This window comes from Myotis nattereri, assembly GCF_964212035.1.
Source record: "Myotis nattereri genome assembly, chromosome: X".
NCBI classification, from domain to species: domain Eukaryota; kingdom Metazoa; phylum Chordata; class Mammalia; order Chiroptera; family Vespertilionidae; genus Myotis; species Myotis nattereri.
The window spans coordinates 123,905,012-123,976,481 of NC_138078.1; the positions used below are offsets into that span (position 1 = coordinate 123,905,012).

Consider the following 71,470-nt stretch of genomic DNA (forward strand, 5'->3'; position numbering starts at 1 on the left):
TCTAGAAAATTCTTGAAAAACCTTAAAAGTGTGGTTTTGAACTCTATATCCAGTAGTTTGCTTTCCTCCATTTCTGCCATTTGTGTCCTTTTTCTTTGTCTCCTCATTTTTCATGCTTCCCTGTGTTGATAAAGTGGTTTTCTGTGCTAAGTGTCCTCTAGGTCCCAGTGGTTCAGCCTCCCCAATTACCTGAGGAGGACACTCTTGGTGCACCCCCTTGTGGTCTTTGTGCACAGTCTTGTTGTAGTTAAGCCTTGATTGTTTAGGTATCACTGGAAGGAATTGACCTCCAGGCCAATTGGCTATGAGAATCAGCTGTGTTTGCAGTGGGAGAACTTCTGTGCTGGAGACACCCCTCTGGGGCAAGACTTGCTTCAATGGGGCTTTGGTGCTCACTGAGTCTGCCCCCTCAGTGTGTCCTTTATGGTTCCACGGAGCTGCAAACTGGATGGTCCCACTCTGACCTCTGGGTGCACTGGCTCCTGGATCTCTAGGGAGGTGCTAATCTAGCCTCTGCCTTAGGCTATCCAGCAAAAGCCTCCCTGCAGGGCTTGGGCGGGGCAGTTCTCACAGGATCAACAGGGTGGAGCGAGCAGTTATGGCTGCTCTCAGTCCTACCCTCAGAGGCTCTGCTCCTCAGTGTCCTGGTAATCGCTGCAAGCCCCTCTGAGAGAAAGCTGCCCTCACCCAATGCCAGACAGTCCTGCTTCTCCTGTATGAGTCTGGGTCCCCAGAGACTCACCCGGAACTGGAGCTCAGAGCCTGAGACTCCCTCCCGATTGAAAACGACAGCCGCACCCTCAGCCGCCAGCCCGCTCTGCGTGGGCCTCTGTACCTTAGTATTTTACTTCCACACTGCGCCTCCTCTGAGTCTCGGTATGCTTTTCTCTTTCTTTCTAGTTGTAGAATTTCCACTCAGCCAGCCTTCCTGTGGTTCTGGATGATGTCTGTTCCATCTTTTAGTTGTATTTTTAAAGTGGTTGTTCGAGGCAGCAAACTCTGGTGTTTACCTATGCCGCCATCTTGGTTTCTCTTTTCAGATTCTCTATATTTTTAGTTGGATGAGTCGTTATTTTTTGTTGTTGAGTTGTATGTGTGTTTTTTTTTTTTATTAATTTTGAATATTAACCCTTTATTAAATATATCACTGGGAAATATCTTTCCATGTTCAGTAGACAGTCCTTTCATTTTGTTGAAGGTTTTCTTTGCCATGTAAACACTTCTTAGTTTGATGTAGTCCCATTTGTTTATTTTTTCTTTGGGTTTCCTTGTCCTAGGAACTATATTAGAAAATATATTCCTAAGAGAAATGTCCAAGATTTTACTGCCTATGTTTTCTTGTGGTAGTTTTAAGGTTTCAAGTCTTATATTTAAATCTTTAATCCATTTGGAATTTATTCTTGTACATGGTGTAATAAGGTGGACTAGTTTCATTTTTATTGTATGTATCGCTCCAGTTTTTCCAACATCAAGCCCACAGTCTGGGGATGTGCCCTGACTGGGAATTGAACCGTGACCTCCGAGTTCATAAGTCGATGCTCAACCACTGAGCCACTTCAACCACTGAACCATGCCAAGGGGTCCTTTTAACATTTTTGTCAGATTCTTAAAACTACCCAAAAGAATATAATCTGCTTCTTAAGGGCTTTGCTAAAAAGCAAGCATTTAAGGGAGATAAGGATCCCCTTTGATAAGCAATGCTGTTTCTCTCATTTGCACTTTCCTCAGCAGTAGGTGTCTACCCCCCAGGAAATACACAAAGAAACACATTGGAACCTGGGAATTTAGACAGCAGGTAAATTGTACATTGCTGGAAGGCAGCAATGATGACTGTCTTGGGTTCTGCAACACAGGCCTCCTTGAATCTGGGCTCAGTGCTTCAGGGGGATGATAATGACCCTGAAGTCTTCCATCAGCGCTTCAGGCAGTTCCATTACAAAGAAGGAGTCAGGCCTACTGATGTTTTCAACAAACTCCTGGAGCTTTGCTCTGAATGGCTGAAGCCAAAGATGCATTCTAAGGAACAAATGGTGAAGCTTTTAACTTTGGAACAATACCTAACAATTATGCCCCAGGAGCTAGAGACCTGGGTGACAGAACAATGCCCGGAGAGTACAGAAAGAATTCTGTCACTCTTAGAAGAAATACAGATGAAACCTAAGACAACAGAGACAAAGGTGAGAAAAGAGTTTGGAATCTGGGGAACTAGACCAAAAGGGTATCAGAGGCAGGTGGGATTGGATCTGACATTTGTCTGTGTCATTCTTCAGCCCGAAATTTCTGCACAGTCCTTTTCACATTTCTCTTCTACTGGAGAAAACATATGGGTCAGTGGTTTCCAACCTCATCTTAGCCAATTCTCCTCTGTAACAAATATATTCTAATGTCCCAGTAAATATACTTAAATGAAATTCACAGGTAACATAACCTACCTATAGTCATTCATCAAAAAACACTGGTGTTATGCTTTAGGGTCTGCAGACCCGATCCACCCACAGCATGTTTTATATACCCCTAAGCTAATAATGGATTTGAGCTGTTAAAGCATTGTTCAAAAAAAGAGGAAGAAGGAATGTGGCACACAAAGCCTAAAATATTTACTATACGATCATATTTACTGTATGATCTTTGCAAACCAAGTTGGCCAAATCTGAGTCAAGTGGAATCCAGAAGAAATATAAAGGAATAGGTAGGTAGTTTATTATAAACTAAAAACTTTCCAGTGTGCACATGACTGGGCTTGAGCACATCAGAATATCTGATGAAGTTGTCAGATGCTTGCCTCTCTGCACAGACTCACTGTAAAGGTGACAGGCAATTATTAAGATGAATACAGCTTAAACACTATAAACAGTGCTGCTGATGATTGTATGATTTTCCAAAGGAGAAAAAAATGAATGAATCTGACTAAATAGTGGTATAGTCTTATTTTAAAAAACTTATTTATTTTTCTTTTTTTTTAAATTGTATTTATTGTATGATTGGTCAATAGAGTCATATAGGTTTCAAGTATACATTTCTATGATACATGCATGATAAGTATATTGCATTGTGTAGCCATCACCCAAAGTCAAATCTTGTATTCAATATTATTTTGTATTAGTTTCAGATGTACAGCATAATGGTTAGACAATCATATACTTTACAAAGTGTTTCTCCTGATATTTCCAGTACCCACATAGCACCGTACATAGTTACTACAGTATTATTGACTATATATCCTTTGCTGTACTTTACATCACCATGACTTTGATTTCCAAAGGAGTGCTTTCCCAGAAAATTCAAGTCATGCTAACATTTGCAAAAATATTTTGTGATTATATGACCAGCAGTGTGAGGTTCTTGACAGATTCTTTTTACCTACATGAATATTTGAAGGTAGGTGGGGCACAGGAGCAATTCTGCACTGTGCATTATCTATACTTGCGTCTCTGCCCACTAATTCTGATAGCCACCACCTGCCATCATTTCCAAAACACCTCCTGGGAACGGTGACCCTGTCCTCTGAACAGAACTACCCAGTAAAACGTTTTGGGGACATATGATAGCTGAGCACAGGGCAGCATTTTGGAGATGGGAGGGAGTACTTCTTGTTGGGCATTAGGGGCATTGGAGTCTTGGGTATAGTTGGGGCTCTGCAGTAAGCCTGTATGAAGGATTCTTCCAAAGTTTCCTTCCTCCAGGCTGGAATGCGTTTATGGTTTCCCTTCCTTTCTGTGTCTCCTTGTTTGGCTTTCTACAAGAGACTATTTTCTTCCTGTGGTCTAATCCTGCATTATCAGTATGGTAGGCAACAGCCAAAGGTGAGTCTTGAGTACTAGAAGTGTGGCGAGTCCAAATTGGGATATGGTATAAGTATAAAATGCACACCCCATTCAGAAGACTTGGGGTGAACAATAAAGTAGGTAAAATACCTCATTAATAATTCTTTATACTGATTACATTATGAAATTACTAGAGGCCCATTGTAGGAAGATTCCTGCAAGAATAGGGCTTCGCTCCCGCCTCTGCCACCTCGACTCCCTCCCGCCACCTCCTGCCACTGCCTCCCGCTGCTGCTGCCCGCTGCCCACCGCCACTGCCCCCCGCCCCGCCATGCTCCCGCCGCCCTCCCTGCCCCAGCCACTATGCCTGGTTCCGCTCCCGCCTCCCGCCTCCGCCGCCTTGGCTCCATTCCTGTCTCTGCCACCTCTACTTTGCTCCCTTCTACAGCGCTTGGCTTCCTTCTATGTTGTCTTCAGTCTTCGCTCCCAGCCAGGATATGCAAATTAACCGCCATCTTGGTTGGGTTAATTTGCATATAGTTGCTCTGATTGGCTGGTGGGTGTAGCAAAGGTACAGTCAATTACCATCTTTGTCTTTTATTAGTGTAGATGATATTTTAGATATTCTGGTTTAAATAATGCTTATTATTAAGATTGACTTTATCTATTTACTTTATTTTTCATATGACCACAGGAAAATTTTTAATGATTTGGGTGGCTTGCATTATATTGCTACTGGGCACTGCTGGTCTAGATAGATTTTAGAGTGATGGGTTCTGGCATTTCCTCCAGATTGATAGCCAGGAAAAGCTCTTGGAAGATCCAGCAGTAGTCGGAATAGCAGACATGTTACCAAATATCCACCTGGAGGTACCCCCATTCCAAGAAATGGAAACTGTCCCCGAGGCCCCACTGGAAGATGTGTGGATCCCACAGGAGCCATGCTATGATGCTGCTTGGGAAGACCTTCCCTTTCTGGAAACTCCTGGTAAGGCAATGATTTTACTTCTTTTCCTTGATTTCTCTTTTGAGAGCTCAGGAGCTCTCCAGGGGTGGGGTTGGTTAGAAACACTGAATAATGGATGAAAATGGATAGCTTTTATAAATAGGAGGAGGAAACATCCCTTGGAGAATAGCTGCCCACAAAGCCCATTATTAGATCGAACAGGATTCAAAAGCTCTTAAGATAATGAGTCTGCTCAGCAAGGAGTCTTTCACCAAGAATATTATAAAGGAAATTGAGGGGAGTATTGTGATATGAATAAAGATTAATTTTCCCAGCCAATTTTTATTACTGGAATCTGTGGTCAGAAGGGTGTGAGCTGTGTGAAAGGGGGATGGTTAGTGCCCTTAGCTGGCATGGGCTGTGAGCATAGGTTGGGGAATGTAAACTAGTGATAGTGTCGGGAGCAGGGCTTTGAGAGTCCAGACAGTGGAGGTTGAGGGCACCTGGTCCTCAAAGATCTGAGTGTTAGAGAGGAGGGATGTGGGTGGGGTGAGGTTGGCAGACAGTGAAAAAGTGCATGAGGTTAACAACTACCAAGGAGCTCAATTTGGGCCAGCCTCTTTGAAAACTGTCTCCTGGGAGTACTATACTGGGGAGAGGAAGTAAGGTGGCAGCTCTCAGTCCTCTTTGGTTGGGTGCTGCACAGAAAGGGGCAGCAGGACTAATGGTAAGTCCATGGGACACAGCTGCCTGGTGATATGATACTCCTGGCCTTGTTCTCATGGGTGCTAGAGTCTGCCTCCAGGGCTGCTTTAGCCCTTGACTAGTCTCGTCTTTGACTGCCTTTCACCTGAGGGACAGGTGTCTGAGTTGGTTTCATGGTCACCTGTGATGAAATCTATAGCCTCAAGAGTATCAACTCTATGCTCTATGTATAGGATGGGAACCACCATATGAACACATCCTGCCATCCTGAACTGGCTTTCAAGTCTCTCTTACTGGGTATATTCTGGGCCAACAAGTTTTTGGCACTCTAAGGCTATGCTTCTGTCAACCCCCCCCCCTCCCCCCACTTTTGAGATCCCTCACACTTTCACTTGACAGCAGTTCTCCTCTGATGCACAACCTCCAGTTTTATTTGACCTGGGCTCCTACCCCCTCATCCCACCATTACCTTTGAGACACAGCATAAACAAAATAAAGAGTTGTATTTTAAATTATCTTTGTTTGAAATATATGGCCTTTTCATTGTGGAAGTAGAAATAAGGTATTTTAGTCGATGTCCTATGCTTTGATACAATGTCCTGAAAGTTAAATTTTCCTTCACATTAACATTAGCCAAACTAACTTGCTCATGTCATGTCATAAACCCTAATATTGAAACATTGCCTTGTATTTCAATCTGAAATGAGCCATTTCCAACCCACACTTTACTGCAGATCAGTAAACTTGAACAGAGCTGAGGAAGGTGTGTGGAAAGAGGCAGGAGCCACAGCGACTCTCACTGAGGGGGCAGTGGTAAGACCTAGGAGGAGAGTGAGTGTAGAAACAACTTCTGGTTGTCCTTAGATTGACAGTGAGAACCAGTTTTTGATGATTATTTTTGTTAGTTTCCAGAGAATCAACTTCTAGACTTCTGCTGAAGTAGACATATACAGATTATTATTGCTGTTGCTGACCTACCTCAGTTGCTATCTTAATTTGAATATCCCTTACTAAAATTATTCCAGTAACCATTCCTAACCCCCATACTTTGGCATCTTTCTCTCTCTCTCTCTCTCTCTCTCTCTCTCTCTCTCTCTCTCTCTTTCTGCTTGGCAGTCAATAAGACAGTGTTTGTCAGTTTTAATAGGGTAACACTTTAGGAAGATTGAATTCATGTTCTGGCCCTCACCTACATAATTCCATTCTCAAAACAGATGTGGAACTCATTCAGTGCATTGACTTCACACTAGAATTGATTCACTTCCCTTCCATAGACTGGAGGAAAATATCTTTGAACTGAGCAGAGTAGAAGATCTCCCCTGACCCCCAACACACCTACCCCACCCCGCCATTTGGGTCTTGTTCTTATCCTAAAAAACAAACAAGCACAACACAAAGGACTTGTCAGGGGCTCCTGGTGAAGCAATGCTGAGAATGTGGTAGGGTGATCTTGAGAGGCCATGTGTCCAAGAAGAGACCTGGACTCTGGAAAAACCTGTGTTGACTCAAACTATCCTTCCTCCCATCTCTCCTATGGCCAGAATACCCATCACCAAAGCTTGCAGCTGAAGAGCCTTGCGGGCAGGAATTACAGGATTGCAAGGAACTAGGAGAACTGGACTTTTTGGAATTCAACCTAGGTAAGTGAGGGTTCATGGGAAGATACGAGAGAAAATTAATCTTTACTCCCAGGGTAACAAGGTTTGGGATGGCACTTGGGAGAAGTTTGTATCTTCCCAGTAGCATTGAGTATAACTCTTCTCAGTCACTAGGCTGTCCATTCCTCTTGGAACATGGTGACATCTGCAATTTCTGTTCACAGTCTTCATTTTGATATTGGGAGAGAAAATGTGTCAAAGTGGAAAAAACTGGAGAGTGTGTATCTATTTTCTGTTTCTTTAGATGGAAATGCACTTCTTGATACCAATTTTCCAGATGACTTCGAAGAGCTAAGCTACCTATTGGGAAATCCCGAAGAGCAGCTACTCGGAGATCACACACTGCCTCTCGATGATCAGAATCCTTCTGCAGGAGAGAGCGCTGAGAGCTCCAACCAGGAAGAACCTCTCAACCCCAGGGGCTATGCACAAAACAGTGCCCCAAAGAAGCTACACCAATGTATTCAGTGTGGGAAAGATTTTCTTTCCATAAAGGTCTTTAAGGGGCACCTGAAAATTCATTCAGGAAAGCTCCCTCATGGGTGCCCTGAGTGTGGGAAAAGATTCCTTCGTAGGTCAAACCTGCAAAGGCATCTTCGAGTTCACACAAAGGAGGCACCCTATAAATGCAGCGTGTGTGAGAAGCGATTCACTCAGTTGTCACACCTCACAGAACACCAGAAAACCTCTTCTAGTCAAGGAGTGTCCACTTGCCCCGAGTGTAAGTTGCGATTTTGTAATAGAAAACAATTTATGCAACACCTAAAAATCCACACAGGTGGAAGACCCCACAAATGCCAGAGTTGTGAAAAAACATTTAGACGCCAAACAGACCTTAATTTGCACTATGCGTCACACACTGCAGAGAGACCATTTACATGTGAGTATTGTGGGAAAAGCTATAGGCAGAGATCCAGCCTTATTTTTCATTCAAAAAAACATTCAGGGGAGAAGCCATAGAACTGTAGCAACTGTTCTACAAGCGTCCTTAAGAAAGCCCACTTTAAAATGCACTTTAGAGAAGAACTCTTTGAAAATTTGTTGAGGGAAAAAGTTCCTAAACAAAGTGACAATAAGCTACCAAAGATTTAACTTGCACTAGGCTGTCTTGGAAGAACAGTTTTGTTTGAGCTTATGCATTAGAACAGCTTTGTATTTTGCTGTGTTTAAAACTTATCTTCCAAGGCACATAAATTCTAGAGTATTCACTGATTCTTGCCACTGTTCTAGACATGATTTTTTTCTGTCTAGGCAAGTCTTTCTTAATCTTTATGATGAAATGTCTTTGTGCCAAGCCAACCACAATATCGGTGTGAGTAGGGAACATATAAATGCTGGCATTCCTTTTCGATCTAGGGTCAGTATTCCAATAGATGGGGATGTGCCCAATTGACCTGTATCTGTGCAATATTTTAGTCACGTGGAAATGGCTATGCTGTTTCTTTATGATTGCCACTGACAAGTACTTGGAGCACCATGCGGATGCTTCCCTGACAGTGCCAACAAGCACTTCCCTTGACTCCCACTTACACCACATGTCAGAATCTCCTGTGCACCCACTGCTATGTTTATGCATCATTTGAGCCTTGAACACAGTCCATTTCTGAAATATGGAGCACTTTCAAAGGATAGGGGAAGGAAAGATGTCCAACTCATACAGTACTGGGAAGGGCAGAGAACAGTACCCACCACACAAGTACTAGGAACATTGAGCGGCTTATAGAAGGGTGGAGACCCTCCCTGGAACGAACTACCTGTAAATTCTGTGTTTTCTTTCTTTGCTCTTTGGAATGATGAGAGCATTGAATGCTACAAACTTTAAGCCTAGCTTGGATCACATGCCACAAAACTTGTTTAATGTTCTGTTTGTGATTTTACAATTATTTGTTATTACAGTTTTCATTTTATTTCCTTTCTGCCCCAAGAGTTGAACGTTGTTAATTTCCTGTGAATTTTTGGTTACAATGCAAGTTATTAATAAACTTGGTTCATTCTACTTCTGTTTTAAAGTTTATTTAGGTTTCCTTGAAGACACATGTCCTATGACTGCAGAGATTAAGGGCTCCATTTGTAGGGTACTTCCTAGGAGAGGAATGGTTGTGCCATTGGTTTATAGCTATTCACCTTCTCTAAATACTGCCAAAATGTACGACACCTATCCCTTCCCACTCCTTGGCTTCTGGTTTCACTCACCTACTGGTGTCCCTTGATGAAGATACTAGCCCAAGTGTTACATAGTTCAACTTAATATTTTGCCCCTTTATTATTAGTGCTGTTTGAATTCTGGTGAAGAAACCTTTTGTCTACCCCAAGATCATGAACCTATTTCTACATTTTCATTTTGAAGTTGTATTTGTTTACCTTACACATTGAGATTGCATTTTACCTGGAGTTGGTTTCTTGTACAAATGTTGTGAGGTAAGGTTCACGATAACTTCAGAATGGAAGGTCCTTACCACTTGAGATTTTGTCCTCGGCCTTTGGGCCTTAGCAAAAATTGAGATGCTAAGAGAATGCTTTTACCAGCCTGTACATGGATTTGAGCAAGTGTGTTATGAACAGCATTCCAGGTGAAGGGATGTCTCATACAAAGACCTGACGAGAAGAGCACAGAGTGGCTGGAGGGAAAGCTAGAGTGTTAGGCAGAGGCCAGGTAATGGAGGGTCTAGTAATCTATCTGATGCATTTGGAACCTCATCCGGCAGTCCAGAAAAAATCATGGACTCCAGTTGAGAAGTACTGCTGACACGCGCATTTTAGAAAGCTCACTCTGGCTCCTGGATGGGGAGTAGGAGAGACAAGATGGGAGACAGAAAGACTGGTGAGGAGGCTACTGCAGATGAGAAAGTGGGCTGAGCTGAGGGCAGCGGTGTGCAGATGAAACAGGAGGTAAGAATTCCGGAGGAATTAAGAGGCTGAATCCACAGTCTCTGATGATTGACGGTATATGGGGTGGGGAGGTACGTGACAGCCAGCTCTGTGTCCTGAGCATCTGGAGTCGGGAGACTGGAGGAACAGCTCAGGAAGAGGGAATGAGGGCCCTCTTAGCCTATAAGCCCAAGGGCACCCATTTAAACTCATAGACGTTTCAATCCTGTCACGCTGTTTGCTCTCTTGGAGACTGTCTCCTGCCCACAGTGTTTCATTCCTTTAACAGTCTTTGGGTGCCCATTATGTTCTAGATAACATCATAGGTACTGAGAATGGCAGGGTATCAGGCTTCAGGAAAGTCACAGGTTAGGAAGACAAGGCTAAAAGTTAAGCAGAAAATTCTTCATCAAGGTAGTAAGCCCAGTAATAAACTGATATATATAAGTTAATATTGGAGGAAGGTACAAATGTCCAGTTGTAAGATTACTAAGTACTAGGGAGGTAATGTACAACATGATGGCCATAGTTAACACTGCTGTGTGATGTATAGGAAAGTTGTTGAAAGAGTATATCCTCAGAGTTGTCATCGCAAGAAAAACCTTTTCCTTTTCCTTATCTTCTTTCTTTTCATTGTATCTATATGAGAGAATGGAAGTTAGCTGAACCTATTGTGGTAATCATTTCACAATATATGTAAATCAAACCATCATCCTGTACACCTTAAACTTAGACAGTGACATATGTCAATTATTTCTCAATAAAACTGGAAAATAGAAAGCAAGAAAAACTTAAAATGTTTTAAATTACTCATTGCCCTGTGATACAGGAGTGCCCCCTCTAGCTAGTTATCCAGAAGAATTGAAAACAGCATCTTCAGGAGATATTAGCACCACAGTGTTGATGGTAGCACGATTCACAAGAAGCGAGATGTGGAAACCACCAGTTGAGAAGTACTGGTGAGATGTGCATTTTAGAAAGCTCAACAGATGAATGGATAAAGAAAACGCAGGGTGTTCTTTCAATGGGATATTATTCAGCCTTAAAAGACAAGGAAATTCAGCAAAGGTAGCAGCATGAATGAACCTTGAAGGCATAATGCTAAGTGAAATATGTCAGTCACAGAAGGACAACTACTGCATCTTTCCACTCACATGAGGAATCAAAAATAGTCACATTTTAGAATCAGGGTAGAATGGTGGTTACTAAGGGAGGGGAAAATGGGAAGTTGCTAGTCTGTAGGATTAAAGTTTCAATTATGCAAGCGCAATAAGTTCAGGAGATCTGCTCTACACACTGGGCCTATCTGAATAATACTGCACGCTGCACTTAAAATTTTTAGGAGGGTAGATCATGGTCAGTGTTCCAACCATCATATCATAACTTTGTGTTAATCCTCACCTGAGGTTATTTTTTCCATTAATTTTAGGGAGAGTGAAACAGAGGTGTGTGTGTGTGTGTGTGTGTGTGTGTGTGTGTGTGAGAGAGAGAGAGAGAGAGAGAGAGAGAGAGAGAGAGATTGATTGGTTGCCTCTGCACGTGCCTATACTGGTGTGGGGGATCAAACCTGCAACACAAGCCTATCCCCTTGACCTGAAGTCGAACCTTCTCTGAGCAACACCAGCCAGGGCAATCCTATTTTTTAAAAATAGAAAATTACCCAAGATTCACATTTACTGAAATAAAATGACATCAAACACAGAATTATTCTATAAAATAGCATGCCAAACTGTGTTTAAGGAGGGTGGTTGATCGGCTTTTTAAATTTTTTCATTCTTAATGTGTAATTTTTTAGAATGTCATTCTTCATGGGTAATCAGATCTTCAATTAACCTTAAGGCACCCAAGAAAGGTTGCTGTTATTCTGAACACAAGCTACAGTAAAAAGTGTCATGTCAGATCACTGAGGAGAAAGCAGTCTGCTATATGCCAGACGCTATGTCAGGTGGATGAAAGAGATGTTACATAGATGCGTGAGAGGTAGAGTGGGGCCTTGATTACGAGTTTAATTCGTTCCGTGACGGAGCTCATAAGTCAAATTACTCATATGTCAAATCATAAAGTGAACGAGTGAGACACGTGATGCTGGGCTGATGTTGTGGCGCTCACTGTGATGTTCGCTACACCAACCACCGGTAGGGTATGTGAAGCTGGCTCGTAACCCGAATTTTAGCTCACAACTCAAAGCAAAAAGTCGGCCGAGAGACGTCTCGGCTCTTATATTGAAAAACTCGTTAGTCAGGACACTCGTAAGTCAAGGCCCCACTGTTTTCTCTTCCCTCTGGCTGGCTGCAGGGGACATGAAGGGCTGAGGCAAGACTTGAGGGGTGGGAACAGGTTTTATCCTTCTGGAGCCTCGAGACATGGAGTCTAAGGCCCATCCTGACATCAAGATTGCCACACTGCTGTAATAACTGGCACGGAAGTCTGTCTTGCTCTCTACACTTGAAGATCAAACCCTGGTGCAGGGCCTGACATATATGGACACATGTTAAATTGTGTGGCCAACGAAAATACATTGAATGTGGGCAGTTAATACTGCCCAATAATCACACTCTGTTTCTGTAACACACAACTTTCCCACAATTTGAGACTATATCTCAAAATCATGACTATAACAGTTAATGTTTTAATTACACAGATTTGTGTATCCATTAATTCAAAAATTAATAGGAAACACTGACAAGCAGGCCAGGCCTCTTATTTCTCTGGGAAAATAAACACCACTGGACAGGAGCTCCTGTGTGAACCCCCTGGCACCTGTCCTGGCTTTCCCTGCCTTTCCTCCTAAAACAATAGAGGGACATCCAAGCCCTCAGCCAAGGCAGACACCTCTGCTGGGCACATGGTACCATTCTCATGAGGACTTTGCTCCTACAGCATTGTTCCTCTTCGTCCTACATCAACAATTTCTCTCTCTCTCTCTCTCTCTCTCTCTCTCTCAAAACAAGCACACACCCTGACCTCCCATCTTCTGAAAAAACAACTAGATTAATAAATCACCCTTGACCTATCTCCCCTTTTTTCTCATTTCTTCGATACCACAACAGGAAAAAATATTGAAAGAATATTGAAAGAATAACCTACATTCACTTTCTTATCTGTCATTCTATCCTCAACCTTCTCTGCTCAGGCTTTTAACCACAACATCCTCCCGAAATGGCTTTCAGGATTACTCTTAACCACCAGGTCACCAGATACACTGGGCAATTGTCTATGCTCTCGCCACCCAACCTCTTAGCACTCGACCCACTTTAATTGCTCCATGCTTCTTGAAATACGTCCTTGCTTGTCCTCTGTGTCGCCATGTTCTCCTGGAAAGGCTCCTCAGCCTGCTGTGCCAGAGATTCCCCATTGGCTACACACCAGAGTGCTCCCTGGCTCAGTCCCTAAACTTCTTCTCTACTGACACATCAGTCCTGAGTCTGTACAATTCAGATAAATGCTAATGACTCCCATTTTGATAAATAGAATGAGCTACACACATGGATGTCCCATAGGCATCCCAAGCCTAACATTTCTAAAATTTAACATGTCCTGAATTTTCTGCAAACATCTGCTCACTCCCCCAATCTTCTCCATCTCAGGAAATTGCAACTTTGTTCATCCAGTGGCTCAACACAAAACCCCTGTCAGAATGCTTAACTCCCTAATTTTCCACCACATCTTTCATCCAGTCCTTCAGAAAATCTTATCAGTACCTTCAAAACACCCCTGCAATCCCATCATGTCTCACTATCTCCAGTCCCACCACTGCAGCCCAAACCACTTTCATTTAATACCTTCAATATTACAAAAGTGGTGTAGCTCGCCTGGTTCCTTCCCTCTTTGCTCACCAGCATCCATTCTCCAAATAGCAGTCATTTTTTAAAGTACATGCCATTTGTCTCTCTCTTGCTTAAAACCTAACGTTTTTTTTCTCGGCACCTCAGAGAGATCCAAACTCCTTGCCCTAGTCTACAAGGCTATTAAACAAAATGTCTTCCTCTGTGCCTTCATCATCTGCTACTCTTCTTGTGTCTCTCCAAGCTCCCACATCTCAGATTTCTTTGTCCCTCAAACACACATTCTCCTTGAGACACCCTAAAATCTAACTCTGATGTCAAAACTACACCCTGCCTGGATCCAAGAGCACTTCCTACCGTGAGACACTCAGACACAGGGAAGACACCATCCATAAGCACTGAGAAGTAACAGACCTCTGGGTAGGCAGCTGCAGTGGGATAAACACAGGGAAAGCCTGGGGTAAACTTTCACATTTCTTTTTGTTGCTGTTGATCAATCCTCTTGGGAGAATATTGTTTGCCTTGGTATTTAAAGAGAGTGGAAGGGCTGGAGGGAGGGAGAGAGAGAGAAACATTTATGTGAGAGGGACACATCCATAGGTTTCCTCCCACTCGGTCCACAACTGGGACCGGGGTTTGAACCTGGAACTCAGGTACATGCCCTTGACCAGGATTGGAACCCTTGAATCTTTGTTATGCAGTCCAATGCCCTAACCACTGAAAAAAACCAAACAGGACAACATTCAGTTAAAAAAAATCTTTATTGCCGAAACCGGTTTGGCTCAGTGGATAGAGCGTCGGCCTGCGGACTGAAGGGTCCCGGGTTCGATTCCAGTCAAGGGCATGTACCTGGGTTGCGGGCATATCCCCAGTGGGGGATGTGCAGGAGGCAGCTGATCGATGTTTGTCTCTCATCGATGTTTCTAACTCTCTATCTCTCTCCCTTCCTCTCTGTAAAAAATCAATAAAATATATTTTAAAAAAATCTTTATTGTTGAAATTATTATATATTTCCCTTTCCCTGTATATTGCCCTCTCCAACCCCCTTTACCCCCCAAACCTTCACCACCCTATTGTCTGTGTCTATGGGTTATGCATATATGCATATGAGTTCATTGGTTGATCTCTCCTCCTCCCCTCAACCCTCCTCTGCATTCCCTCTGAGGTCTGATGGTCTGTTCGATGTTTCTCTGTCTCTGGATCTATTTTAGTTCATCAGTTTATGTTTTTCATTATATTCCACAAATGAGTGAGATCATGTGAAATTTATCTTTCTCTGACTGGCTTATTTCGCTTAGCATAATGCTCTCCAGGTCCATCTATGCTGTTGCAAGCGGTAAAAGTTCCTTCTTTTTTATAGTGTAGTATTCCATTGTGTTGATGTACCACAGTTTTTTAATCCACTCATCTGCTGATGGGCACTTAGGCTGTTTCCAAATCTTTGCTATTGTAAATTTTGCTGCTATAATCTTTATTTGTCTTTTTAAGCAATATTATCCTCTATGCTTTTGGCTTGTGAAATTCCCACAGCAAATTTGTGCTAAATAAATTGCTGGGGTTTTAGAAGAATTTTTAGGTTATTGAGAGTTGCTGCCCAAACTGAAATTCTCGAATAGTCCTCACACACTCTCAGTATTTACAATTTAAATGTCCCATTGCTATAGTCACTTCTCCACATGTTCTTACTGATGAGCCCCCAGCAGGGCCTCTCAGCTGCTGGGCTGCTGACTGCTTCTCAGTGATATCCACCATTACGTACTTCATGCTTTAGGAAAGCAGCTTTCTTTCTTTGTCTTAAACAAGTAGATTTAAACTAGTTCAAGTCATAAACAAGTGAGTTAGAAATCATACTAAACCTATACACAACAATATGAACAATTTTTGACCAAATGGCTCAACACTAGGTAAACACTGATAATTTGGAGACACTGACAACTGGAGGTACTCAAGTTCTTAGAAAGATAACTTATCCAGAGGATTATGCTAAACATTACAGGATATATAAGATGAAAGAAGGGCCTTGTCCTCCAGGGAAGCATAATGTAATAGAAACACAGCACAGGATATGACATCAGGAGACCTAAATTCCTATCCAAAACCTGCTACTAGTACCCTAGCCAGTTTGACTCAGTAGATAAAGCATTGGCCCGAGGACTGAAGGGTCTTGACTTGATTCTGGTCAAGGCAACATACCTTGGTTACAGGCTCCTGGGGCATGTACAGGAGGCGACACATCAATGTTTCTCTCTCTGCCTCTCTCCTTTCCTTCCACTCTCTAAAATTCAATGGAAACATATCCTTGGGTGAGAATTAACAACAACAACAACATTTGCCACTGGTAATCTATGTGACCCTCAGGAAGTCACGTCTTACATCCCATACACATTCTTTACATGCCAAAGAGAAATATAAATGGAACTTATATCATGAGGTTAAAACCTACCTAACAATAATAAAAGTAATAATAGTTGAGAAGAACGTGCCAGTGAACCAGAAAAGGTTTTTAAAAACATAATGGACAAAAAACAAACAAAAATCCCCATAAAGGACTGTGGTTCCTAATCTAGGGAGGAGCCTGACCAGAACCAAACTGCCTCTTACTAAAGGAGGCTCTGGACAAGCCTAGTGACAACTTTTGGGGTGGTGGCCCTCACTGGGGGAGGTTCCCTGTAGAAAGGGCAGCCAGCAGCTGGAAAGCAATGTAGGAATAATCTGGGCTAGCAACACTTCAGTCATGGAGAGATTGAACCCTGGCCAGTATAATTAAAGTGTTAGCCTGTGCACTGGGTCTCGGGTTCATTCCCGGGAAAGGGCATGTACCTGGGTTGCAGGTTGATCCAGGCCCCAGACCAGGGCTGCATTTGGGAGGCAACCAATTGATGTCCCCCCCCTCTCTCTCCCTCCCTCCCGCTCCCCCATCCTCCCTTCAACTCTTTTTATAATCAATGGACTAGTGCAGCCATTATGGAAAACAGTATGGAGTTTCTTCACAAAATTAAATATGGCCCAGTGATCCCACTCCTTAGGAATATATCCTAAGAAACCCAAAACACCAATCAGAAAGAATGTATGCACCCCTATGTTCATAGCAATACAAGTTACAACAGCTAAGATCTGGAAACAGCCCAAGTGCCCATCAGTAGATGAGTGGATTAAAAAACTGTGGTACATTTATACCATGCAGCAGTAAAAAAGGAACTCTCACCCTTTGAGACAGCATGGAGGGACCTGGAGAGCATTATGTTAAGTGAAATAAGGCAGGAAGAGAAAGACAAATACCATATGATCTCACTCATATGTGGAATCTAATGAACAAAATAAACTGATGAACAAAACAGATCCAGAGACATGGAAGCATGGAACAGACTGTTGAATCTCAGAGGGAAGGCAGGGGGGTGGGGTGAGAAGAGATCAACCAAAGAACTTGTATGCATATATACATAACTTATGGACACAGACAATAGGGTGGTGGTGGGGGGTGTTGCGGGCTAAAAGGGGTCAATGGGGGGAAAAGGGACATATGTAATACTTTCAACAATAAAAATTTAAAATAAAATAAAATGCATTAAAAATGAAAAAAATAGGGGGGTAAGAGATCAACTAAAGGACTTGTATGCATGCATATAAGCATAACCAATGGACATAAGACACTGGGGGATAGGGGAGGCTAGGGGACTGTCTAGGGCGGGGGGATAAAATGGACACATATGTAATACCCTTTGTAATACTTTAAGCAATAAATAAAAAAAATAAAAATAAAAATGAAAAAAATATTCTTGGGGGGGAGAGAGAGAGAGAGAGAGAGAGAGAGAGGGAGAGAGAGAGAGATTGTGGCACACTTTGTCAGCTGGTCTAGAGACTCGATGGCATTAACTTGTTTTTGCATCAGGGGCTGAGCACAGAAAGGCCATCCCTCAAGGTTGGAGGTTGGAAAGGATCCCAGGGATTGTTGCTAGCAGGCTCGGTTGAGATTGCACAGGTGAAGGAAGGAAGATAGATGGCTGGGCGTGGTTGTCACAAAGCCACCGGAAACGAGTCTTCCTTTTCCGGTTGGGGCCCGGTCCACATACCGCGACCTTAAAATGGCGAGTCGGGGTACAGTCTCCGGGAGATAGAGGCATCGGATGGGAGACTCCCTGCGCTTCTGAGTCTTGGCGCTCCTCTCGCCAGGCGTCACACGCTCCCGACCCGGACGCTGCAGTGGCGCAGGCGCGGAGAGCTTTCTTCCCAGAGTAGCCCGGAGGCGTGGCGACTTCTGAGTCTAGTGAGGAAGAGGGAAGTGGCGTCCGCGGAGGCCAGAGCCGCGTGAAGGTAATCGAGAAGCCCGATTTTCCCTTTGTATTTGGTCTAGACAGCTCGAGAGATAAGGGCCGCTCGTGCCAGTTGCAGCCTGCATGGTGGTGAGGGGATGGGGGGTGCGGAGTGGTGAGGTGGGGGATGGGGGATGTAGCCGTCCCCAGTTCGTGGTGGCATCTTTGCCAAGCGGCGATCAGCCTGAGTTCAGGCGGGACCTTTTCTCTGTGAAGCCGATATTCAGGCTCCTATTTCCACATCTAACCTCCGGAAGCGATCTCTTTGTACTCTATGTGCAAATATCACCCCGGGGTGCTGCTGGAGCGCACTCGGAGGCTGCCCACGTGCACAGGGCTTATTGTCACCCTAGTGGTCGACGCGGAAGGTGTAGCGAGTTAGTGGTGGGGGATAAGGCAGTGATGTCTACCACTGCACCCAGCGAAACTTTCAGATTTCTGCTGGCTTATGGTCATATCCCTGGAGGAAGGGTCATTACAGCTTCTGCTGCTAAAAAATATAGGGGGTTGCTAGAAGGGGGAAGGGGGAGGGGAGAGAGGGGTCCTATTATAAGGTGACAGGAGATTTGACTTTGGGTGGTGGGCACATGGTCCTATATACAGATTTTGTAACTTAGTACTTGACACATGAAACCTATATGTTCATGTTGACTAATGTCACCCCAATAAAATTTAATACATACATACATAAATGTAAAAACAAACCCCAAAAATCCACAAACAAATGAAATATATAGGAGGTGTCCCTGTACCTCCTCAGCCTGTATAGGCAGCAAAGACCCAACCATTTCTTTGAATACCAGTTGTATCCTTGAAATAAATTTGTTGCTTTTTTTGCTGGATCACGTCAGGGAAAATCAGACTTTCCAGGCTATCCTCAGCCTTTTTGAAAGATCTGTAATGACCCTAAGGAAATGGAAAGTCAGGAGAAGGGGTACCTTTACTAGACCCTTCCTGTCTCAAGAAATTTAACCATCACCATTTCTTTCCTTCTTTAACATCTGCCATTTAGATATCTTATAAACAAATGGAAGTTTTTCCAGTAAGTAAACAAGATATTGAATGCACAGGTACACAATTTGCACAGAGTCCTTTATAAGTTTTCCCCAAAAGTACCCACAAAAAATGTTGTGGGCATCTAGTTGCTTAGTCGGGGGATATTTGCTGAGAGGAATAAGTTTACTTTTTTCCTGAATACTTTCTTTTTTTTTTCTGAATACTTTCTTATCTTCCTGTCTCAGTTCTCCTGCCAGTGTTAATGTAATGGAAAGAAGACTATCAAATGTTTCATGAAGTAAAGGTTTCAGTGTTCATAAGAGAATGAAGGGGCATAGAAGTTATTTTCCCCCTGACTAAAGACAAAAGATTGGAATGATCTGTTAAAATTTAGAAAAACTCAAATATGCCCTATTTGTGAAGATGGGATAGGAAGCACACATATTAAATATTCAATAGTCTTAAAGCTCCTTTTAGCAAGTGGGTGCCAATTTTATTCACCTACCAATTTGTTCCTTTGAGCAAAAGGTTTTCAGTTGACATCTGTATTCTCTGAGCTGTTCTTTGTTTCAAAGTTGAGTAACAGAAAAGGACAGAAACATGTTACTCTGAAGTAATCTGCCATCATGAGTGTCCTAATTCTTGGCAGTTGATTTTAAGGAGGAAGCAGGACAGAACTTTTCTGTTCATTCTTCTCAGATAATTATAAATAGCAAGTAAATATATATCATGTGGCTTTTATCTTGACTTCCACTTTTTCCTCTCCTCCCTCAGTGTCCTTGGGGAGAAGATCCATTTTTGTACCAAACCTGACAAGGCCTCAGTTGTCAAAGGTGGCACCAGGAGGATGTCACAAATAGGAGAAAAACTGTTCCAAGAGCAAATGATGAAGAGACATCTGAAGATGAACACATGTTCATACCCACACGTGGAGTCTTTGTGGGAGATTAAGGAGTCTGTGAAAGAGAGCTCCAGTCAGAGTAAGAAATTCAGCCCACACATGGACAGTCTTGGTCTTGAGAGTGCTCGCCAGCAATTCCGGAGTTTCTGTTACCATAAAGCACCTGGACCCCTCGAGGCTGTCAACCAACTTCAGGAATTATGCCATCAGTGGCTAAAGCCAGAGATCCACTCAAAAGAACAGATCTTGGAACTGCTGGTGCTAGAGCAGTTCCTAATCATTCTGCCCAGGGATATTCAGAACTGGGTACAGAAGTATCATCCACAGAGCATCAAAGAGGCTGTGGCCCTAGTGGAACGCTTTCAGAGAGAACCTGGTGGAATAAGTAATGAGGTGAGAAAAAAGATTCCTCACACATACAATGAAATAGGAGAAGAGTGGGTATGTTTATGGGCTGGGAGATTAATGGGGGAATGATTTTGGTTAGGTCACTCTTCCGTTGTTCCTTTAGGACAATTAGGTGAGATCTGAAATCACATATATGCAGCAATAGTCTACAGGTTTCAGAGCTCCTGGCAGTCTTTGCTAGCCTTAGCAAAAAGAAATGCATTTTGCCCTAATTAGGGCCAGTGCAAATTGAGTGTGGTGAGCCTAGTCTGGCATGGCGAAGGAGATAGGACTTGATTTCCTAGAAACAGAAATAAAAGGCAAGAACAAATTGGGAAAGGGGAGAAAATCGGGGGGCGGGGGAGGAGCAGACAGAACTTACAGATCAAAGGAGAGCGAGGGTAGCAAACAGAAGTATAAATCAAACAACTCTAGGGAGACTTGCAGAGGAGGAGAGAAAAGTAGAATAAATGGGAAGCAAGGACATGGAAAGAAGAAAAATGCCAAAAGAGGAATGGAGAGAATCAAGATGCTGAGGGGTAGGCCCTCTGTAGTGGGAATACACATCTCTGGGCTAGGAAAAGAGCCTCCGGTACCCTGCCTTAGTGATCTAGCCTTGGCTTTGCTGGTGAGTGGAGGACCAAGGTATGCCCTGGGAAGATGGCAGCACACTTCCTTTCCTCAGGAGCCCACCTTGAGGAACACAGGGCAGGATATATTATTGTGTCTTACTACAACTGAATCCTGAAGAGGGAGGTTAGAGTTGAACTTTCCCCAGTTTCCCCCCCATTCCATCCCCTTTCTCCACGAAATCCTTTCCTAGCCATGAAGGGATTAGAAAATCTGACAAAGAGGAAAACCCTTTTTTATTTAATGCCTTAGATAAGACTAAAATATAGAAGTCCACTCAGGCAAGGGTTTAAGTCTAGGAAACAAGCCAGTGAAGGCAGCATGAGAACAGGCAGCCTGCACCCAGTCTGCAAGTAGCCTGAGCTGTGGCTGTATGTGGAGGGGTAGAGGTTAGCAGCAGTCACAGCTTTTTTTATTTCCCAGGTGACGTATACAGTTCTTTGTGAGAAAAGGGTAGCACAATCCCTTTACAGTTTTTTAGTACGTCCTTTAATGTCACACACTCCCTAAATCTGGGCTCTATTCTTGTTCATCCCTCCACCACACCCTAAAACTGCAAGTAAGTTCTGTGCTAATGAGGATGGGGATTATTTCTAGGTCACAGTCCATGACCTGGGAAAGGAGGCAGTGCTCTTGGGAGGAACAGCAGAGGTCCCAGGCTTTAAGTGGAAGCCAGCAGAGCCCCAAGCAATGGGTGTGTTCCAGAAAGAATGTTGGAATGCATACCAGGTACTACAAGAACAGCTGGGCTCGAAAACTCACACAGAAACACAGCCTGTATATGAAAGAGGTGAGGAGCTTCATAAAAATTCTCTTCTGGCAGCTGTGATAGTAATCGATTCAGCTAGAATATCATGGGAATTTTCCAGATGCCCAGCCATGCTAGCAGTTAGGATGTCTCTCATATGGGACTATAATAGGTCAATGGTGGGTGAAGGTGAGGAGCAGTCTGAGGTACAGTAATATCCAAACCATGGAACCCTGGTATTCATATCATAGACCTTGTTCCTGAGAAATTTGAGAGAATATGGAATAGGGATTGGTGGGGTCATCTGACCCTTGTAAGTTAGAGGAGAAATTAGATCAGAAATGAGCAAAAGAGGAAGAGAATTGTGCACGAGGAAAAAATACTAATAGACAAAAACATTTCACATTTCCTGCCATACACTGGAGGACTTGAGTCCTTCATTTTCAAACACCTCTAATTCTTGCCCGGCCCAATGAACAAACTATTTTATGACAGGAAAAAATAGTGAATTTCCTTTAATAATTTATCTCGTGAAATCTGGGGAACCGGTTCTATGGAGTGGTAGATATTTGTTTTTTATTTACCATGAAAAGGCCACTTTGGCATGACACACTCATACACATGAAGGTGAACTATCTCTACTGAAGGTGTCCTGATATTCTATATTTTACAAATCAGCTCAGGGTATTCATAAACAGAAAAGAGAAATTTTCTGGCTCCTTTCCACCCACAGCCGTGCCTGCTCAACAGATTCTAGCCTTTTCTGAGCAGAAAAGCACCCCAAACTGGAAGATGGCAACTGAGCTCGTCTTGTCTGAATCCCAGGTGAGCTGTACATTCCAGATTTTTCAGGCAGCCTGAATGTGACCTTATCTATGCTTTTCTCTGCTGCCCAAGACCCACAGTGCCCAGCAGGTACCCTGAGCCTAGTTAGCCTCAGATGTCCTTTACACAGCTAGGCTTGGGACGGTGGGAATTGGGCACCTCCCAAGCTTGTTTACTGATCTCTTTTCTTTCTTTTCTGCCACTCACTTTTCCTCCCTAAATTTTATACACTTAATTTCAGTGACTGACCTACCATGTAATTCAGAAATAAGTGAGAGTACAACTTCTGTAGTGGCAAATACTGAACTAAAACCCATTCTCTTCTTTAGAGTTTGTTGACATTTGAAGATGTGGCTGTGCATTTTTCTGAAGAAGAATGGAAATTACTGGCCCCTACTCAGAAGACCCTCTACAATGAAGTAATGCAGGAAAATTATGAGACTGTCATTTCTCTAGGTAAAAATTCTTCCGTTCCTTTGTATAGAAGTTGAATAATCTGTTATGTCCTCAGTTTATGGAAAATGCATTCCTATGAGAGAGTACCTGTGTTCCAATAGATGGTTGATTCTCAATTTGGTGATGTGGGGAAAAAGAAAGGCATATCCAAATCACCTAGAGCAGCGGTTTTCAATCTTTTTCATCTCATGGCACACATAAACTAATTAATTACTAAAATTCTTCGGTACACCAAAAATATCTATTATAATTTTTGCCAATCTGACAAAAAAAATAGGTTTAAGTTTGATTCACTCACACTGGACAGCTATTGTTGTGTTGGCTGTTGTATTTTTTTTTTTAAATTTGAAAAATCTATGGGAAAAGAGGTCAGTGCTCCTGACTACACAGTCAGGTACTGAGTGTTTTAAAAAAATTTTGTGGCACACTAGTATGCCTCCTGTGGCACACCTGTTGAATATCGCTGACCTAGAGAACTTTTTAGAAATACAGATCCCACTTCTTTATTCTAAATAGAAATCTTAACCCATCATATCATACTTCCACCCCACTCTGCAAATCTGTTACTCTCATATCTTTTCCATGTCAGGAAAGGGCATCATATATTTGGCCCCCTTTACCTTTTACTACCCACCCCACCCTCTTCCCTCTGGTAACCTGTTGTCTGTGAGTTTCAGCTTTATATCAACATATGAGTGAAATCATATGGTTCTTAGCTTTCTCTGACTTACATATTTCACTTAGTATGATATTCTCAACCCTCTTCCACTCTTATCATCCTAGTGTAAGCCACCATCATCTCTAACCAAGTCTACTTCAATAGCACTGAGTTCTCATTCCCCATATTGTTTTGATCGAACCTCCTTTAGGTTTAGTTCTTAGCTTCCTCATTGCATATTCATCCTTAACCACAGTAGAGTACGAAGAAGATATTGAATTTAAGATTCTGCCCATTTAAACATTTGGAGTACGTGAAAGTATAAAAGAATCCTTCACTCTTCCTGACAGTAATCTAGAATTAAGATGGTAGTTCGTGATCTCAAGGTTTTATTTTCAGAACATTATTGCATTCTAAATTTAAAGTGACCTGTTAGAACAAGTGGAAGAACCATAGATCTAAGGTCCCCATAGTTCAAGGACAGTTTTCTACAGATAAATATATACATGGGAAGAGGAGAAATGTTCCTTGATAGGAGCCTTTACAGGGATTTTTAAGATTATGCTCCTGTATTTTTTATTGAACTTTTTACTGAGATTATTATAGATTCACATGCAGATTTGGAATGTAATACAGAGGATATCCATGTACACTTTTCCCAGTTTCCCTCAGTGATACCTTTTGCAAAAGTATCATATCACAACTAGAATATTGATGCTGATATAATTCACTGACCTTATTCATATTTCCTGTTTTACTTGTATTTGTTTATGTGTGTGTATATTTAGTTCTTCAGAGGTTTATTATATGTATAGGTTTGTGTATTTACTACCACAATCAAGATACTAAACAGTTGTATTAACACAAGGATTCCTCCTGTTACCCCTTTATAACCACACACATGTCCCTCCCACACCCCACCCCATCACCAACCCACGCCAACCACTAACCTGTTCTACATTTCTAAAATTTTGCAATTTCAATAATATATGAATGGAATGCAAACTATGTAAACTTTTGGGATTCACTTTTTCATTCAGAATTATTCTATTCAGAATTATTTTCTGGAAATTCATCAAGTTGTTGCATGTTTCAACAGTTCACTACTTTTTACTGCTGAGTTATATTCCATAACATTGATATACTAGTCAGTGGTCGGCAAACTCATTAGTCAACAGAGCCAAATATCAACAGTACAATGATTGAAATTTCTTTTGAGAGCCAAATTTTTTAAACTTAAACTATATAGGTAGGTACATTGTTATTAACTTAATTAGGGTACTCCTAAGGCTTAGGAAGAGCCACACTAAAGGGGCCAAAGAGCCGCATGTGGCTTGCGAGCCACAGTTTGCCGACCATAGTACTAGGTGAATGCTTTGTTTAACCATTCACCTACTGAAAGATATCTTTGCTGTCTTCAGTTTTTGGCTATTGGAAATAAAGCTGCCATGAACATTTATGTATGTGATTTTATGTAGAGACTAGGGGCCCGGTGCACGAAATTCGTGCACTGGGTGTGTGTGTGTGTGTGTGTGTGTGTGTGTGTGTGTGTGTGTGTGGAGAGTGCCCCTCAGCCCAGCCTGCCCCCTCTCACATACAGGGAGCCCTCAGGCGTTGACCCCCATCACCCTCCAATCGCCTGATCGGTCCCTTGCCCAGGCCTGACGCCTCCGCCAGAGGTGTCAGGCTTGGACAGGGGACCCCCATCTCCCCCCGATCACTGGCTCTGGCCCCCGCCCAGGCCTGAGGCCTCTGGCCCAGGAATCATGCCTGGACAGGGGACCCCCATCTCCCTCTGATCGCTTGCTCCACCCCCCGCCCAAGCCTGATGCCTCTGACCCAGGCTTCAGGCCTGGGCAAGGGGACCATCATATCCCCCCAATCCCCGGCTCCGCCCCCCACCCAGGCCTGATGCCTCGGCCAGAGGAGTTGACCCTCATCACCCTCCGATCACCAATCACCGGATCGGCCCATTGACCAGGCCTGAGGCCTCCGGCAGAGGTGTCAGGCCTGGGCAGGGGACCCCCAGCTCCCCGCGGTTGCAGGCTCTGCCCCTGCCCAGGCCTAACGCCTCTGGCCTAGGCATCCGGCCCGGGCAGCGGGGACCTGCAGTGGCAGCGGGGGGGGGGGGGGGGGCACAATCCTGGGCTTCGCTTTAGGCCCAGGCAAGGGACCCCTAGCTCCTGGGACTGCCAGCTTCGACCGTGCCCAGCTCCCATCGCTGGCTCCACCCCTACTTCCTGCTATCACTGGCCAGGGCGGCAAAGGCGCCTGATTCTCCAATCATGGCTGGGGGGCAGGGCAAAGGTGGCCCCAGGGCCGCCTTTGCCCTGCCCCCCAGCTCTTAGCTCCCCCCTGGGTTTCCGATCACTGTCAGTGGCAGGGGGCTTCTTCCTGCCTTCCCTTTCGCCTCCCTGCATTGTGCCTACATATGCAAATTAGCCGCCATCTTGTTGGCAGTTAACTGCCAATCTTAGTTGGCAGTTAATTTGCATATAGCCCTGATTAGCCAATGAAAAGGGTATCGCCGTACGCCAATTACCATTTTTCTCTTTTATTAGTGTAGATAAATTTTCTTTTCTCTGGGATAAATGCCTTAAGAGTGCATTTGCTGGTTCATTTCGTAATTGCATGTTTAATTTTATAAGAACTTACCAAATTGTTCTTTCATAATGGCTGTAAAATTTTACCTTCTCACCAGCAATGGGTGAGTGATTCAGCTTCCCCACATCCTTGCCAGTGTTTAGTATTGACATCTTTTTAATTTATTTTTTGCCATTCTGTTAGGCATGTAGTGTTATCTCCTTGTGGTTTGGATTTGCATTTCCCTAATGGCTAATGATGTTTTATCTTTTTTATGTGCTGATTTGCCATCTGTATATTTTCTTTAGTGAAATGTCTTTTGCCCATATTTTAACTTAATTGTTTTCAACTGTTGAGTTTTGAGAGTTCTTTATATGTTGTAGATTCTAGTGCTTTGTCAGATAATATGGTTGGTAAATGGTTTCTTCACGTCTCTATATTGTCTTCATCCTCTTCCCATGGGCTTCCACAGAGTGAAACTTTTTAATTTTGATGAGAACCAATTGTTTTTCATTTGTTTAAGGTAGCCATGGTCTTTAATAGAAGCCAGGTAAAGGGACAGAGATGCTGGGGTCGTGCCGGGGGCAATGTGCGGTCCAGACTTGCATCACTTGCAGCTAGCATAGGAAGTTCTTGTGGGATACAGCTGGAAGAGCTTGGCCTCCTGCGTGGGCTCGAAGCTGTGCTTCTCCAGGCACTTGGTATTGTCCCTAAAGTCCTTCTCGTGGCGGCCACCACCTCATGAAAGAACAGCTCTGCCAGCCATCAGGGGCCTGTGAGTGCCCGGTGCCCACTGGGGTGACGTAGTTCACATAGGGCTTGAGCTTGAAGCTGGCCAGCTCGGGCACTTTCTCCTTGACCAGCTGGTGCTCTTTAAACGTGGCTCTTGTAGAAGGTGCGCAGGGCCCCACTTGCTAGTTCACTTTTTAAAAATATATATATTTTATTGATTTTTTTACAGAGAGGAAGAGATAGGGATAGAAAGCCAGAAACATCGATGAGAGAGAAACCTTGATCAGCTGCCTCCTGCACACCCCCTTCTGGATATGTGCCTGCAACTAAGGTACATGCCCTTGACTGGAATCGAACTTGGGACCCTTTTTTCCACAGGCCGACTCTCTATCCACTGAGCCAAACCAGTTAGGGCGCTAGTTCACTTGTGCATCGGGTTGGCACCTTGGACCACGCAGCACACTCCATAACTAGGAGCCCCATGTTGCCGCTGCCAGACCTCATGCGGGGCCCGGGCCCTGGGCCCTCTGCAGCCTGCTCCCATTTTTCCTTTAATACAGTGGTTCTCAACCTTCCTAATGCCGCAACCCTTTAATACAGTTCATCATGTTGTGGTGACCCCCAATTTCATTGCTACAAATTGAACATAATTAAAGCATAGTGATTAATCACAAAAACAATATGTAATTATATATGTGTTTTCCAATGGTCCTAAGCGACCCCTGTGAAAGGGTCGTTCGACCCCCAAAGGGGTTGCGACCCACAGGTTGAGAACCGCTGCTTTAATAGATTGTGTTTTTGGTATCAAGGCTAGAACTCTGAATAACCCTAGATCCCTAAAATTTTCTCTTACGTTTTTTCTTAAAAGTTTTATGATTTTTAGACTCAAGACCATGATCCATTTTTAGTTACTATATAAAGTGTGACTTTTAGGTCAAGGCTCATTTTTTTTCCTTTGGTGTTCTAATTGATGCAGCCCCATTTGTTGAAAAGGCTATCCTTTACCATTAATTTGATTTTGTACTTTTGGCAAAGATTAGTTGGGCATATTTTTATGCATCTGTTCTATTCCATTGAGCTATGTGAATTTTCATGCACTGGGCCTCTAGGAGCTATCCTATCTAATAATAGAGAAACATGGTAATTAACCATAACTTAGCTACACTTCCCATTGGCTAATCAGCGAGATATGCAAATTAACTGCCGGCCAAGATGGCGGCCGGCAGCCAGGCAGCTAAAGCGAACATGAACATGAGGCTTGCTTACTCCAGTGATGGAGGAAGCCAACGTTCCCCGCCTGCCGCAGCTCAGCTCTGAGCTCCGGATGAAACAATGTTGCAATTATAGAACCTAAACAAACCCCAGAAACCTGCTTTCAGCCAGCAAGGCCTCAGAGCTTAGAGCGGCCAGTGATGGCAACAGAGTTTCAATTATAGAATCTAAACAAACCCAGGTACCTGCTTTCAGCCGGCAACGGCCTCAGAGCTGGAGCGGGCTCTCAGCTCCAGTGACAGCTATAGAAGGTAAATAAATCCCAGAATAAAAAAGAAAAAAGGAGAGGCTGGGAGCTTCAGTCGCCCACTAGCCTGAAAACAGCCCTTAGCCCCTCACCCAGACTGGCCAGGCACCCCAGTGGGGACCCCCACCCTGAAGGGGGTGTGACCAGCTGCAAACAGCCATCATCCCATCATCCAGGCTGGCCAGGCACCCCAGTGGGGACCCCCACCCTGAAGGGGGTGTGACCAGCTGCAAACAGCCATCATCCCCTCATCCAGGCTGGCCAGGCACCCAAGAGGGACCCCCACCCTGATCCAGGACACCCTTCAGGGCAAACCAGCCGGCCCCCTCACATGCACCAGGCCTCTATCCTATATAGTAAACGGGTAATATGGAAAATGACCCTAACAGCAGAAGGACTGGGAATGACTGATCACTATGACACACACTGACCACCAGGGGGCAGACGCTCAATGCAGAAGCTGCCCCCTGGTGATCAGTGCGTTCCCACAGGGGGAGCTCTGCTCAGCCACAAGCCAGGCTGATGGCTGCCAGTACAGTGGTGGTGGTGGGAGCCTCTCCTGCCTCCTCAGCAGCGCTAAGGATGTCCGACTGCAGTTTAGGCCTGCTCCCCGCTGGCAAGTGGACATCCCCCGAGGGCTGCCGGGCTGCCAGAGGGATGTCTGATTGCCATCTTAGGCCCAATCCCTGGGGAGCATGCCTAAGCCAGCAGGTGGTCATCCCCTGAGGGATCCCAGACTGCGAGAGGGCACAGGCCGGGCTGAGGGACCCCCCATTCCCCCTGAGTGCACAAATTTTTGTGCACCGGGCCTCTAGTATCTACACTAATAAAAGAGAAAAATGGTAATTGGCATACAGCGATACCGTTTTCATTGGCTAATCAGGGCTATATGCAAATTAACTGCCAACTAAGATTGGCAGTTAACTGCCAACAAGATGGCGGCTAATTTGCATATGTAGGCACAATGCAGGGAGGCGAAAGGGAAAGCAGGAAGAAGCCCCCTGCCACTGACAGTGATCGGAAACCCAGGGGGGAGCTAAGAGCTGGGGGGCAGGGCAAAGGCGGCCCTGGGGCCACCTTTGCCCTGCCCCCCAGCCATGATTGGAGAATCAGGCGCCTTTGCCGCCCTGGCCAGTGATAGCAGGAAGTAGGGGTGGAGCCAGCGATGGGAGCTGGGCACGGTCGAAGCTGGCAGTCCCAGGAGCTAGGGGTCCCTTGCCTGGGCCTAAAGCGAAGCCCAGGATTGTGCCCCCCCCCTCCCCCCCGCTGCCACTGCGGGTCCCCGCTGCCCGGGCTGGACACCTAGGCCAGAGGCGTTAGGCCTGGGCAGGGGCAGAGCCTGCAACCGCAGGGAGCTGGGGGTCCCCTGCCCAGGCCTGACACCTCTGCCGGATGCCTCAGGCCTGGTCAAGGGGCCAATCCCGTGATTGGTGATTGGAGGGTGATGAGGGTCAACTCCTCTGGCCGAGGCATCAGGCCTGGGTGGGGGGCGGAGCCGGGGATTGGGGGGATATGATGGTCCCCTTGCCCAGGCCTGAAGCCTGGGTCAGAGGCATCAGGCTTGGGCGGGGGGTGGAGCAAGCGATCAGAGGGAGATGGGGGTCCCCTGCCCAGGCATGATTCCTGGGCCAGAGGCCTCAGGCCTGGGCGGGGGCCAGAGCCAGTGATCGGGGGGAGATGGGGGTCCCCTGTCCAAGCCTGACACCTCTGGCGGAGGCGTCAGGCCTGGGCAAGGGGCCGATCAGGCGACCGGAGGGTGATGGGGGTCAACGCCTGAGGGCTCCCTGTATGTGAGAGGGGGCAGGCTGGGCTGAGGGACACTCTCCCCCCCCCACCCCCCACACCCAGTGCACGAATTTCATGCACCGGGCCCCTAGTACTATATAAGCCTTAATATCTATCAAGTATAAGTGATTCTTCCCACTTTATACTTTTTTGTCAAGATAAAATTTTATTTTAGATATTCTAGGACCTGTGCCTTTCTACATAAATTTTGGAGTAAGCTTATCTACACTGATAAAAGACAAACATGCAAATTTACCATACCTTTGCTACGCCGTAAGCCACGCACCCAGCCAATCAGATCGACTATATGCAAATTAACCCAACCAAGATGGCAGCTGGCAGCCACGGTGCTGGAGCAAGCAGGAGGCTTGGTTGCCCCAATGATGGAGGAAGCCAAGCTTCCAGCTTGCCGCGGCTCGGCTCTGAGCTTCACTCAAAGCAACAAAGTTTCAATTATAGAAGATAAATAAATCTCAGATACCTGCTTTCAGCTGGCCATGGCCACGGAGCTGGAGCAAGCAGGAGGTTTCCCTCCCGCCCGCACTGGCCTGCTCTGAGCTCCTCTCAAATCTACAAAGTTTCAATTATAGAAGGTAAATAAATCCCAGAATTAAAAAAAAAGAAGGAGAAGGAGAGGCTGGGAGCTTTTGTCACAGGGCTTGGCCAGCCTGAAAACGGCCCTCAGCCCCTCACCCAGACTGGCCAGGCACCCCAGTGGGGACACCCCACCCTAAAGGGCGTGTGACCAGCCTGAAAACAGCCATCAGCCAGTCACCCAGGCTGGCCAAACCTCCATGGAGTGAGGGTCCCCACAGGGGGGGGCTTGACCAGCCTGCAAATAGCCATCAGCCCCTCACCCAGGCTGGCCAGGCACCCTAGTGGAGACCCCCACCCTGAAGGTGGTATGACCAGCCTGCAAACAGCCATCAGCCCCTCACTCAGGCTGGCCAGGCACCCCAGTGGGGACCCCCACCCTGATCCGGGACACCCTTCAGTGCAAACCAGCTGGCCCCCACTGTGCACCAGGTCTCTATCCTATATAATAAAAGGGTAATATGAAAACTGACCCTAAGAGCAGAACGACTGGGAATGACTGGTCACTATGACACACACTGACCACCAGGGGGCAGACGCTCAATGCAGGAGCTGCCCTCTGGTGGTCAGTGTGCTTCCACAGGGGGAGCTCTGCTCAGCCACAAGCCAGGCTAATTGCTGCCAGTACAGCGGTGGTGGCGGGAGCTTCTCCCGCCTCCTCAGCAGCGCTAAGGATGTCCAACTGCAGCTTAGGCCTGCTCCCCACTGACAAGTGGACATCCCCCGAGGGCTTCCAGGCTGCCAAAGGGATGTCTGACTGCCAGCATGGGCCCAATCCCCTAGGGAGTGGGCCTAAGCCAGCAGGTGGACATCATCCGAGGGCTCCCAGACTGCAAGAAGGCATGGGCTGGGCTGAGGGACCCTCCCCCCCCCAAATGCACAAATTTTTGTGCACCGGGCCTCTAGTCTATATATATAAAAGGCTAATATGCAAATTGTCCCCTTGGGAGTTTGATCACTTGCTATGATGTGCGGTAACCACCGGGGGGGTGGCACAGAATGAAGGAAGGCCCTGGCAGGCAGCTGGCAACCTAGGAAGGAAGGCTCCGGCCAGGCCTGGGGACCCTACCAATGCATGAATTTTGTGCACTGAGGCTCTATGTCTATAAGAAACTATGTTGAGATTTTGCTAGAAATCACATTAAACTTATATATTACTTTGAAGAAGATAGATCTTTACTATGGTGATCTTTCCAGTCAGCCAACAAAGTATGTCTTTCCATATAGGTCTTCTGTGATTTCTTTCAACTTTTTGTAATTTTCAGTACAAATATCCTCTACATGTTTTGTTAAGTATACGTTAAAGCATTTCATTTTCATTGGAACAATTATAAATGGTAATACTTTTAATTTTGGCTTCAACATGGTCAATGTTTTTATATAATAATGCCATTGATTTTGTTTTGGTCATGTATCCTATGACCCTACTGAAATCACTTACTAGTTCTAGGAGGGTTTTTTTTTTTTTTTTTATTCCTTGCGATTTTTCCACGTAGACAATCACATAATATGCAATTCCTTTTATTACTTTCTTGTCTTTTCCATTTTTTGATAATTTTTATTTTTCAATTACAGTTGACATACATTGTTATATTAGTTTCAGGTATACTCCTCAGGGATTAGACATTACATAATTTACTAAGTGATCATCCCAATAAATATAGTACCAATCTGTTACCATGCATTTTTATTAGAATACTAGAGGACTGGTGCACAAAATTCAGGCACAGGGGGTGGGGTGGTGGTGTGGGGTTCCCCTTAGCCCAGCCTGTACCCTCTCCAATCCAGGACCCCTCGGGGGATGTCCAACGGCCAATTTTGGCCCAATCCCAGATCGGGACTAAACCAGAAGTCAGAGATCCCTTTCACAATCTGGGACCACTGGTTCCTAACTGCTCGCCTGCCTGATCGCCCCTAACTGTACTCCCATGGAAACCTAGTCACCCCCCAACTGCCCCCCCCCCCCGCTGGCCTAGTTGCCCCATGCAGCCTGATGTTCAGTCATTTGGTTGTCCCTCCCTAACCCCCCTGCCGGCCAGGTCACCCCAAGCAGCCTGCTGTTCGGTCATTACTGTTACTGTGACAGCATCCCGGACAATTTCCATATTCCTCTATTATTAATATAGACTAGAGGCCCGGTGCACAAAAATTTGTGCACTGGTGGGGGAGGGGGGTGGGGGTGTCCCTCAGCCCCACTTGTGCCCTCTCAGTCTTGGGCCCCTTGGGAGATAACCACCTGCTGGCTTAGGCCCACTCCCCGGGTGGCAGATGGCAGGCCCAATCCCTCGGTGTCTGCCCCGCCTCCCTGGGTCACGCACACGGCAGGGCCGATCCGGGGATTGGGGCGCCGCCCTGGGTCGGGTTGCACACGGGACGCCCAGGTGGGCCAGCGGATCACTGCTGCCCTACCTGGCTGCCCTGGGTTGGGTCACACACAGATGCCCGCCACCCCGGGTCGCAGATAGCAGGCCCGGATGGTGGCAGGGCAGGTGGGATGGCGCTGCCCCGCCTGCCTGCAGTATGCAAATTAGCCGCCATATTTGTTGGCAGTTAATTTGCTTATCATGCTGATTAGCCAATGGGAGGCATAGTGAAGGTATGGTCAATTACCATGTTTGTCTATTATTAGATAGGACTAGAGGCCTGGTGCACAACATTTGTGAAAGTGGGGAGGCTCCCCTTAGCCAAGCCTGCACCCTCTCCAGTCAGGGACCCCTCAGGGAATGTCCAACTGCTGGTTTAGGCCCAATCCCAGGGATTGGGCCTAAACCGGCCGTGAGACAACCCTCTCACAATCTGAGACCACTGGCTTCTAACTGCTCGCCTGCCTGCCTGATCGCCCCTAACTGCCCCCCTGCCAGCCTGATCACCCCTAACTGCCTCTGCTTGATGTCCTGATTGCCCCTAACTGCCCCCTCTGCTGGCCTTGTCACCCCTAACTGCCCCCCCTGGTGGCCTGGTCGCCCCCAACTGCCCCCCCCCCCCGCCAGCCTGGTCGCCAACTGCCCCCCCCCGCCAGCCTGTTTGCCCCTTACTCTCCCCCTGCTGGCCTGGTTGCCCCCAACTGCACCCCCTGCCGGCCTAGTTGTCCCTTACTGACCCCTCTGCTGGCCTAGTTGCCCCTAACTGCCCCCTCTGCAGGCCTGGTTGGCCCCAACTGCCATCCTGATCACCCCTAACTGCCCCCTCTGCTGGCCTAGTTGCCCCTTACTGCCCCCCCCCCCTCCGCTGGCCTGGTCACCCCCGTCTTCCCCCCACTGCCAGCCTGGTTGTCCCTCACTGTCCCCCCTGCTGGCCTGGTTGCCCCCAACTGCCCCCCCTCGACATCCTGGTTGCCCCCAACTGGGTTCCCCTGCCAGGCTGGTTGCCCCCAACTACCCTCCTCCCCCCCCCCCCCAATGGCCTGGTTGCCCCACACAGCCTGCTGTTCAGTCATTTGGTCGTCCCTCACTAATTCCCCTGCCGGCCTGGTTGCCCCATTCAACCTGCTGTTCAGTCGTTTGGTCGTCCCTCACTAACCCCCCTGCTGGCCTTGTTGTCCCAGGCAACTTGATGGTCGTTACTGTTACTGTGACGGCGTCCGGACAGTTTGCATATTCCTCTATTATTAGTATAGATTATTGACTATATTCCCTGTGCTGTACTTTACATCTCCATGACTATTCCATAACAACCAATTTGTACTACTTTATTTTTTAAATATATTTTTACTAGAGGCCCGGTGCAGAAAAATTTCTGCACTTGGGGGGGAAGGGGGGTACCTCAGCCCGGCCTGTGCCCTCTCGCAATCTGGGACCCCTCGGGAGATAACAACCTGCTGGCTTAGGCCTGCTCCCGGGTGGCAGAGGGCAGGCCCAATCCCTAGGTGCAGCCCCTGGTCGGGCTCAGAGAAGGGCCGATTGGGGAGTTGGGGCGCCGCCCCCTGTCATGCACAGAGCAGGGCGGATCGGGAGGTTGCGATGCCACCCTCAGTCACGCTCAGGGTAGGGCCGATTGGGGGGTTAGGGCACTGCCCCCTGTCACACTCAAGGCTGGGTCGATAGGGAGGTTGCAGCACCACCCCCTGTCACGCACAGAGTAGGGCCAATCAGGGGGTTGGGGCACCGCCCTCTGTCACTCACAGAGCAGGGCCCATCAGGGGGGTTGGGGCTCTGTACCCTGTCACGCACAGAGCAGGGCCAATCAGGGGGTTGGGGCGCTGCCCCCTGTCACGCACAGAGCAGGGCCCATCAAGGGGTTGAGGAGCTCCCCCCTGTCACGCACAGAGCAGGGCGGATCAGGGGGTTTGGGCGCTCCACTGTCACACTCAGGGCAGGGCCAATGGGGAGGTTATGGCTCTACCCCATCACACACAAGGCAGGGCCCGTGGAGGGGGGGTTGGGGTGCCGCCCTCTATCACCCACAGAGCAGGGCTGATCAGGGGTTGGGGCGCCGCCACTCTCACACTCAGGGCAGGGCCGATGGGGAGGTTATGGCTCTACCCCGTCACACACAGAGCAGGGCCCGTGGGGCGGGGGGGGGTGGGGCGCCGCACCCTGTCACACACAGAGCAGGGCCGATTAGGGGGTTGGGGCGCCACAACCTGTCACACACAGAGCCACAGGGCGATCAGGGGGTTGGGGAGCTCCCCCCTATCAGGCACAGAGCAGGGCTGATCAGGGGATGGGGCGCCTTCCCCTGTCACGAACACAGCAGGGCGGATAGGGAGGTTGTGGCCCCGCCCCCTGTCACACACAGAGCCTCAGGGCAATCAGGAGGTTTGGGTGCTGCCCCCGTCACACTGATCCCAGTGCCGGGAGGCCTCTCAGCTCCGCTGATCCCGGTGCTGGGAGGCCTTTTACCCTTTTACTATATAGGATAGAGGCCTGGTGCATGGGTGGGGGCCGGCTGGTTTGCCCTGAAGGGTGTCCTGGATCAGGGTGGGGGTCCCCACTGGGGTGTCTGGCCAGCCTGGGTGAGGGGATGATGGCTGCTTGCAGCTGGTCACACACCCTTCAGGGTGTGGGTCCCCACTGGGGTGCCTGGCCAGTCTGGGTGAGGGGCTGAGGGCTGTTTTCAGGCTGGTGGGTGACTGAAGCTCCCAACTGCTCCTTTTTTTCTTTTTTCTTTCTTTTTTTTAATATATTTTTTATTGATAAAGATATTACATATGTGTCCTTATCCCCACGTTACCCTCTACCCCCCACCCCCCCCACACTCATGCCCTCACCCCCCCGTTCTCCGTGTCCATTGGTTAGGCCTATATGCTTGCATATAAGTCCTTTGGTTGATCTTCCCCCCTTACCCCCACCCTCCCCTATCTTCCATCCAAGGCCCGACAGTCCAATCAATGCCTCTCCGTCTCTGGATCAGTCCTTGTTCATCAGTTTATGTTGTTCATTATATTCCACAAATGAGTGAGATCATGTGGTATTTATCCGCTCTCCAGTTCCATCCATGCTGTGGCAAATGGTAAGAGTTCCTTTTTCTTCTTCCTCTTCTTAAAGAATACCTTTCAGCATTTCATATAATGCTGGTTTGGTGGTGCTAAACACCTTTAGCTTTTTCTTATCTGTCAAGCTCTTTATCTGACCTTCTATTCTGAATGATAGCTTTGCTGGAAAAAGTAATCTTGGTTGTAGGTTCTTGGCATTCATCACTTTGAATATTTCTTGCCACTCTCTTCTGGCCTGCATGGTTTCTGTTGAGAAATCAGCTGACAGTGGTGTGGGTACTCCCTTGTAGGTAACTGACTGTCTTTCTCTTGCTGCTTTTAAGATTCTCTCTTTGTCTTTTGCTCTTGGCATTTTAATTATGATGTGTCTTGGTGTGGTCCTCTTTGGGTTCCTTTTGTTTGGAGTTCTCTGTGCTTCCTGGACTTGTAAGTCTATTTCTTTCACCAGGTAGGGGAAGTTTTCTGTCATTATTTCTTCAAAAAGGTTTTCAATATCTTGCCCTCTCTCTTCTTCTGGTACCCCTATAATTCTGATGTTGGTATACTTGAAGTTATACCAGAGGCTCCTTACACTATCTTCATATTTTTGGAATCTTTTTTCTTTTTTCTTTTTCGATTGGGTATTTTTTGTTTCTTTGTATTTCAAATCTTTGACTTGATTCTTGGGATCCTCTTGTCTGCTGTTGGATCTCTGTATATTGTCCTTTATTTCAGTCAGTGTATGCTTAATTTCTAGTTGGTCTTTTTTCAAATCCTCCATGGTCTCACTAAATTTATCGGCGGTTTCCATAAAATTCTTGAGAAACCTTATAAATGTGGCCTTGAACTCTATATCCAGTTGTTTTCTTTCCTCCATTTCTGTCATTTGTGACCTGTTTCTTTGTCTCCACATTTTTTATGCTTCCCTGTGTTGGTAGAGTGGTTTTGTATGCTAGGTGTCCTGTAGGGCCCAGTGGCTCAGCCTCCCCAGTTACCTGAGGTGGACACTCTTGGTGTACCCCCTTGTGGGCTTTTTCAACAGTCTTATTGTAGTTATGCCTCGATTGTTGTAGGATCACTGGGAGGAATTGACCTCCAGGCCAATTGGCAGTGAGAATCAGCTGTGTCTGCAGTGGGAGAACTTCTGTGCTGAAGACACCCTTCTGGGGCAAGACTTGCTTCAGTGGGGCTTTGGTGCTCACTGAGTCTGCCCCCTGAGTGTGTTCCTTATGGATCTGAGGAGGTATAATCTGGATGGCCCCCCTCTGACCACTGGGTACACTGGCTCTCGGATCTAAGGAGGTGCTAATTTATCCTCTGCCTGAGTTTACACAGCAGGAGCTATGAAGAGAACTGCAGATTCCCCTTCCTTTTTTGGAATTTGGAGGTGCCCTGATGAGGCCCAGCTATGAAGCAATGCAAGTCGCTGTGCGGCCTTGGGCCTTCTCTTGGAACTTCTGGGTCTGTCTGGCCCAGCTGCAGTTAGGTAATATTCAGGTTGCAAAGTGCCAGGGCATTCATATGCAAAAGCCTCTGCAGCAGCCTGGGTGGGGCGGGGTCTCAGGGAATCAAAGGGCGGAGCAAGCAGCTATGGTGGATTCTCAGCCCTGCCCTAAGGGGCCTTGCATCTCAGTGTCCCAGTAATTTCTGCAAGCACCTCTGAGGGAAAGCCGCCCTCAAGTTCCGAGTTCTGCCTCCTGCCAGACAGTCCAGTTTCTCCCCGTCTGAGTCCTGGGTCCCCAGAGACTTCCCGGAACTGGAGTTCAGATCAGTCGGGAACTTGTGACTCCCTCCCGATTCAAAAAGACAGCCGCGTCCTCAGGTGCCAGCCCCTTCCCGTGCCCGCGAGCCTCCGTACCTCTGCACTTTACTTCTGCAGCTCCTCTGACCCTCAGTGTGCTTTTCTTTCCTTCTAGTTGTAGAATTTCCACTCAGCCAGCCTTCCTGTAGTTCTGGATGATGTCCATTTTGTCTTTTTGTTATATTTTTGAAGTTGTTGTGGGAGGCAGCAATTTCCCGGTATTTATCTATGCCGCCATCTTAGTTTCCTCTTTTTTTTTATTCTGGGCCAGCTTTCGCTCTGGCTCCAGCTCTGAGGCCTCTGCTGCTGAAAGCAGGTATCTGGTTTGTTTGGGTTCTATAATCGAAACTCTGTATCAACTCCAGCTCTGAGATCCCGTCCAGCTGAAAGCAGGTTTCTGGGGTTTTGTTAAGCTACTATATTTGTAACAATGTTTCAAACTGCAATCTCAGAGGCTGGCAAGGCATGCGGGGAACGTTGCTTTCCTCCGTCACTGAAGCAAGCAAGCCTCAGGTTAGTTTCAAGCTGCCTGGCTGCCGGCAGCCATCTTGGCTAGCAGTTAATTTGCATATCTTGCTGATTAGCCAATGGGAAGGGTAGCGGACGTACGCTAATTACCATGTTTCTCTTATTAGATAGGATTGGTTTCAAAGAGGAAGGGAGAGGGAGAGAGATAGAAACATCAATAATGAGAGAGAATCATTGATCAGTTGCCTCCTGAATGCCCTCCACTGGGGATCAAGCCCACAACCTGTTTATGTGCCCTTGACCGGAATTGAACCTGGGACCTTTCAGTCCTCAGCCTGATGCTTTATCCACTGAGCCAAACTGGTTAGGACCCAACTTGTACTTCTTAATCCCTTCACCTTTTTTACCCATCTCTCAACCCTCCTCCCATCTGACAACCATCAAAATGTTCTCTATCTATTATTCTGTTTCTGTTCTGTTTCTTCATTTATTTTGTTTTTTAGATTCAATTCATCATAGATACATATTGCCGTTTTATTGTTCATATTTTTTCTTTCTTATTATTCTTAAAGAAGATCCTTTACCATCTATCCTATATAATAAAAGGCTAATATGCAAATCGACTAAAGAGTGGAATGACCAGTTGCTATGATGCACACTCACCACCAGGGGGCGGGCGCTCAGTGCAGGCGTTGCCCCCTCATGGTCAGTGCACTCCCACAGCAGGAGCGCCACTTAGCCAGAAGCCGGGCTCATAGCTGGCGAGCGCAGCAGCCTCTCTTGCCTCCGTGGTAGCACTAAGGACCCTTGGGAGATGTCTGACTGCCGGCTTAGGCCTGTTCTGTGGTGAGTGGGCCTAAGCCGGCAGTCAGACATCCCCCAAGGGGTTCCTGACTGCAAGACAGCACAAGCCAGGCTGAGAGACTACCCCCCTCCCCAGTGCATGAATGTCATGTCCAGGCCTCTAGTGTGTGTGTGTGTGTGTGTGTGTGTGTGTGTGTGTGTAATATGCAATGTGTCCCCTCGGGAGTTTAAGTGTGCGACCGGGAGTTTGATCATTCACTATGTGCTGACCACCAGGGGGCAGCAGCGGGGCACTGGAGGAGTGAAGGAAGGAGGAGGCGGGGAGGTGGGGGGAACTGCCCAGTGGCGGCGTGCGGGTGGTGAAGGAAGGAGGCAGGGAGGCGAGGGAACCATTCAGTGGCGGCGTGTGGGTAGTGAGGGAAGGAGGAATTGGGGAATCTGATCAATCCTGATCACTGGCCAGGCCTACAGACCCTACCTGTGCACAAATTTCGTGCACCAGGCCTCTAATTTCATATAATGCTTGTTTGGTGGTGATGAATGATGGTTGTTCTGTAGTTTAGTTGTATCTTTTATGTGTTTGTGCGTTAAGGCGAGTACTGCATTTACCTAAAGGCCATCTTGCCCAGAAGTCACCTTTTATTCTTATTGTAGTAGTCCCAACTTCCAATACTATGCTGAATAAGAGTGATAAGAGTACACATCCTTGCCTTGTTTCCAATCTCCATGAAAACATTGTCTTTCACCATTATCTTTTTTTTTTTTTTTTTTTTTTTTTATATATATTTTATTGATTTTTTACAGAGAGAAAGGGAGAGAGATAGAGAGTTAGAAACATCGATGAGAGAGAAACATCGATCAGCTGCCTCCTGCACATCTCCTACTGGGGATATGCCCGCAACCCAGGTACATGCCCTTGACCGGAATCGAACCTGGGACCTTTCAGTCCGCAGGCCGACGCTCTATCCACTGAGCCAAACCGGTTTCGGCTCACCATTATCTTTGAAGTTAGCACATTGTATGCGGGAAACGTATTTTTACATTTTACTTATACGTTTTAGGTTGACTGGTAGTAGAGCGCGGGACACGTATTAATACTTTTTTTATAGACTAGCGGTAGAATGCGGGTAACGTATACATACGTAAACTAAAGTTATCGTAATTTTACTGAACGTTGCCATTTGCGCAAAGAATTAGCAAAAATGGCCCGCGCCACCTGTTAGCACGCGATAAAAACTACCCGGAAACAATGTGTTAGTATAGGGATATTCGGTGATAGTCTTTATCAAGTCTATACCAGTATAACTTCTATGTTTCTTACTGTTTTATAATAAACTAGAGGTCCGGTGCATGAAATTCATGCACTGGGGTGGTATCCCTCAGCCCAGCCTGCACCCCCTCCACTCTGGGACCTCTCAGGGGATGTCCAACTGCCTGCAGTTGGACATCCCTCTCACAGTCCGGTACTGCTGGCTCCCAACCGCTCACCTGCCTGACTGCCCCTAACTGCTTCTGCCTGCCAGCCTGATCGATGCCTAACTGCTCCTCTGCTGACCTGATCGCCCCCAACTGCCCTCCCCTACAGGCCTGGTCCCCCCCAAATGCCCTCCCTTGCTGGTCTGGTTGCCCCCAACTTCCCTCCCCTGCTGTCCTGGATGCCCCAAAATGCCCTCCTTTGCCGGCCTGGTCCCCCCCAACTACCCTCCCCTGCCAGCCCAGTCGCCCCCAACTGCCCTCCCGTGCCAGCCTGGTTGCCCCTAATTGCCCTCCCCTGCAGGCCTGCTCCCCCCCAACTGCCCTCCCCTGCAGGCCTGGTCCCCCCCAACTGCCCTCCCCTGCAGGCCTGGTCCCCCCCAACTGCCCTCCCCTGCAGGGCTGGTCCCCCCAACTGCCCTCCCCTGCAGACCTGGTTCCCCCCAACTGCCCTCCCCTACTGGCCTGGTCCCCCCCAACTGCCCCCCCCCCCCGCAGGCCTGGTTGCCTCCAACTGTCCTCCCCTGCCGGCCATTTTGTGGTGGCCATCTTGTGCCCACATGGGGTGGCCATCTTGTGTGGGGGTGTGAAGGTCAATTTGCATATTACCTCTTTATTATATAGAATGGATGTGGAATTTATCAAATACTTTTCTGTGTAAGTTGATAGGGTTATGATCTTTCAAAGCTCATTGATTTGGTGAGTTGTATTGATCAATTTCATATATTGAACCAGCTTAGCATAGCTGCAGTAAATCTGGCTTGATTATGGTATATAATGCTTAAATATTGTTATATTCAGTCTACCAATATTTTTTTTTTAATTAAATCTTTATTGTTCAGATTATTACATTTGTTCCTCTTTTTTCCCCCCCATAACTCCCCTCCTCCCAGTTCCCGCCCCACCCTCCGCCCTCACTCCCCACCCACTGTACTCATCCATAGGTGCACGATTTTTGTCCAGTCTCTTCCCGCATCTCCCACACCCCTTTCCCCCCGAAGAATAGTCAGTCCATTCCCTTTCTATGTCCCTGATTCTATTATAATCACCAGTTCATTCTGTTCATCAGATTATTTATTCACTTGATTCTTAGATTCACTTGTTGACAGATGCATATTTGTTGTTCATAATTTGTATCTTTACCTTTTTCTTCCTCTTCCTCTTCTTAAAGGATACCTTTCAGCATTTCATATAATCCTGGTTTGGTGGTGATGAACTCCTTTAGCTTTTCCTTATCTGTGAAGCTCTTTATCTGACCTTCAATTCTGAATGATAGCTTTGCTGGATAAAGTAATCTTGGTTGTAGGTTCTTGGTATTCATCACTTTGAATATTTCTTGCCACTCCCTTCTGGCCTGCATAGTTTCTGTTGAGAAATCAGCTGACAGTCGTATGGGTATTCCCTTGTAGGTAACTGAGTTTCTTTCTCTTGCTGTTTTTAAGATTCTCTCTTTATCTTTTGCTCTTGGCATTTTAATTATGATGTGTCTTGGTGTGGTCCTCTTTGGATTCCTTTTGTTTGGGGTTCTCCGAGCTTCTTGGACCTGTAAGTCCATTTCTTTCACCAGGTGGGGTGAGTTTTCTGTCATTATTTCTTCAAATAGGTTTTCAATATCTTGCTCTCTCTCATCTTCTGGCACCCCTATAATTCTGTTGTTGGAACGCTTGAAGCTGTCCCAGAGGCTCCTTACACTATCCTCGCATTTTTGGATTCTTTTTTCATTTTGCTTTTCCGGTTGGGTGTTTTTTGTTTCCTCGCATTTCAAATCATTGACTTGATTCTTGCGCTCCTCTGGTCTGCTGTCGGGAGTCTGTATAATATTCGTTATTTCAGTCCGTGTATGCTTAATTTCTAGTTGGTTCCCCAATATAACATCGAGGGTCTCATTAGTTTTCTTGTAGATCTCATTAAGTTTATCAGCGGCTTCTAAACAGTTCTTGAGAGACCTTAAAAGTGTGGTTCTGAACTCTATATCTTCCATTGACAATTTTGTCCTGTTTCTTTGTCTCCGCATTTTGTTATGCTTCCTTGATGCACCCCCTAGTGGTCTTTGTTCATGGTCTTATAGTTAAGCCTTGATTGTTGTAGCTAATACCAGGGAGGGTTTGACCTCCAGGCCAAGTAGCTATGAGAATCAGCTGTGTCTGCAGTGAGAGAACTTCTGTCCTCTAGGGAGGTGCTAATCTAGCCTTTGCCTGAGGCTATCTGGCAAATGCCTCTGTGCAGGGCTTGGGCGGGGCGGGTCGCACAGGATCAACAGGGTGGGCCGGAGAGAGCAGTTATGGCGGCTCTCAGTCCTGTCCCCAGGGGCTCTGCCTCCCTGAGTCCCAGCACCCGCTGCAAACCTCGGAGAGAAAGCTGCACTCGCTCTGACCGAAGCCAGACAGTCCCGCTTCTCCCGTTTGAGTCTGGGTCCCTAAAGACTCGCCTGTATCTGGAGCTCAGAGTCTGCGACTCCGTCCCGATTGAAAATGCCAACCGCGCCCGCCCTCTGCCGCCAGCCCGCTCCGCACGCGCACTCCACACCTCAGAATTTGGCTTCATCACTGCGCCTCCTCTGAGTGTCCGTATGCGTTTCTCTTTCCTCCTAGTTGTAGGACTTCCACTCAGCCAGCGTTCCTGTGGTTCTGGGTGATGTCCGTTCCGTTTTTTAGTTTCACTTTTGAAGTAGTTGTTCAAGGCAGCAAACTCCGGCGTTAACCTATGCCGCCATCTTGGTTCTCCCAGTCTACCAATATTTTGGTCCTCACCAAATATTGCATTTAAGTTCATGGGCGATTTAGTTAGTCTATAGTCTTTTTTTAGTGTACTGTTCTTGTATGATTTTTCTATCAGGGTAATACTGGCCTTATTTTTTTTTAAATTTATTATATGTATTTTATTTTGATCTGTCATTGATGGTTGTGAATTTGGTTGACACTTCTATTATAGAGAATGAGCAAATAGCAATATTAAAATATTTCTTCTAATTAATTTCCTTTCAATGTGCACAAATTCTTGCACCAGGCCAGTAGTGTTTTCATATGTCTCTTGCCCTTCTGTAGGTCCTCTTTCAGAAAGTGTGTATTGCCAGTTTGGCTCAGTGGATAGAGCGTCGGCCTGCGGATTGAAGGGTCCCAGGTTCGATTCTGGTCAAGGGCATGTACCTTGGTTGCGGGCACATCCCCCGTGGGGGGTGTGCAGGAGGCAGCTGATTGATGTTTCTCTCTCATCGATGTTTCTAACTCTCTATCCCTCTCCCTTCTTCTCTGTAAAAAATCAATAAAATATATATATATATATTTTTTAAAGTGTGTATTGAGTTCCTGTGCTCATTTTTTGATTGGATTGTTTATCTTACTTTTGTTAAGTTGTATGAGTTCCCTGTAACTTTTAGAGATTAAACCCTTATTGGAGATAACATTGGCAAATAGGTTCTCCCATGCAGTGGGCTTTCTTGTTGTTTTGTTGATGGTTTCTTTTGCTGTGCAGAAGCTTTTTATTTTGATGTAGTCCCATTTGTCTATTTTCTCCTTAGTTTAGTTTACATTGCCTTAGGCGAGTGGTCGGCAAACTCATTAGTCAGCAGAGCCAAATATCAACAGTACAACGATTGAAATTTCTTTTGAGAACCAAATTTTTAAAACTTAAACTATATAGGTAGGTACATTGTTATTAACTTAATTAAGGTACTCCTAAGCTGGCCTTTGCTAAAATAATAATAAAGCCACCAACACAAAAGAATTACAATTCTTAAATTGATGACACAAATACCTGTAGGATTTGCAGCTGGTTGGAAAAATACAGGTAAATTTATGCTTCGAGTAGATACTTTTGTCACCCGCACGCGATCTGCGGACGTGACCAGCACTAACCACTGCACAATGAGGCTGCTGACTGATTGGCTCACTCAACTCATGCATGAATCGCGTTCACCTCCCCCCCGTGCTGTGTATCCTGTGGCCCGCCTGCGCCAGGTCTCCTGTCGCCTGACCAACTGACACCCTCCACTTCTTCTAACGCCACTTCTTCAAAATAGACTCGCCCAGGCCGAAAACTGACTTCTGTGCATGGGCCATGAAGTTTCAGTCGCGCTGTATGTGCGCGCCTGCATGTGGTATTTTGTGGAAGAGCCACACTCAATGGGCCAAAGAGCCGCATGTGGCTCACGAGCCGCAGTTTGCCAACCACTACCTTAGGCGTTGTATCAGTATAGATATTGCTTCTTCTAAGATTTTTATGGTTTCCCATCTTATGTTTAAGTCCTTTATCCATATTGAGTTTATTTTTGTGTATGGTGTAAGTTGGTGGTCTAGTTTCATTTTTTTTTTGCATTTATCTGTCCAATTTTCCCAACACCATTTATTTGAGACTATCTTGACTCCATTGTATATTCTTGCCTCCTTTGTCAAATATTAATTGAGCATATTGGCCTGGGTCAATTTCTGGGTTCTGTTCTGTTCCATTGGTTTATATGTCTGTTCTTGTGCCAGTATCAGGCAATTTTGAAGACAGTGGCTTTGTAATATAGCTTGCTTTCTGGTATTGTGATCCCTCCAATTTTGTTATTCTTTTTTAAGATTGCTGCAGCTATTCGGGGTCTTTTTTTATTCCAGATGAATGTTTGGAGTGTTTATTCTTGGTCTGTGAAATTTTCCATTGGTATCTTAATGGGGATTGCATTAAATCTATAGATTGCTTTGAGTAGTATGGGCATTTTAATGATGAAAGAACTTTGTTTGATTGTGATTTCTGCTCTGATATTTATTATTTGCTTTCTTCAACTTGATTTGGGTTTATTTTGCTTTTTTTCTAGTTTCTTGGGGAAGAAAATTAGATTATTGATTTGAGACCTTTTCCCTTTTCTATTGTAAGCATTTCGGCTGTACATTTTCCTCCAAGCACTTCTTTAGCTTCATTCCACATATTTTGATAAGTTGTAATTTCATTTTCATTCAACTATTTATTTTTTTTATTCCTCACCCAAGTATATTTTTTCCATTGATTTTCTAGAGAGAGTGGAATGGGGGGGGGGGGGGAGGTGGCGGAGCAGAGAGAGAGGGAGAGGGAGAAAGAGAGAGAGAAAAAGAAAGAGAACATTGATGTGAGAGAGACACATAGATTGGCTGCCTTCTGCACGAGGCCAGGGATAGAACCTGCAACCCAGGTATATACTCTTGACCAGGAATCAAACCTGAGATCCTTCAGTGTGCGGACCAATGCTCCAACCACTGAACCATACTGGCCAGGGCTCAAATATGTATTTTTACATTTCTTTTGAGACTTTCTCTTTAAACTATGGACTATTTAGAAGTATTGTTTAATTTCATTTATTTTTTAGATTTGTGGTCTTAGATTTTGTTTTTTGAATTCTTGTCTGATTTCATTTTTATCAGATTGCCTTTTCTTAAGTTATGAATTTTTTTGTTCTCAGTCTGATGGGTGATTTTTATTGTGTCCTCATTTTATCTATTTGTTAGGTGAGTCTGGGTCCTATTTAAATAATTTAATGGCAGTCACCATGTTTTAGTTTATCACATAGGTTCTTTCCTACTTTTATGGGATATGCTCCAGTGACAATTTTAATTTTCAGAGACTGTTTGTCATTTCCTTGGTTTATGTGGCACTGATAGGGCTCCCATGTGTCCCTCCTGGTGCTCCCTGAGGGTAAGGAAGGTATTTACCTAGGCCAGAGTATCTCTCATTGGGAATTGGGAGTCTCAGATCCACAGGGATGAATAGGCTTCCTGGGCCAGGCCACTTGTGCCTAGGCATCTTGCTAGTTCTGCCTGCCCATTTGATGTTTTGTAATGGATTCTTATGTTGTCAGAAGGTTTTCCATTAAGACTGGGGAAGGAAGAAGCCTGTTCAGGAAACCTTCTGTTTGTAGGTTGAGAGTTAAAAAAACATTAGATCTGGATTTCCTTCTTCTGTTGGGTGTGGGCATGTAAGAAACCTTGCTATGTTATTCTCCTAGTCCTGGGGTCCCAAAGTATTTTCCCTTCTTTTTACCACTTTTTAAAATTCTCTGTTGGTCCCTGGCTGGCATGGCTCAGTTGTTTGGGTGTCATCCCATGCACTAAATGTTGCCAGTTTGATTCCTGGTCAGGGCACATGCCCTGGTTACACGCTCAATCCAAGTAGGGGGCATGTAGGCGGCAGCCAGTTGATGTTCAGCTCTCACATCGATGTTTCTCTCTCCTTCTCCCTTCTTGTCTCTCAAAATCAATTTTGTAAAATCTTTTTTAAATGTTATTAAAATTCTCTGTTGGTTGTGTCTTAGATTCTTTAATTGGTTTGTTGTTGGGCCTAGCAGGGAGGATCAGGGAGAAATAGGTCTATGCAGTATTGTCTGGATTGGACTAAAAACCACTTGTTCCTGTATTTTTTTTAAATCATTGATTTTATTTAAGCTCCATCCCTAGTTTTGTTGTTCTGGGACACAGATGGCTGATTCTTCTGTTTATTCCAACAGGGTTAAAGCTCAAAGATGACACTGGAAATGACCCACTTATATCTAATTCTACATTAGAAATACAAACATCAGGATGCAAAGTATTAAGAAAGGCCAGAATGAAAGTTGCCCAGAAAACAACAGACAAAGAAAATCATGGTGGTACACATAAGGTACGGAAACGTCCTCGAGCTTTTCTGGTGAAGAAGAGAAAGAAACTTTCAACTTGTAAACAAGAGCTTCCAAAACATATGGATCTTCACGGGAAAGGCCATGCAGGAGAGAAACCTTTTAAATGTCAGGAATGTGGGAAAGGCTTCAGAGTCAGCTCTGACCTAATTAAGCATCAGAGAATTCACACTGAAGAGAAACCCTATAAATGTCAACAGTGTGATAAGAGGTTTAGATGGAGTTCAGATTTAAATAAGCACTTAATGGCACACCAAGGAATAAAACCATATAGATGCTCATGGTGTGGGAAAAGCTTTAGCCATAACACAAATCTACACACACACCTAAGAATTCACACAGGAGAGAAGCCCTTTAAATGTCATGAATGTGGAAAGAGATTCATTCAGAACTCACACCTTATTAAACACCAAAGAACCCACACAGGTGAGCAGCCTTATTCCTGTAGCATATGTAGGAGAAACTTCAGCAGGCGGTCAAGCCTTCTTAGACACCAAAAGCTCCATGGGAGAAGGGAATCATGTCCAGAATCTCCAGTCTGAAGAAAGTCACCATATGGAGCTTGACTCTAGAGGCAATAAAAGATTACAAAGTCATGAGGCACCTAGGATTCTATCATTAACAGAAAATTTGGGAGGGGTACATGTCATGCTTCACATAAAGGAATCTAAGTTGTCTCTCTTATTCAGCATTGTGTCTTTAGTGCCTAGCACAAGACTGATAACATAATGGGTACTTTTTAAATAAAAGAATGAAAATATAGCAATCATATGTCTATAGTTATCTATCTATCTATCTATCACCTTCCCAACCCTATGTGATTTAAATTCTTCAGGTAGGTATCAGGTCCTCAGCTAATATATCATTCTCAGGAGAGGTGGAAAGTAAGAATATTCAGGTTCTCTGAAGGGAGCTCAGAGAGTATTACTACGTTAGACTTCCTAGGGCTATTATTCTTTGTGGATGAACAACCAAGCCCATGGCTCAGGGAACTTTATTCTGGAACAGTAAGAGAGGATTCACTGTTTGCCCTGGGAGAAGTACACCCATTCTAGTTGCTTCTCCCATGAACACTACTGCAATGTTTTCTGTCAAGGAATTTCAAGTCACATGTGAAGGCCTGATATCAACACAGAACTTGGGACCTTGTAAGCACTTGATATATCTCCTCCTGCTGATCCTTTCAACACTGAGGTATATAGTGTAATGGTGAAGGAGGCAGTCTGGGCCTTCATTCAGTTATCTTCGAAAGCACAAAGCAGTGGTTAATGGTCTTTATTTACTTTTAACTTTGTGGACTGGAGGCTTTCAAATTGGTGCCACATTGCTCCAGGGCCTAAAGGGAGGCCCATTATTATAGCTGTTCAACACAACCCCATACACCTGGGTGCTCTGATGAAAATCTTGAGATTTTGTAAACTACTTTACTGTGAAATGCAAGGAGAGCCCTGTGACCTAACCTCAATGCACATATCAGGAGGAAACATCCAGAAGTGTCAGAGCAAAGTAAGGCCTGTGGCTTAGAATGATGGCCTCAGTGAGAGCTTGGTCAGATGGAAACTGGTTTTTGACATTGGCGGTTTCTCTTCCTTCCCAATGGCCTCAGTGATTATCTTCTGAAAAGTAATGTGATGTCAAGGGAAGTTGGAAGACATAGATTTATATCTTCATCCAATCCTAGTTTAAGATGTTGACCAAGGCTTCTATATATTGATTCATAAAATTGTACCTTTTTATGAAAGTGGCATGTTGTTTCATATTAAATTTGAACATTAAACAAAACATTGTTACCAAATTATGTAGAGATGGCCAATGTTCACTTTTTTGAAATACATATATATTTTTTTCATCAAGATATTTGATATTTGATGTAAATATCTTTTCACCAGATTTTTTTTTTTCATCAAGAAACTTCTTTAAGCCTATTTTTAGTTTTGTAAAATGGAGATAATCCCTTCTTCTCAGGGCTGCTGTGAGGATTAAATGAGACATGTGAGCATGCCTAACACTGATGGGCCACATAACTGTTCCATAAATATTTGGAGCATTCATCTTTCACCTAGTTGTTTTTTAATTTTTAAAAATTTTATTTGATTTTTTTCAGTTACAGTTTACATTCTACATTATTTTGTATCAGTTTCAGGTGTTTTATTCCTCACCTGAGTATATGGTTTTTTTAATTGATTTTTTTTATAGAGAGTAAGGGAATGAAAGAAAGAGAAAGAAACATCCATGCGGGGATCAAGCCCAAAGTCTAAATATGTGCCCTGACTAGGAATAGAACATGCAACCTTTTGGTATATGAGACAGTGCTTTAACCAACTGAGCCACCCAGCCAGGGCACTAGTTACTTTTTTTTAATATATTTTATTGATTTTTTACAGAAAGGAAGGGAGAGGGAGAGTTAGAAACATCTAATCAGCTGCTTCCTGCACACCCCCCACCGGGGATGTGCCCACAACCAAGGCACATGCCTGTGATCGGAACCAAACCCGGGACCCCCCAGCCCGTAGGCAGACACTCTATCCACTGAGCCAAACCAGTCAGGGCAGTTATTTTTTTTAAAATCAACTTTAGTTCAGATTTTAAGCATCCATAATTAATGGGATGTTTAAGCCTGTTCGTGATGGTCTGAATGGTAGCCTTCTGGTATAACATTTTCTGAGGTGCTTCTCTCTAGGCTTTTAAACAATTAGCTAATGTCCCTATTCAGCTATTTACACTTTAAATGAGGGACAGAACCAAAATATACTAGATGCCTAGAAAAGGAAGGGGGAGGTGATGGCTGGATTGGAATTTTTGTGGATAGTATTTACACCGTTAGGTGCATCCTCTAACTAATGAAAGAAGGAAAAGGTGAGTGTACAATGGTAACTAAAAAGAATGAAAGTGCTAAGCCCAGAGGAAGAAGTTGCCTGGAAGGAAAAGATCCCACTATATTCCTAAAACCTGGAGGCTGACTGACCCCCTCCCCCCCATCCTTTCCAGAATTTAATGAGATTGTGTCCTTGGAACTAAGGGGACATTAAACTTCTTGCAGAGGGTACTCTCTGCATGAATCCATGTTTAGTAGCACCCTGGATAGCTGCTATCATTATCACTTCGTATAACATTTAGAACAGTGACTCAAAAATGGAAGGAAGTACTGCATCAATGGAGCCAGCAGTTACTATCTACTAGAGAGATTCAGCAAAGTTCCTAACAGGTGAGCAAAAGGGCACTCCATTTTCACATAACTGCCAATCCCTTGTATAGCCTTTATAGAAAAACAGTATGAAAATTCTTCAAAAATCTAAAAATATATATACCATACAATCCAGCAATTCCTCCCCTTGATATTTCTATGTTCATTGCAGCATTATTTGCAATAGCTAAGGTATGGAAGCAGCCTAGGTGTCTATCAATAGATGTATGGATGAAGAAAATCTCTCTCTCTCTCTCTCTTTCTCTCTCTCTCTCTCTCTCTCTCTCTCTCTCTCTCACACACACACACACACACACACACACTGGAATATTGTGCAGCAATAAAGAGAATGAAATATTGCCATTTGCAACAGATGGATGGACCTAGAGCAGTGATGACGAACCTTTTGAGCTCGGTGTGTCAGCATTTTGAAAAACCCTAACTTAACTCTGGTGCCATGTCACATATAGAAATTTTTTGATATTTGCAATCATAGTAAGAAAAAGATTTATATTTTTTATACTTATTTTATACTAGTAGCCCAGTACACAAAATTTGTGCACGGGGGGGGGGGGGGGAGGGGAGTCCCTCAGTTATTAAACATTTATCCGCACAACACTGACTGACCACATTGGTGGCAGTGGTGGTGGTCTTGTATTATGCAGATGAAAATCTATTTAAACAGATTTGATGTAGATATTTTCAAAGATGGAAGAATTGTCCCTGTCAACTATTTTAGTTGATTCATATCTTCAGTAATTGTCATCATTGCAAAGTTTTCAGTCCCCATATGGATTGCCTGGATATAATAGGTCATGCGCTGTCCCTGTCCTTTGTAGCCTTTGTTACCTTATGGAGGACTCTAGTTTTCCATTTATATGTTTAAGTACCAACCTTACTGGCTTAAAAATGTAAGCTTTTAACACTGCTCTCTCTGTTCCGTATCCTTCCGATGAAAAGTGGAGTTGGGCTGCAGCACAGGAGAGAAATTCAGAAGGGGAATATTGAAGTAACGACTGCAGTCAGAGAAGAGGGAACCTGTTTCCCTGGCCACAGGCACTGGCGCCCTGGACCACAGGGCTGGCAGCTTCTCCGGGTGGCTGCAGCCTGGGACCTTGGGCGGGTAGCTTGTCCATCTCCTGGGCTGCAGCAAGCCTCAGGCGCTGGCACCTGGACCAAAGGTCGGCAGCTTCTTCTGGCGGCTTCTGTGCTTCCAGGGAGGGTAGTCACTTATGTGTCATGCAAACATAGGCGTCACCCAACTCAGAAGCCGGGTGCGGGTCAGGGAAGCGCCGGCCAGGGACGCTGGCGGAGGCCGCTTCCCTGCCGCCGCACTGGGCTTCTGGGGTCACCGATTGATCACCGCAGAAGCCGAGTGCAGGGGCAGGGAAGCGGCCACCTCAGCCCAACTTGTGCCTCCTTGCAGTCGGGGGCCCCTTCCCCTGGCTGCTGGCACCAGTTTTCCTCCGGCGGCAGGAACCCAGGCCTTTGCTCTTTGCCTGGTAGGGGCCCTCACAGCAGACTTCTGCTCCCGCCACCCTGCTCGGCTCCCAGGGGCGGAGCCAGTGCGCTGGCTTTGCTCTCCTCGCTCCCCATGCAGGCCTTCGCTCCCTGCTCCTGCCCCCAGCCACTGGCTCCCTGGGGGGAGGAGCCCCGCGGTGGCGGCAGCAGCGGCACTGCACGGAGGGCTGCTCCTACCCGGGGCCAACAGGCTTTGCTCCATCGCTTGGCGCTGACATATGCAAATTAGCTGCCACCTTGGCTGGCGATTAATTTGCATATTCCGCTGATTAGCCAGTGGGAAGGGTAGCGAAGTTATGGTTAATTACCATATTTCTCTATTAGATAGGATATATAAATGCCATTTAACAAAGAAAAATCAACCAAAAAAATGAGTTCGTGTGTCACCTCTGACACGCGTGTCATAGGTTTGCCATCACTGACCTAGAGGGTACTATGCTAAGTGAAATAAGTCAGGAAACAAAACAAATAAAACAAAACAAAAGCAGACTCATAGAAACAAAGATGAAAAGAATGGTAACCAGAAGGAAGGAGGTATGGGGATAGGGGGAAATGGGTAGCAGAACATAGTAAACTAGTGGCCCAGTGCACAAAATTCATGCGCGGGGGGGGAGGGCGGGGTGTCCCTCAGTCCAGCCTGCACCCTCTCCAATCTGGGACCACTCAGGGAATGTCTGACTGCCAGTTATTGCCCAATCCCTGTGGGACCGGGCCTAAACCAGCAGTCTGACATCCCTCTTGCAATCCAGAACTGCTTTCTCCTAACCATTCATCTGCCTAACTGCATGATTGCCCCTAACAACTCTGCCTGCCAGCCTGATCGCCCCTAACTGCCCCCCCTTGCTGGCCTGATCGCCCCCACTGCCCCCTTGCCAGCCTGCTCGCCACCAACTGTCCCCGCCGCCGGCCTACCCACACCTAACCACCTCTGCCTCAGCCCTGCCACCATGGCTTTGTCCGGAAGGACGTCCGGTCTCCCGGAAGTTCTCCAGTCTAATTAGCATACTACTCTTTTATTAGTATGGACTAGGGGCCTAGTGCACAAAATTCATGCATGGAGGGGGCATTCCCTCAGTCCAGCCTGCACCCACTCCAATCGGGGATCCCTCAGGGGATCAGGCCTAAACCGGCAGTTGGACACCCCTCTCACAATCTGGGACTGCTGACTCCTAACCACTCACTTTCCTGCCTGCCTGATCACCCCTAACCTCTCTGCCTGCCTGCCTGATTGCCCCTAACTGCCTCTATGGTTTCCCTTCCTTTCTGTATCTCCTTATTTGGCTTTCTACAAGAGACTGTTTTCTTCCTGTGGTCTAATCCTGCATTATCAGTATGGTAGGCAACAGCCAAAGGTGGGTCTTGAGTACTAGAAGTGTGGCGAGTCCAAATTGGGATATGGTATAAGTATAAAATGCACACCCCATTCAGAAGACTTGGGGTGAACAATAAAGTAGGTAAAATACCTCATTAATAATTCTTTATACTGATTACATTATGAAATTACTAGAGGCCCATTGTAGGAAGATTCCTGCAAGAATCGGGCTTCGCTCCCGCCTCTGCCGCCTTGACTCCCTCCCGCCACCTCCTGCCACTGCCTCCCGCTGCTGCTGCCCGCTGCCCACCGCCACTGCCCCCCGCCCCGCCATGCTCCCGCCGCCCTCCCTGCCCCAGCCACTATGCCCGGTTCCGCTCCTGCCTCCCGCCTCCGCCGCCTTGGCTCCATTCCTGTCTCTGCCACCTCTACTTTGCTCCCTTCTACATGAATATAGTGGCTGTCTCTCCAAAATGCCCAGGGAGAGGAGTTCTGAGTCCTAGAGTGGCCTGGTACTACATCACTATTCCCTTGCTTTTTCACATTAAAGGTGGAAGAACTCTGACATGCAGCATGATCTCACCATCCCCAGTGTCTAAGAGCTGTTGCTTAGTATGAGAATGAATGGACTCCCCTTCAGTGTAAATCAAAAAGCTGTATGGCATAAAAACACATCAAATTAAAAGGAATGAAATGTAGTTTTATTTCAACAGCTGATCAAAGGAGGAGTCTGTTATTTGAAATCATTTTTTTCCTGCATTTTCAAAAATCACAGGTAGTCATAAGCAGATAAGTCCCATGATGTTTTGACAAAGGACATATCCACCCAGGTGTGGATATTGTCAACATCCACAGCCACTTTGACAGATCCACATTATTTCTGGAACTGAACAGCCTTGGGCATAGTCAAACCAGCATTTGAACCTGAACATTCTGCCTCCATAATCCTGTGCATTTAAATACCAAGCTCTACTGTCAGTGTCATCTGTATCTCAAATCCAGACTATTGTATTTCTAGGTTCACATCCTTGTCTAGCATAGTGTCTACTTTTAGAGTTTTTATTTTTAATGTGTGTTTGCTTTGAGGTTACTTAATATAAATTTTTGTTTAGCCATCTCATGGGTGACACTAAGTTGAAAATTGCAGGGACATGTGACAGGATGCTGTAATAATTATGGCTTGATTAATGAGTTAATCTATCAAGCAGTGATGTTTTGTCTGGAAATGTGCTTCTGAAAGTTGGACAAAAAGACACCATAATTGTAGAAGAAGATAAAACATCACATAGATTAATATCAATCAAAGAGAGAGTTGCTTGAATTTGGGGACAGTTTCTATTCTTTGTGGGCTCGCTTTTTTTGTCTTCATTTTGTTTGTTGTGGCTTGTTTTTTTAATGTGATCTAGTGTAGTGAACATAGAGTGGTATTTGAAGTCCTATTTGCCTGATAGTATGGGCGCTTCTGTCCTTATTTTGTAGTCTTTTCCATTCATAAAACTATAAATTGTGAATCAGTTCTTCTATCATTTAAAAAATATGGCTAACAGTGATAATTACTGTATTCTATTATCCTGCAAAGTTCTTTTCTCACATAAGAAATTAAATTCTATAGACTGTATTCCCAGAAGTGGAATTGCTAGGTCAAAGCATGTGCCTTTTAAACACTTTTTAAAACAACTTTATTGAGGTATATGGGCATGTAACAAAATCCTCCATTTTAAGAGTACAATTCAATGACTTTTTAAATAAGTCTACCGAGTCCTGCAACCATCACCACAGCCCAGAGGGATACCATTTTAATGGGTACCATCAAATTATTCTTTATTTATATTGTAGTAGTTGACACTCTGAGCAGCAGACTGTGGTCTGACTGTTCACCAATATTTGCAAGGACTGGATTACTATCAATCTGAAATCTTTGCCAGCCTGAGAAGTGAAAAGCAGTCTCATAACTTTATTTTGCATTTCATTATTTTTTGTACTAAATACACCTTTTGTTTTGTTTTTATTGTTTTGTTTTTACACTCCCTAAACGTCCTTACATTATTTTGTATTTCTTTAAAAGTTACTGAAAATAAAGCAACTTTTCCTTTCTTAGAACTACTTCTATATAAGGGACATTATAACTATTTGGTAGATTAATTAGAATTTTATTAGGAAAATTATCATATAAAGGTTTTGTAAACATTTCCTCCAAGGCAGTTGCTTTATGGAGTGTGATTTTTATATAACTTTACATATGTTCACCTTGTCTATATGGCCTTTGGTTTTAATTCCTTAGAGAGGCTTCTTTTCCTTTATAATTTTCACAAGTATTCACATAGATTTTCCTCAGAAAGATATTTATTTATTTATGGCTGATTATTCGGCCTGCATGGAATTAACTTAGGTGAAAAGACTGAGAGAAGGATCCAGACCTTATCTTGCTAACAGCCATCTAGTAGTTTCCATACCATTAAATGAGTAATCAAGTTTTTCCCTAGTGAGTTAAAATGGTATCACCATGAGCATTTGAATCAAATGGGACTTCTGATTGTGTCCTATTGATTGTGTAGTTTTACCTTGGTGAGATGATCAAATGTTTGAATTACTGAAGCATGGTAGTTTATTTCAGTGTTTGGTAGCTTAGTTTTACTGTCAAAATTATTTATTCAGTTAGTTATTTAGTTAGTTATTGAATTTATTTTTGGAATGCAAGCATGTTGCTTTTTTTCTGGATTGATTTTAGAGTCACCATTAAGTCCTCTCCACCTTCTCAAAAACAGCAACAACAACAAAAACTGTTTCTATTGGGATGATGTTAGTTTTATAGATTTCCTTTAGGGAAAATTGATATGCTGATGGTAGTCTTTTCCCAAAGCATGTCTCTCCTTTTATGTGCTTCTGGACAGTTTCATAGTATACTTACAAGAGGTCCTGTGCACATTTTGCTAAGTTTGTATAAGAGTTTTCCAGAATTTTATCTGTATTTTCAAGCAAGTTTTTCTTCTGGTATAATAAAACTTCATTTTTGTTTTGTTAATTTAGTAGATAGCAAATCTACTGAACTCTACTTGCTGGATTTCTTAAATGGTTCAGATGTGCTTAATTAATATTATTTAGGTATTAATGAACTGAAAATGAAACAGTTAATATCAACTTTCTTTACATTTAATGAGCTTTATATATATATATATATATATATATATATATATATATATACACACACACATAAAATTATATGTAAATAATTCAAATTCTACAAGGATATAAAATAAAAAGTAAAATCTCCCTCATACCTTCCATGCCAATTTACATTCCTCAGTCATGTTTCTTTTCATGTTTTCTATTTCTAATTCTTCTCATAGACACCTGGATAACATGTATAATATACTTACACCTTCTTGACTTAGCAATATTAGCAAATATTTCTTGATTTTGCATCATGAAAGATGTGGAATTTGGTGAAATTGCATTATCTTCCTTTTCCTTTTATCAGGATTGTGCTAATGTATAAGCACACATTTTTAATTCTTTTATAGATTTTCTTTATAACTTCAAAATAAACAAATTTCAAGTTTGATAGGTATAAGAAATATTATGATTTCAGAATCTTTTTAAAACATTTATTTTCAATTACAGTTTACAATCAATAGTATTTTGTATTATTTTCAGGTGTACAGCACAGTTGTTAGAGTTAGACAATTATCTATACTAATAAAAGCCTAGGTGACAGTCATGCCCTCATGTCATCACAAGATGGCCACCCCCATGTCATCACAAGATGGCTGCCCCCACGTCATCACAATATGGCTGCCACAAGATGGCCAGCAGGGGAGGGCAGTTGTGGGTGATCTGGCCTGCAGGAGAGGGCAGTTGTGGGTGATCAGGCCACCAGGGGAGGGAAGTTGGGGGTGACCGGACCTGCAGGGGAGGGCAGTTGGGGCAACTGGGTTGGCAGGGGAGGGTAGTTGGGGCAACCAGGCCTGCAGGGGAGGGCAATTGGGGGCAATCAGACCAGCAGGAGAGCAGTTAGGTTTCATTAATTTTTGTGGCTGGGTAATATTCCATTGCATATATGTTCCACAACTTCTTTTTGGTCAATTTTGACAGGTATAATAAGAAATATTTCAAAATCTTAAAAGCAGATTTTAAAATCTACAAAACACAGTATTTCTGCCTATCTCACACTGATTGACACTTTCAGAACAAAATCTCAATTCTAAGACTAACATCAACTTTAGTGCACACCATTAATTTAATAATGAAATTCTCAAGCTTGCATGCTTATCAGTTTTATTTCATAAATGATAAAATGTAAAAAAAAAAAAATGAGCATCTTAAAATATAAAAAGACTCGTTGTAGCCCTTATTTGGTTCTTATTTTATTGGGAATGCATGACCCTGATATTTGTTTTAAAATAGGTGATTGGTAAAAAAGTGATTTTTAAAAATTAAGCTATGATAGATGTTAGGTCGGAGAGAGCCCAGGATCGGATACATGTGATGAGACAATGGACTTCCCCTGGAATTTCTCACAGATCAGCGTGCCAGACACAGATACAGGCTTCTCCCTGAATCCACAACGACCCACACACAGATACTGACTCATTCCTGAATACCCCCGCCCATTCCCTGTGGCAGAGAATTCCTCAGCTCATGTCCCCACCTCTCACCCAACCGCAGTATAAAAAAAGCGCCCCCCTCCCTGTTGGCGTGAATCCACGTGCCCTGTCCTTGGGGTACGTGGGTCTCCCGGGGACGCAGAAATAAACCTTTTCCTTTCCTTTCTTTTCTGATTCACTGGACTCTCTATTTCTTGCGCCGCCTCCTGAGTCACCTAACCTAACATTTGGTGCCTTGAAACGCGGGTGGCGCGAGCACTCCATTTGGCCTTCCCTCCATGGCTCGGGGTGTCCGCCTCTCCCTCCTCATGGCTCTGGACCCATCAGGACCTCATCTCTTCAGCTCAGCAACTTTTCCCAGTTTGGCAGCATCAGCGGTGAGTCCCGCCCCGCCCCCATGCTGGTCCCATGTGGCCGCCTGCCCGCCAGCATCTCTGTCTGTAAAATGTGGCCACGTCAGAGATTGCCTCTCCGGACCCTTCCAGGAAGGCTCCTCCGGACCTGGGAGGGTAGCAGGGAAGCCTCTACCCCGCCCACGGTCCCTCCGTCCCTTTGTAGTGTGGGTTAAACCACTGGGACGCCAGCCTTTAGCCCCGCTACAGGCCACCGGGATCAAGCACAGGGGGAATCCAAATTCCAAACCTGACCTGAGCACACCTCTAGGGTGCCGGCTCACTGATCTGGCTAAACACGGGGCCTGTCCTGGACCTGCGTCCTTTTTCTGTAACTTAGCATGGCCCCAGTATGAAAACGGGACCCTGACTTTACCGTCACACCGATCTCAGTAATTTCTGCCAGCGAACTGGGAAATTTGCCCAAGTCTCTCTCTCTCAGTCTCTCTCTCAGCCTCTCTCCATCTCTCTGCATTCCCCGTCCCTTCCCAAAAGTTCCTTCCACCATCTCTCCTCGTCCTGTCCTTCCTCCTCCCTCCGGGCTGTCCCTGCACTGTGCCGCTCCCCGCACCGCCGAGCCCGCGGTGTGTGTGGTGCGTGTGGGGGTGGGTTCATGTGCTGTGTGTGGGATGCGGCAACGGCACCGCCATCGTCTCCGCGTCCCCCCACCCCCTCCACCGGAGAACTCCCCCGAATTCCCCTAGTGAAAGCCGCCCGCTCTCCCGCCAGCATAAGCCCCTGTCCTTCCACACTCTCCCCTCCTCCCTCCCTGCTGGACTCTCCTCCAGCCACGCCTTCTCCACTGCCTCCTTACCCCTCCTCCCCTCTTCTGCCCTCCCCACGGCGGCCGGAAACTCAAAACACCTTTTACAACCCCATGCTCCTGCACGCCGCCCCATTCCGCCGCCATGCAGTCGGTACATCCATGCACCGCTGCAGCCGCTAACGCCGTAGCCGCTGCGGGAGCCAGAAACTCAAGTCCCCTGCCGCCCCTGCCTGCTTTCCCAGTCGGTACACACACGCATCCATAGGCTCTACCTTCCTTCTGTCCTTCCTCCTCCATTCTGCCCCGGGGAGGTTGCGGCTTTTAAACTCAACTGCCGATACCTCTCCCAAGCCCACCCAGGCCACCTCTCCCACTCTCTCCCCTCTCCTTACAGGCCTGCCTTAGTAACCTGTACCCCATGCAGTGCCCTCTGTAAGTTCTAACCGCCCGCCTTCCTCTGTGCGCTCTGCCGAAACTCTGCCCCCATGACTGCCAGCACTTTAATTCACAGGTGGCCGGCCAGTTCCCTTTGCGAGAGGTTGCAGCTGTGCTCTCTTCAGACCCTCTTAACCAGAAGTTTTCTTCTCCCCTAGAGCCCAAATCCTAAGAACGCCAGCTCCAAAACAGCCTCTTCCATTTCTGCGCCCATTCTACCCCTGCCATAGTCCCGTCCAGGAACTGAGGGCATAGTCTGAATCTATGCCCCCCACTCTCTAACCCGACCTTTAAGGTCTTTATTGGTCCTCAAACCCAGGTCTGAGATCGAGTGAAAAATGGCCTTGAAGGTTCTTAATGCCCTGGAGGAGCAGGCACAGTCAAAATGGGAGGCCTGCCTTCCACAGAAGGTGGACTTGCAGTCACACCTTAGTTGTGGCCCTGAGGCTGACGGCAGCCGCCATGGCCCTAAGGGGGCTGTGAGCGGTGGGGGTGCAATGAAAGGAACGCCACCGGAGAATGCTTCAAATGCGGAAATGAAGGCCACTGGGCAATGCAGTGCCCCTGGCCCCGAGCTCCGACCAACCCCTGCCCGGCATGCGGTCAAAATGGTCACTGGAAGAGTGACTGCCCTGGAAAAGTGGCGTGCCTTCTATGCCTCAGCGTAGGAGGGCCACCCTTCCAGGCCAGGACCCACCCACTGGCCATGTTGGAACTGGCTGAAGACTGAAGAAGCCCAGCCTCGATGACTCCAATCACCCTCGCTGAGCCTCGGGTCACAATGAAGGTAGTAGGTCACCTTCCCGGTTGACACGGGGGCTGCCTTTTCTGTCCTTCCCTCCTTTTTAGGGCCCCTTTATCCTTCCAAGATCTCGGACATGGGTATTGACGGCAAATCCACCTGCCCTCTGGCCACTGGACCCCTTCCCTGCCTCCTTGATGATAGCATGCCCCGTGCCCCTGTTAGGACGAGACATCCTCACCATCCTAGTGGCCACTCTGCAGCTCACTCTGAGCCCTTCAGCTTCCCTGTTCCTCCCACTCCTGCCCCCCTCCCTTTACAGGGACACCGATCCTCCACTGCCATGCGTCCTGTCATGGGGCCCTGTTGTCCCAGACCACAGTTGCCTAGCTCAGTCTTCGCTGTGAAAGCCTCATCTCCTTATCTCCTCCGCCTTATCTCTTCCACAACTGTCCTCTCCTCTGAACTGAAAACTGCTCTGACCTCGACCCATCCCCCTCCACCCTCCCCAAAGGAAAAATGCGGCAGTTTTAAAATCCAAGCAGCTAGAGGCCTGGGAACAGGCTGTGCGACCTGCTCCATCCCTCTCCCCACCTTTTCTCCAGCCTCCAGGTCCCTGGCTTCCACTGCTCCTTCCATTTTCCCTTGGATAACAGCGCATTCTAACATTTTCTCCCGCTTTCACTGCAATACCTACCTCTCTCAGGCTCAACGAGTGCCTCCCACCATCCCCGAAGAAGATTCAGCGGCATCATCCAGGACGGGATGACCCATCATTCCTCACAGGCTCTTACCTGGCAAGAGACCCTCCAGTTTTGCTCAGGTTTTTCATATTTTCAGGTGAAACGGACACAGAATGATGAGGGAGTCATCAATTCTACTGTCTGGGATGGGAAATCCTCTAGTGTCACTCTCTATTTACGAACCCTGGACCTACTCCTATGCCCACCCTCATCAACACAACTTTCCATCTACTCTCGAACATCAATCCCTCCTCCTCTACATCCTGCTGGATTTCTGTCACTGGCTCAAACCCTCATCATAGCCACCCAATTCCAACCTATTGAACCATCTAACTAAACTCTCTCTAGAAATTCACAGCTCCTGGCCGGACCTCCTGCCCATGGCCCTGACCAAACTCCGGCTACACCAAGTAGCCCCATTTTCTTGAGCCCTTTTGACCCTTCTTGCTCAACCACCATCTCCTTACTGATCCCCCTCCCCTGGGTACGTATCTCCCATATCTGTCTTTAACCAGGCAATTGCTCCGAGAACACGAGAACAGGTTTCTGCCCAAGCCAGAGCCGACCAACCAGGACTCCCAAGACCAGCCCTTCGCCCTGGTGACTCAGTCCTCCTTAAGAACCTACAACCACAAGCCTTGGAGCCTAAGTGGACGGGACTTCACACTGTAATCCTCACAGCACCCACTGCGGCCAAGCTGCTTGGCGACCCCAGCTTGATGACCTGTCTTGGCACCGCCTCTCCAGACTCAAGAGGACCCCGGAGCAGCATGACATCTGTAAATGTGAGGTGTTGGGCCCCACTAAGGTCTGCCTTAACCGCCCTCCCCTCCTCCTTCTCCTCCCAGCCCTGAGCAACCTACACCAACCCCCACCCGCTTATGTGTGGAGGTTCAAGGTCCGTGATGCCTCCTGAAACTCCAGAGCCCACCCTGCCCCCACGGATGTGTTACCAGACCAGTAATCCGGTAACTGGGGGACAAGCCATTTGGAACTGTACCCGAAACCACACTGCAGCCAGTCTCACCAAGGCCAGCCCAGGTACCTTCTTTTGGTGCAACGGCACCTTAAGCAACTGCATGAACTCCTCTGACCCCAGGCCTTGCTTCGTGGTCATGGTAGTTCCCCAACTAACCTTGTATGGAGAGTCAGAGCTCGCCTGGTTGCTCCCTCCATCCCATCCCTGGACCCGCCAGGCTGCCTTCCTCCCTGTCATGTTAGGGGTGAGTATCCCTGCCTCGGTAGGCCTCACTGGGGGGCCCTCGGGAACAGTCTGGTCACTGCTCAGTACTTTAATGACAAGCTCCAGTTAGCCCTGGAGTCTACTACCGCCTCTTTTAGCCTCCCTACAGCAGCAAGTGACATCAGTAGCCCAAGTAGCCCTACAGAACCAGCTCGCCTCAGACCTTCTGACTGCAGAAAAAAGAGGAACCTACATATTCCTTCAGGAAGAAAGCTGTTACTACATCGAGTCCGGAGTAGTGGAGCAAAATGTAAACGTACAGACCCTGACTAAGCTGAGTGAAGAACTACATGCAGGACACTTCCAGGACAACTCTCCTTCCGGCTGGTTCCAAAGCCCCTTAGCTACCTGGGTCCTACCCATGATAGGGCCCCTGATTCTCATCTGTGTTCTTTTTTCTCCTAGCCCCCTGCCTCCTCAAGTTCATCTGTTCCCGGATCACGGAGATGTCACGGGTGACTGTGAATCAGCTCCTGCTCCATCCCTACGCTCAGCTGCCCTCCGATCTGCCTCTGCCTAACCCTGGCCTTTAAATCCCGCCCCCCCCCCCCCTCGTCGCCCATTGTCAGCTGGAAGTAGCTAGAAAGAGTCGCCGCCCCCTATCACCAAAAGGCCGGGATGTTAGGTCGGAGAGAGCCCAGGATCGGATACATGTGATGAGACAATGGACTTCCCCTGGAATTTCTCACAGATCAGCGTGCCAGACACAGATACAGGCTTCTCCCTGAATCCACAACGACCCACACACAGATACTGACTCATTCCTGAATACCCCCGCCCATTCCCTGTGGCAGAGAATTCCTCAGCTCATGTACCCGCCCCTCACCCAACTGCAGTATAAAAAAAGCGCCCCCCTCCCTGTTGGCGTGAATCCACGTGCCCTGTCCTTGGGGTACGTGGGTCTCCCGGGGACGCAGAAATAAACCTTTTCCTTTCCTTTCTTTTCTGATTCACTGGACTCTCTATTTCTTGCGCCGTCTCCTGAGCCACCTAACCTAACAATAGATTTTTCAGGGGTTTCTTCAACACCCTCAATATTCTTATATCGTTTTATGCATTTGAATTATGAAAATGGAGAAAATAGAAATTGATTTTTTAATATTGAGCTATTATTACTTTGAGGAAATGATGTATAATTCTAATATATTGCTGGATTTGTTGATTTTTTATTCAGATTTTTTTGCATCTTCAAAAGTGGAATTGGTCTTCAGTTGTCTCTCTTTATGCTTATTTTGTCAGTTTTTGGAATCACTTTTCCTTTGGCTTTATATAAGGAGTTGGGAAAGTTTAATTTGTTGTGCTCCTACACAATTTAAAATAAGAATAATTATAGAGCATGGAGGATTTTCAGGGCTGTGAATCTACTCTTTATGATACTATAATGGTGGATAAGTGTTGTCATACTTTTGTCTAAACTCATGGGATTTACAACACCAAGAGTGAAAAGTAATGGAAACTTTGGGATCTGAGTGATAATGATGTGTCAATGTAGGTTCTTCAGTTGTAACAAATGTACCACTTGGGTGGAGGATGTTGACAATAGGGGAGGCTGTGCATGTGCGGGCCATGCTCCGTTTTACTATAAACCTAAACCTGCTCTAAAAAATAAAGTGTATTTTTTTTAATATATTTTATTGATTTTTTTTTACAGAGAGGAAGGGAGAGGGACAGAGAGTTAGAAACATCAGTGAGAGAGACACATCGATCAGCTGCCTCCTGCACACCCCCTACTGGGGATGTGCCCGCAACCAAGGTACATGTCCTTGACCGGAATCGAACCTGGGACCCTTGAGTCCGCAGGCCAACGCTCTATCCACTGAGCCAAACCAGTCAGGGCAATAAAGTGTATTTTTATTTATTTAATTTTAAATATATTTTTATTGATTTCAGATAGGAAGGGAGAGAGAGAAACAATGATGAGAGAGAATCATTGATCAGTTGCCTCCTGCACACACCACACTGAGGATGGAGCCCACACCTGGGCATGTGCCCCCACCGGGAATCCAACCATGACCGCGTGGTCCATAGGTTGATGCTCAACCACTGAGCCACGCCAACTGGGCAATAACTGTATTTTTTAAAAAATGAGAATTATAGCTCTAGCCAGTTGCTCAGTGGTTAGAGCATTGGCCTATAAACTGAAGGGTCAAGGGTTAAATTTCTGGTCAAGGGCAAGTACCTTGGTTGCAGGTTTGATCCCCAGTTCAGATCACAGTGCATGTGGGAGGCAACCAATCCAAGTATCTCTCTCACATCGATGTTTCTCTCTCTCTCTCTCTCTCTCTCTTTCTCTCTCTCTCTCTCTCTCTCTTTCTCTCTCTCCCCTCCCTCCCTTCCACGCTCTCTACATATCAATGGAAAAAATGAAAATTATATATTCCATGAAGATTATAAATTCTTAAAAACCATTTTAGACCTGTCTCTCTTTGGAAGGTGAGGTTGGATGGGTGGGGTGGCTTTTCATTTCTTTCCAAAGCTGTTATTAACGTTGTGGGTTTTGTTTGTTTTAACAACAAAACCTGCAAATATATCATATCCTCAACTATCATGTCCTCCTCCTCTTTCCTTAGAATGAAAGTGGCCTTTTCCTAAGGCCAACCCTTCACACCTGTATTTCAGATTCCATTCCCCTTGTTTCTCAGAAATTTTTTCACACTGTTGATTGTCTCTTCTCTTCCAATGTGTTTAGATTCTCTCTATTAAAGGGCTAATATAGATCAGTATTTTAAATGCCCCAAATCTTAGCCCAGAGTAAACAACTTGTAACCGAAAGGATTGCTTTTTCCTTCGGTTGCCCTCTTTACTTCTGATGGGAAGCATCTGGGAAGAGTTATCTGTCTCCATTGCCTTCCGTTCCAATAATGTGTTGTCATCTTGCTGACAATTGATTTTCCATCATCTATCCAACATGAACCCAAAGCTATGATTGCTTGGGTATTTGGAAATCACATGTTAAAAAATGTGAAAGTTGTCTTGGCCGGTATTCTCAGTGGTTAGAGCATTAGACCACATACCAAAGTATCAAGGGTTCCATTCCTCGTCAAGGGCATGTACCTGGGTTCCAGGTTCAAACCCCGGTCCCAGTTGTGGACTGAGTGGGAGGAAACCAATGGATGTGTCCCTCTCACATAAATGTTTCTTTCTCTCTCCCTCCCTCCAGCCCTTCCACTCTCTTTAAATACCAAGGCAAACAATATTCTCCCAAGAGGATTGATCAACAGCAACAAAAAGAAATGTGAAAGTTTACCCCAGGCTTTCCCTGTGTTTATCCCACTGCAGCTGCCTACCCAGAGGTCTGTTACTTCTCAGTGCTTATGGATGGTGTCTTCCCTGTGTCTGAGTGTCTCACGGTAGGAAGTGCTCTTGGATCCAGGCAGGGTGTAGTTTTGACATCAGAGTTAGATTTTAGGGTGTCTCAAGGAGAATGTGTGTTTGAGGGACAAAGAAATCTGAGATGTGGGAGCTTGGAGAGACACAGGAAGAGTAGCAGATGATGAAGGCACAGAGGAAGACATTTTGTTTAATAGCCTCTCTCTGAGGTGCCGAGAAAAAAAACGTTAGGTTTTAAGCAAGAGAGAGACAAATGGCATGTACTTTAAAAAATGACTGCTATTTGGAGAATGGATGCTGGTGAGCAAAGAGGGAAGGAACCAGGCGAGCTACACCACTTTTGTAATATTGAAGGTATTAAATGAAAGTGGTTTGGGCTGCAGTGGTGGGACTGGAGATAGTGAGACATGATGGGATTGCAGGGGTGTTTTGAAGGTACTGATAAGATTTTCTGAAGGACTGGATGAAAGATGTGGTGGAAAATTAGGGAGTTAAGCATTCTGACAGGGGTTTTGTGTTGAGCCACTGGATGAACAAAGTTGCAATTTCCTGAGATGGAGAAGATTGGGGGAGTGAGCAGATGTTTGCAGAAAATTCAGGACATGTTAAATTTTAGAAATGTTAGGCTTGGGATGCCTATGGGACATCCATGTGTGTAGCTCATTCTATTTATCAAAATGGGAGTCATTAGCATTTATCTGAATTGTACAGACTCAGGACTGATGTGTCAGTAGAGAAGAAGTTTAGGGACTGAGCCAGGGAGCACTCTGGTGTGTAGCCAATGGGGAATCTCTGGCACAGCAGGCTGAGGAGCCTTTCCAGGAGAACATGGCGACACAGAGGACAAGCAAGGACGTATTTCAAGAAGCATGGAGCAATTAAAGTGGGTCGAGTGCTAAGAGGTTGGGTGGCGAGAGCATAGACAATTGCCCAGTGTATCTGGTGACCTGGTGGTTAAGAGTAATCCTGAAAGCCATTTCGGGAGGATGTTGTGGTTAAAAGCCTGAGCAGAGAAGGTTGAGGATAGAATGACAGATAAGAAAGTGAATGTAGGTTATTCTTTCAATATTCTTTCAATATTTTTTTCCTGTTGTGGTATCGAAGAAATGAGAAAAAAGGGGAGATAGGTCAAGGGTGATTTATTAATCTAGTTGTTTTTTCAGAAGATGGGAGGTCAGGGTGTGTGCTTGTTTTTGGAGAGAGAGAGAGAGAGAGAGAGAGAGAGAGAGAGAGAGAGAAAGAAAGTGAGAGAGAGAGAGAGAGAGAGAGAGAGAGAGAGAGAGAGAAAGAGAGAGAGAGGAGAGAGCGAAATTGTTGATGTAGGACGAATAGGAACAATACTGTAGGAGCAAAGTCCTCATGGGAATGGTACCATGTGTCCAGCAGAGGTGTCTGCCTTGGCCGAGGGCTTGGATGTCCCTCTATTGTTTTAGGAGGAAAGGCAGGGAAAGCCAGGACAGGTGCCAGGGGGTTCACACAGGAGCTCCTGTCCAGTGGTGTTTATTTTCCCAGAGAAATAAGAGGCCTGGCCTGCTTGTCAGTGTTTCCTATTAATTTTTGAATTAATGGATACACAAATCTGTGTAATTAAAACATTAACTGTTATAGTCATGATTTTGAGATATAGTCTCAAATTGTGGGAAAGTTGTGTGTTACAGAAACAGAGTGTGATTATTGGGCAGTATTAACTGCCCACATTCAATGTATTTTCGTTGGCCACACAATTTAACATGTGTCCATATATGTCAGGCCCTGCACCAGGGTTTGATCTTCAAGTGTAGAGAGCAAGACAGACTTCCGTGCCAGTTGTTACAGCAGTGTGGCAATCTTGATGTCAGGATGGGCCTTAGACTCCATGTCTCGAGGCTCCAGAAGGATAAAACCTGTTCCCACCCCTCAAGTCTTGCCACAGCCCTTCATGTCCCCTGCAGCCAGCCAGAGGGAAGGGAATACCTCTCATGCATCTATGTAACATCTCTTTCATCCACCTGACATAGCGTCTGGCATATAGCAGACTGCTTTCTCCTCAGTGATCTGACAAGACACTTTTTACTGTAGCTTGTGTTCAGAATAACAGCAACCTTTCTTGGGTGCCTTAAGGTTAATTGAAGATCTGATTACCCATGAAGAATGACATTCTAAAAATTACACATTAAGAATGAAAAAATTAAAAAGCCAATCGACCACCCTCCTTAAACACAGTTTGACATCTTATTTTATAGTATAACTAGGGGCCCGGTGCACGAAATTCATGCACTGGGTGTGTGTGTGTGTGTGTGTGTGTGTGTGTGTGTGTGTCCCTCAGGCCAGCCTGCCCCCTCTCACATACTGGGAGCCCTCAGGCGTTGACCCCCATCACCCTCCAATCGCAGGATCGGCCCCTTGCCCAGGCCTGATGCCTCTGACAGAGGTGTCAGGCCTGGGCAGGGGACCCTCATTTCCCCCCATCACTGGTTCTGCCCCCAGCCCAGGCCTGATGCCTCTGGCCCAAGCGTCAGGCCTGGGCAGGGGACCCCCAGACCCCTCCGATTGCTGGCTCTGCCCCTTGCCCAGGCCTGATGCCTCGGCCAGAAGTGTCAGGCTTGGACAGGGGACCCCCATCTCCCCCGATCACTGGCTCTGGCCCCCGCCCAGGCCTGAGGCCTCTGGCCCAGGAATCATGCCTGGGCAGGGGACCCCCATCTCCCTCTGATCGCTTGCTCCACCCCCCGCCCAAGCCTGACACCTCTGACCCAGGCTTCAGGCCTGGGCAAGGGGACCATCATATCCCCCCAATCCCCGGCTCCGCCCCCCACCCAGGCCTGATGCCTCAGCCAGAGGAGTTGACCCTCATCACCCTCCGATCACCAATCACTGGATCGGCCCCTTGACCAGGCCTGAGGCCTCCGGCAGAGGTTTCAGGACTGGGCAGGGGACCCCCAGCTCCCCGCAGTTGCAGGCTCCGCCCCTGCCCAGGCCTAAGGCCTCTGGCTTAGGTGTCCGGCCCGGGCAGCGGGGACCCGCAGTGGCTGCGGGGGGGGGGGGGGGGGGCGCGTCGAGATCGCGCCGTCTCCGCCCCTGCCCCTGCAGGACGCCTCTGGCTGAGGCATCCGGCCTGGGCAGCGGGGACCCGCAGCTGAAGCGGCCCCGCGATCGTGGGATCCGCTTTAGGCCCAGGCAAGGGACCCCTAGCTCCTGGGGACTGCCAGCTTCAACCGTGCCCAGCTCCCATCGCTGGCTCCACCCCTACTTCCTGCTATCACTGGCCAGGGTGGCAAAGGCGCCTGATTCTCCGATCATGGCTGGGGGGCAGGGCAAAGGCAGCTCTTAGCTCCCCCCTGGGTTTCCAATCACTGTCAGTGGCAGGGGGCTTCTTCCTGCTTTCCCTTTTGCCTCCCTGCATTGTGCCTACATATGCAAATTAGCCACCATCTTGTTGGCAGTTAACTGCCAATCTTAGTTGGCAGTTAACTGCCAATCTTAGTTGGTAATTAATTTGCATATAGCCCTGATTAGCCAATGAAAAGGGTAGCGCCATACGCCAATTACCATTTTTCTCTTTTATTAGTGTAGATTGTGTGTTTGATGTCATTTTATTTCAGTAAATGTGAGTCTTGGTAATCTTACAACTGGACATTTGTACCTTCCTCCAATATTAACTTATATATATCAGTTTATTACTGGGCTTACTACCTTGATGAAGAATTTTCTGCTTAACTTTTAGCCTTGTCTTCCTAACCTGTGACTTTCCTGAAGCCTGATACCCTGCCATCCTCAGTACCTATGATGTTATCTAGAACATAATGGGCACCCAAAGACTGTTAAAGGAATGAAACACTGTGGGCAGGAGACAGTCTCCAGAGAGCAAACAGCGTGACAGGATTGAAACGTCTATGAGTTTAAATGGGTGCCCTTGGGCTTATAGGCTAAGAGGGCCCTCATTCCCTCTTCCTGAGCTGTTCCTCCAGTCTCCCGACTCCAGATGCTCAGGACACAGAGCTGGCTGTCACGTACCTCCCCACCCCATATACCGTCAATCATCAGAGACTGTGGATTCAGCCTCTTAATTCCTCCGGAATTCTTACCTCCTGTTTCATCTGCACACCGCTGCCCTCAGCTCAGCCCACTTTCTCATCTGCAGTAGCCTCCTCACCAGTCTTTCTGTCTCCCATCTTGTCTCTCCTACTCCCCATCCAGGAGCCAGAGTGAGCTTTCTAAAATGCGCGTGTCAGCAGTACTTCTCAACTGGAGTCCATGATTTTTTCTGGACTGCCGGATGAGGTTCCAAATGCATCAGGTAGATTACTAGACCCTCCATTACCTGGCCTCTGCCTAACACTCTAGCTTTCCCTCCAGCCACTCTGTGCTCTTCTCGTCAGGTCTTTGTATGAGATATCCCTTCACCTGGAATGCTGTTCATAACACACTTGCTCAAATCCATGTACAGGCTGGTAAAAGCATTCTCTTAGCATCTCAATTTTTGCTAAGGCCCAAAGGCCGAGGACAAAATCTCAAGTGGTAAGGACCTTCCATTCTGAAGTTATCGTGAACCTTACCTCACAACATTTGTACAAGAAACCAACTCCAGGTAAAATGCAATCTCAATGTGTAAGGTAAACAAATACAACTTCAAAATGAAAATGTAGAAATAGGTTCATGATCTTGGGGTAGACAAAAGGTTTCTTCACCAGAATTCAAACAGCACTAATAATAAAGGGGCAAAATATTAAGTTGAACTATGTAACACTTGGGCTAGTATCTTCATCAAGGGACACCAGTAGGTGAGTGAAACCAGAAGCCAAGGAGTGGGAAGGGATAGGTGTCGTACATTTTGGCAGTATTTAGAGAAGGTGAATAGCTATAAACCGATGGCACAACCATTCCTCTCCTAGGAAGTACCCTACAAATGGAGCCCTTAATCTCTGCAGTCATAGGACATGCGTCTTCAAGGAAACCTAAATAAACTTTAAAACAGAAGTAGAATGAACCAAGTTTATTAATAACTTGCATTGTAACCAAAAATTCACAGGAAATTAACAACGTTCAACTCTTGGGGCAGAAAGGAAATAAAATGAAAACTGTAATAACAAATAATTGTAAAATCACAAACAGAACATTAAACAAGTTTTGTGGCATGTGATCCAAGCTAGGCTTAAAGTTTGTAGCATTCAATGCTCTCATCATTCCAAAGAGCAAAGAAAGAAAACACAGAATTTACAGGTAGTTCGTTCCAGGGAGGGTCTCCACCCTTCTATAAGCCGCTCAATGTTCCTAGTACTTGTGTGGTGGGTACTGTTCTCTGCCCTTCCCAGTACTGTATGAGTTGGACATCTTTCCTTCCCCTATCCTTTGAAAGTGCTCCATATTTCAGAAATGGACTGTGTTCAAGGCTCAAATGATGCAGTGGGTGCACAGGAGATTCTGACATGTGGTGTAAGTGGGAGTCAAGGGAAGTGCTTGTTGGCACTGTCAGGGAAGCATCCGCATGGTGCTCCAAGTACTTGTCAGTGGCAATCATAAAGAAACAGCATAGCCATTTCCACGTGACTAAAATATTGCACAGATACAGGTCAATTGGGCACATCCCCATCTATTGGAATACTGACCCTAGATCGAAAAGGAATGCCAGCATTTATATGTTCCCTACTCACACCGATATTGTGGTTGGCTTGGCACAAAGACATTTCATCATAAAGATTAAGAAAGACTTGCCTAGACAGAAAAAAAATCATGTCTAGAACAGTGGCAAGAATCAGTGAATACTCTAGAATTTATGTGCCTTGGAAGA

General features: G+C 46.0%; 2 protein-coding genes across 3 annotated transcripts; both read left to right on the plus strand.

Moving 5' to 3' along the window:
• Positions 1 to 1,823: 1,823 nt before the first annotated feature.
• Positions 1,824 to 8,033, plus strand: LOC308511449 (zinc finger protein 449-like; the record flags this gene model as incomplete). The annotated part of the gene is made up of 4 exons (XM_081081488.1): positions 1,824 to 2,177; positions 4,557 to 4,752; positions 6,957 to 7,055; positions 7,318 to 8,033. 4 exons carry the CDS (start codon positions 1,824 to 1,826, stop codon positions 8,031 to 8,033), a joined length of 1,365 nt encoding a protein of 454 aa, XP_080937614.1.
• Positions 8,034 to 17,771: 9,738 nt separating this feature from the next.
• Positions 17,772 to 49,631, plus strand: ZNF75D (zinc finger protein 75D). Of its 2 annotated transcripts, XM_081115022.1 has the most exons (6): positions 17,772 to 18,037; positions 19,807 to 20,326; positions 21,548 to 21,740; positions 22,432 to 22,523; positions 22,853 to 22,979; positions 47,264 to 49,631. In XM_081115022.1, the coding sequence occupies exons 2-6, from the start codon at positions 19,880 to 19,882 to the stop codon at positions 47,971 to 47,973; spliced, it is 1,569 nt and encodes a 522-aa protein (XP_080971148.1). In that variant the 5' UTR covers positions 17,772 to 18,037; positions 19,807 to 19,879; the 3' UTR covers positions 47,974 to 49,631. The 2 variants fall into 2 exon arrangements, with proteins under 2 accessions (XP_080971148.1, XP_080971149.1); XM_081115023.1 differs by lacking the exons at positions 21,548 to 21,740; positions 22,432 to 22,523.
• Positions 49,632 to 71,470: the final 21,839 nt, after the last annotated feature.

What these genes read in the sequence shown, in the direction of transcription:
- ZNF75D (XM_081115022.1), top strand. Translation starts at nt 19,880, where the DNA reads ATGTCACAAATAGGAGAAAAACTGTTCCAAGAGCAAATGATGAAGAGA. An exon ending in TCGTCTTGTCTGAATCCCAG is followed by an intron (nt 22,524 to 22,852) that starts GTGAGCTGTACA and finishes TCTCTTCTTTAG; the next exon opens with AGTTTGTTGACATTTGAAGA. An exon ending in TGAGACTGTCATTTCTCTAG is followed by an intron (nt 22,980 to 47,263) that starts GTAAAAATTCTT and finishes TTATTCCAACAG; the next exon opens with GGTTAAAGCTCAAAGATGAC.